Here is a 72,089-nt window from a genome sequence, read left to right as displayed (position 1 = left end):
ACATTACGTGCATCATTAGTTTGGGCAGCTAGGCATGGATATGTAGTGAATCATTTAGATGTCGAGGGCCACTTATATATTGCTAACTCAACTGTTAGACTACATTCCTAACAGTGGGAATGAAGATTTTACAGTTCCTTCCCTTGCCACGCCTACCAAGCCACACCCACCAAGCCACACCATACCCACAAAAATTTTGGAATCCCATCACTGCTCCTGATATAGTTCAACTATGATTTTCAGTTTGCTTCTTAACCCTGCCTCTTGGTTTGTCTTTCAGCTCTGATTTACTCTTAATTATCCTACTCTTTGGAATTCACTCAGTGACTCTCACAGAAACACTACATTTAGTAGTTAAATAAGTAATTTGGATATACAGGATTTGCAATTTTAAGATTAAACTAGAGGAGACTTAACTGTCAATGCTAAGTTGATCTAACTAGCAGTTTTGCTTCTTTCCCATCATATTCTCAGGAAAACTCCCACACACCATTACTGAGCTGCCATAGTACTGCCAAAGAGGTTTCTACATATAATTCAGTGATGGGTTTCAAAAATTGTTCGAACCTACTCTGTGGGTGTGGCCTCCTTTGTGGGAGTGGCTTGCCACCCATGTGACCGAATGGGAGTCGCTTGCTGCCCATGTGACTGGATATGAAGATGCCGATGACACTTGTCAGAACCACCTTAAATTACCTCACACACAGCACTGGCATGCATAAGAATATGATGTAAACTTGTTTTTTAAAAGGCATCTTTGGTTTGCGTTAAAACAACTTCAACACACGCAATGTTCTGATTGCACCACAAATGCAGTAGTCATCCTTACCTTTCACAGAGGCACTGAGTTTTATAAATATGAGCATGATAGTGTAGAATAATCATATCCAAGGACCAGTGGTGGGTCTCAAAAATTTTTGGAACTACTTCTGTAGGTGTGGCCTGCTTTCCGGGTCCTCTGGTGCAACCTCTTCTAACCGGTTCGGTAGATTTGACGAACCGGTTCTACCAAATAGGTGCGAACTGGTAGGAACCCACTTCTGATATAACTGCCTAGGTTCTCATAAAATCCTTGCCAAATCTGGGCTGCCTCTAGATCTTGACTCCAACACCTGGTATTCTCAGCAATATCCACAGTAGTTGGAAACTCTGGGAGTTGAAGGTCTCAAATCTGGAAGGAAAACAAGTCACTTATAATGCCACAAATATATGAATTATTAAATTCCTTGTTACCCAATCTTGTTACCTGTTTGTGTGTTGAATTCCAACCCCAGAATCCTTAATAGCATGCACCACAGTCATGCTGACCGGGTGGACATCAAATCTAATATATCTAGGCATGTAGGAGAAGGAGGTGCATAATTATTGGCATATGGCCAGGCACAAAACGAGAGACTCAGAAATAAAGAGCTGAGGGGGCAAAGATAAATTGCCAGAGTGAGAGTATGAATGAGTGTCAATAATCCAATTGTGTGTATCAGTGTGAACAGAGAGAAAAGAATGTTTGGATGATATATAGCCGTGATGGTGAACCTATGACACAGGTGGCACACAGAGCCATATTTGCTGGCACGGCAGCCCTCAGCTCCGGTGCTCATGCGTGCACCAGCCAGCTGATTTTCGGCCTACCAGAGGGCCGGGGAAGGCCATTTTCACAGGGGCAGGGTGGGGACATGCGCGCATGAGCAGGTGGGTGGACACACAAATTTGGCACACCTTTAGAAAAAGGTTAGCCATCACTGATATATAGGATATCTACTCATGGATAAGTGAAGAATTTTAGGTGTCAAAATGTTCCTAAAAATTGAGTTTGGCTTATCTGCATATGGGCTTATCTATGATTGTAAAAATACTTTTTAACATTATTTATATTTCCTGTATATGCTCATGGATAAACCCATCAACAATTTTTTAGCCGAAATACTGTGAAAAATGCAGATCAGCTTATCCACAGAAGGCACACTTTTCATGGTATTTTGGTTAAAAATTTATGGGTTAGCTTATCCATGATGAGTTTATTCATAAGTATGTATGTTATGTGAATGACATAAATTAATCAGAGAATACTAAAGGTCAAGTTGGGTGACTTGAAATACTGATGATACAGCTCTGACTGCAGTGCCAATGTAGCTTCCTGCCATTTTGAAATGAAAACCAAGGAAAATTGTAGCAGAAGCCTAAAACAGACTTACCAAAGTTTTAAACATTCAGCCACCCAAAAGGATTATAGTTACAGCCGAGAAACGCTCAGCCAAGAAGCATGATGTAGCCTCATCTATCTATATCTTTGCCTGTAGCCCTTGCTTTATCCAAAAGTAACTGATCCTTATGCTCAGTTATCAAGGGATAGCTCATCTTTAGTAAAGTTATAGAAAAGATATTGCCCAAAAAAGACAAAAAAATGCATTCATGAATTCTGATAAATATCAAAATAAATCCGACACAAACAAATCATTCTTAATCTCACTGGGGCATATATTATCTTCAGTTTGCATATCTTTCCTGAGTGTTATGGGACAGTCCATTATCAAGGCTATGAATATTTCCAACATATTTATTTTGAAGGAGAAGTGCAAATAAACAAGATAAGCTTAGGTAACAGCCCTCTTCCAGCAAATGTTATGCATTCTCTCTTTGTGCTCCTAGCACTCTTTTTCTCATAGCATAAGGATAGAGTGAAAGCGATAATTTAGTGCAAAAGGGAGCTGAGTAGAAAGACATGGATGAATGGAAAAATTAACCATGAAATTTAGTGTCATATTCAGAATGGAGTGACTGTCTCTTCCTCTTTTCCACTGAGCTCTAAAGCTTTGTTGGGTTTTTCTCATTTTAAAATGCCCATTGTTGCAATGTTGCGTTTTGTATTGTAGTTCACACTAGAGAGAAGGGGGAGAGCTGTAATAAACCTTTTTAGACAGTGAGTAGCATAATTACAAGACATAGAAACTGTGGTCTAAAGGGCTGTCCGTGATTGATTGTATTTCTGTAGTTTCCCTGGACAATTCAGAGATTCTTTTTTTTTTCCTAGGTATGACTTGGAGCCAACGATCCTGCAACATAAGCAAAAGCTTTTATACCGGGGAGTTGTCAGTTCATACCCTTATATGAAGAGCTTTGTACCCTTCACCAATATACTCAAGAGGATCCCCAACCTTTGAAATCAGTTTTGAGAAATGAGTGTGTCAAAATTTTTCTCGCACAGCAGAAATGCCTTCGAGGCATGCAGTAGAATGAAGATTTTGTTTTGTTTTTGTAGAGGTCTGCTTGAGGTATGACTTTGATCTTTATGGCCAATGCCATAGCACAGAAGAGAAATTATGCTTCCTATCCCTGTAAGCAACTGATGTTTGAACGACAGCTATTATAAATAAATAAAATTCATTTTAGAAAAATGGTTGATAAGGGGAGCTGAAACCTAATTTTCATTTCAGAAGAAATCTCTAGTTCTTGTATCATAGTAAATCAAGAAAACATTACAAGGTTAGATAAGAATTGAACACTGTCAAAAATAGTAGGGAGCAAGGGATTTGTAACAACTACATCAAAAGTAGGCATGAGAACCATGACTTTTTTTTTCAAAAAGCCAAAACCAAAACTCAGACCCCTAATTAGAAATCCAACAAAATTACATTGCAGAATCTAAACCTGGTCCTTTCAGGAAGGCTGGTTCACCTGGTTATCCCTTCCCTTTCTGCAACTGCTGTTAGCCAGAATTAAACATATAGGTAGCTATTTTCAGACCCAATAGTAGCACCTGCCATCTTCAGGCAACTGCTTATCCACCCTCTGCATCCTTCTGGCTAGAGTGATGATGAGTAGCAGTTGGTGAATTGGGGTGAGGAAGTTGCCAGTGCCAGCATTGTAGAGTAATGGCATTCCATTGGTGCATGTGGAATAGGACAGCCAAAGGGGTAATGAATAGCTTGATCAATGGTGAAGAAATCTCCTCTGTACTTCCTATGACTATGAGTGAAGGCTCTCCACAGATTTAGACAAGAGGACTTTCCAAGAGATGCTTGCATTTGGCTTTATGGAGGAGAAGTTTAGAGTTGATAAAGGGCATAGGAAAAACATATAACAAGGATCCTTTCTACCTGCACTGTTTTCCCCACTTTTTAAAAAGGAGAACTCATATCATCACTAATATCTTCTCTGTTTTTGGCTCCTATATTTTTTCACCCTGCATATAAAGAATATCATGAAAGAAAAAGAAAAGAGGGTTATTATAGTAGCTCTGATATATTATACTACCTCACTGAATAAAAAATGCTGAACACATGGACAATTTCCCTAAATTTTCAATATTGGTCCTTCGGGTACAAATTCATTTACAGAGTCCTTTGGTTGTTGCCCATCCTGCTCATTTTACATGGTTTTGCTTAGAAAGCAAATGTTTGTTAAAGAAACAGAATAAAGAAGCTAGCACGCTGCAGAACAAATCCCCACTCTTTGATGTAATCTTTACTTTGAAAACATATGATGTTCAAATATGCCTCGGAAGACATATAACCTTAACAAATCAAAAGGTTAGGAGGCTACAGCCCAGTTCTCTCTGTGGAAGTGTACACCTTTCTCCATCAAAACTCAAAAGATACACTGAAGTGGCAGTGTTCTAGGTCCAGTGGGCTGGGCAAGACACAATCCCACCCTTGTTTTGCTTTATGATAAACTGGTAGTTACAAAGAATATTTATAACATGAAAATTCTCAATGTTGTCATTCTTGTCAGTGGGTTTTCCTGTAGCTAGACAATGGAGAGTCCTGAAAACTCTATATAAATTCAATAAAAATGTAGCCATTTAGTACATTTCAAAGAAATATTACTAACTATACAAGATCACTTGTAACACATTTTCTTTCTTCCTCCAGATTCCAATTCATTCCTTTCTTCACAAGCTTGGAATTCTGTTTTAAAAATCATTGAACTTCAATAAGAAAGCACTGAAAAGTTTATTGGGTCCTTTAAGAATTCAGCTTCAGTTGCACACTGACCTGGATGCTGATTAGTTATTTATTGCAGAGGAAAACAAGTCACAGGAGAAGTTGAAGGAGAGTTATTGACTTTTCTGTATGCAAATTGCAGAGCCTGTGTAATCAAAGCAAGTGAAGCAGCTGCAATCTGTCTTGCACTGAACAGCCTATCAGTCTAGGCGCCTTGGCTTTATCTGTGCTAGAAAAATACATCCTGCTTAAGGATGCAGCTAACACTTTGCAATCCATAGCATGTAATGCCTGTATCTAAGTCCCCCTGAAAACTGGGCAACCTGAGCCTGCATCACAATTGCTCAAGCTCAGTCCCATAATCAGTCCTTGATTGCTTTTGACCAAAGATTCGGGAACAGGGGGAAGCTTAGAAAGAATGGGGAGATAAATTTTCTCTACATTTAGCTCTTATCTCTTCCTAGCCAACTGCCATTTTACACACAACATAGTTCCCCTATTTGATGTATCACTAAAAATTGTTTCATGCTTCCTCACTTAGACCTCAATTCTTCTTGCCAATATTTTTTTGCAGTAAAAAATCACTGAGATTCTTCTCATCCAGGTTTCTAATGGTTTTTCTATTGTGTAAGTCAAGGGTAATTGGACATAGTTTTCTTAAACACCTTGATGTTTTTGCTTTTTCTGTCAGCTGTGATATCCTGATGTAGTGGAAGCTAGGACTATGTTGACGGGGCAGTGCTTTCATTCTTATTAGTGATCAATTCTGAAAATGATACTGGGGGAATATTGCTCAGATGCTGGCATTTATACCTTTGCATTCCAGGGTTGCTATCTTTCACATGCTTTTAATATTTAAATGAAAAATTTAGGGGAAGTCTTTTGGGGTGAAGGGCAATAAGTTGGGCCTTGCTTCAGTGTTATTTTGAGCCAATACCCAGACACAAGGAATGATAAACTAGACTGAAGTTACAACAAGGACCCAGGGTCAAAGGGTATAGAAAACTGTAGTCAGATATCAATTGGGGGGGGGGAGGGAGAGAGAGGAAGATGACAATGCAGACAATTTCATAAACTGGGAGGAAATTTTTCATTGCAGAAATATCGTGGGAAATCTTTGTGTAAATTTCAACTAGTTCTAACTACTGAATTGCAAGAACTAAATAATGAAAACTCTTTTCACAGATTTGATCTAACGGAAAAGTAATTTGCTCTGACTGTACTGCTGTCACCTTTCACGTCTGTTGACTGTGAGCATCTGAGTAGTTGAGTTCTCCACGCACTAAGGTTCAACAAAAGCACAGTACATACTAGAGCATTTATTAACAGAAGCAGCATATTTCCACAGAGATGGAAAAGCTGCTTAACACAGCAGGGGGCACAATTCACAGAACCTCTTGCCAGCCCCCTTGAAAAGAGAAAATTAGGCACAGCAAACAACATTTGAATATGCCCCTCACAATTATGGCTTTGTAAGGATCTGCAATTACCTGGTGAGTTACCTAGAAAAAGTGTTTGAAGGTCCATTAAATTCTAGAGCTGAACTGCATGTGTGTACATGATCGCCAACGGCGGATAACGGATATGGCACAAGAAGAAGAATTCATTCAGTCAGTCATTCTTAAAGAATTGATACATTGAATACAGGCAGAAATTAAATAATTGAAGCCATTCAAATTACTGCCTCCCTCCCTTTTTTAAAGAGTTAATAAACCTTCCTTCCTTCTTTCCCCCCTCCCTCCCTCCCTCCCTTCTAAAGCAGAGTTATCACTCCGTTTAGAGCTCTTGGGCCACCTTTACTAGAGATGAAAACCTAAGAAACTATTCCTTCACAATATTCCAATTAACTGAAAAGAAATTTGCATATTTTACTAGGGGATGAAATTTGCAAGTATTAAAATCAGCCAGGCAACAAACTTATTCATAGATAGATAAAAGTACTCAACATAGCATTAGCAAATGGCTGATGATCAAAGCTGTCAAAAATAATTTGCTAATGAAATGCTTGCTTACATAATCAACTTTAAGGAATTGTTGTGTGGAGAAAATAAGGCTTGATTCTGCAGTCTAGTACTTCAGGCACTTGTGCTCAATCACAGGACATTCTACTTTGTATAGATGCCATTGGTCCATGAACATTTCCACATGCATGTGAAACAATATAGTATATACAGTATGTATATGTGAATATATATACATATACGTGTGTGTGTGCGTGTGTAAGACACACACACACACACACACAGAGAGAGAGAGAGAGAGAGAGAGAGAGAGAGAGACAGAGACAGAGACAGAGACAGAGACAGAGACAGAGACAGAGACAGAGAGACTGTGTATTGGAGTTCTAATGCTACTTTAGGCATCACAAATAGCAGTTGGCTGGATAATTTTGGATCACTTCTCTCTCTCAGCCCAACTCACCTCACAGGGTGGCTGTGGAGAAAATGTATCACTTTGAGTTATTTATAGAAATAATAAAGGGGATAAACAAAAATAAAATATTTTAAGATTTGATTAAATTGGAAGGTTACCTTTTCCTTGACTCATGCTTAATTTCTGGTGATTTCATGGACACATCCATGTAAGATGGAAGTGGTTTTGAGAGAATATATATATATTTTAAACTTTTTAATGAAACCTACAACCCTGGAAATTCCTGATTTAAGTACCAATCAAGCACAGCTGTGCTTAGGTTTTTGAGACATTCAACATTAAAAAAATACAAATAACTCAAACTCAAACGAAGGCTTTTACAAACTGACCACAGGCAGGAAGAACGAATCATTTTTCCAACTATTGCCTTGAGCCTACCTCCATTGTGGTAGTTAATTATTTTCACTAACAAGGGAGCTGAAATTGTTTTTTCCTCCATTCTGTTGCTTTTTCTTGTATGTGTTCAGCTGCCTGTTTCCTAACCCTTTTTAATATTTTATTTTTAGCATCCTGAAATCTATCTGCTCATTTCCCATTATCTTTTTTTTTAAATCCTATTTGTGTTTGCCTTCCATTCTAGGCCTCTATCACTTTTTACAAGTCATAATCCTAGTTCCTTAGGAGCAGGCATTATAAATGTTCTCAGATTGTATGTACAATTTTATAGAGAATTCGCTGCTGTTACATTCACAGTAAGAATGCAAAATTTAATCCCAACTTAGTATCTGAAGTTTCTATTCCAACCCCAGAAGGACTATAATGGAAGATTATACCAAAGAGGCAAATTGGCTGAAAATATTCCTTTTCAGTTAAATAAATTAATATCTGCAAGGAATCGAATATGCTAAAGTCATCTTGTGCATTATACCAGAAGTCCCCATCCTTTACCTCACACATCAAAGAAGAAGCTAAAGGAGTACAAGGCTTTTAATTTCCAGGCCAATGCTTTTAACAAACAGAAATTCTTTCCCAGAGTTTTGAATATTTTAGCATTATGACCACATTTCCTACTGATGAACATAAAAAAGGAGTAAATGCACAGAATGAAGAATAGATGGGAAAGATGCAAGAATATGGTTACGTGAACTACTAGGAAGTTTTCCTTAACTTTGAACTGATAGTGTGCCCTGTGTCCCCATGTTGTGATATGACAACAGACAAAGTAGCATTTGTGTCCCTTGACCTGCTGCTCAGAAGAAGTGGGAGTTAAGAAGACACTTGGAAGCCATCTGCCACCAGTCAGCAACCAGCCTGTTTGATTCTATTTATGGGCCTACTTTCTCGCTCTCTTTCTCTGTATATGCTTCAATTAATAAAACAGAGATAGTTCAAAATTTAATTTGCAAGAGAAATAAATCATAACTATTTCCACCAGGCTTTTAAATGCATTGGTTCTTTAGGTAGGCCCTGCCTGTTATGAAATATGGCTGGATAGAACTGTAAAATCCAAGAAATAGTCATTGAATCTTTGTTGAAAAGGTTGTGCTTGTAATTAGCTGGAGGATTGTTCCACTTTAAACTTTCTGGTTTATTTCTCCTTTCACATAGGACATTTGTTTACTTCTTTTTAACCTGAAGAAGAAGAGTTTAGCTACATAGTTATGTTGGATATGTAGATCAGTTCTCAAGAGTTAACCAATTCAGAAACTATTTTCACCTTGAACCAAAATACAACTGGCATTTATCTAAAATGATTAAAATTCCCTCCTTTTATCTTGCCTACAGACCAGAAAAAATCAATCCTATTTGCAAGACCTCCAAAAGAACACAGCCTGAAAAGAGAAAATATAACAAAGGTTTACCTTACCTGTAAATCAGAAGTATCCTTCCTGACTTAAGAAATTTTAGACAGTCACACGATCACAAACCTTGAAGTGTAGAAGAAATGCTATTGATGGTTCCTATGATGCAGAGCGAACCTGAAAATTTTCCAGGTAGGTTGGGCATTATTCAAAATATTCCTATAGGTTGTACAGTCTGTTTTCAAAACTTAACAGCATTAAATGTGATGGATAACTTGAGTAGGAAATGTTCTTAGCCATACGGAGGAGGATTGCTGGCATAACAGACTATTAAGGATGAGTAAGGAAGTACATATTTCATGTCTTCATATAATCATACAGCATATCCAGGATGCCAAAAATGTCCATTGAAAGAAAGCTTGGAGGAAAAGATAGTTAAGAGCTGTGTATATAAAATTAGTAACAGTATGTAGGAAGCCATTACATTTAGAAGCCATTTAAAAAAAAATATCACAGCCTGAGAATGGGGAACAACCAAGGTTATCAAAAAGAGAAAATGATGCCTAGTTCTTCCACAACAGAAGAAAGGAAGAAAAATGAAGAAAGTAGCTAAATTAATTGATGGTAATTTACCTGTGTTAATTTATAAACTTGTTCCATTTTGGCTTTTCTTGCCGTCTATAATTCATTTAGCCATGTCCTGAGTTTGGTTGTCATCCTCAACTCTCCCCTTTTTTTCAGAGCACTTTTGACTGTAGACCTGATGGAAACGTTCACAGGCTGTGCAAAAGAAGCCATATCTGGCTTGCTGCTACAAAGCTCAACCAAGAGGAATCTAGCCAGAAGGAAAGAAAAAGAAGAAAGAGGCTTTTGCCACAGATGATGAGCCAGGAAAAAGGAAAATGCTGGTTTTATGAATATAAACAATTTTCTCTGGACTCTTAAGGAAAGGATAAAGAATTGTGAATACAGATACAAGAAATGCTTACGTTGCTGTTAGCTGAAAACCCTAATTAATGACAGCAAATTAAACTATATGCCAAAATAGGAGTAGCCAATGGAGAAAGTGTAATGAACAATTACAAGTTATATATGTAACTCAACCTAAATCAAGAATTTATGAAGTCTGTTAGAATCCTTACTGAAGGTGAAAAAACATGGAAAAATGGAAATGCTGATAGAATGGTGGCAGGCAGTATGTGCTTTGTTTGAAAAAAATATTTCTTAAACCAGTCAGAAAAACTGTATATAAAGGCATGCTTCTGTCTACTTTGTTATATATAGAACTGAGTATCCCAAGAGAAACATAAAAAATAAGTTAAATACAGTGGAAATTGATTATTTAAGAAGTGCATGGTAAAACAAGAGCTGGATCAAATAGAAATGAGTATATATGGACTGAATAAAAAAGTGAGTGCCAGGTACAAAAACACACTGAAACACTAACAGAATATATGAGGAGAACATCCAGACATCAACAAAATAAATGAGGATCAAATTACAAAACTAATATATAAAAGAGAAGACTGAATGGTACTGATAAGAGGAAAATATCTGTAGCCAAATGTTGAAATGAGGGATGCTTGGTCCTCTCTGAGCTTGGTTGTTTTCTTGCAGATGTTTCATTACCCAAACTGGGTAATATCATTAGTCATGATGATGTTACCAAATTTGAATAATGAAATGTCTGCAAGAAAACAACTAAGCTCAAAAAACATTAAAGGACGCCTAAAGACTGAATGGATGAAATCCTGAAAAAAAGGAGAAATAACAATAACCACCAAAACCCAAATAAAAATAATTATATACAGTAGTGTATAGATGTAGTGTAAACAAAGATGATTTCCAATTATAAAAAGTATGGCGATACATATGTATCTAGTAAATTATGTTGGTGTAAACTAGATTTAGCTATATTTCAATCTTTTTATGCTTTTACTTTATTATTTCTTCTTATTTCTTTTCTGCATTTTATATAGTGCTATTTGGAACCAAAGGGAATACTGTGATACACATATGCTGTACATATGTAGTTGTTTCAAGGGAGAAGAGAGTCTTGCTGAAATTCTTGTGATTATGATATGGTGCTGTTGTTAATATTTAGTGATAAGGTGTCCATGAAGTAAGTGTCTGTGTCTGGGTGTGCTTTTTATTTCATTGAACAATCATTTTGCTTGCAGCCTTCCTAACTTCCATTCAATCCCAAGAGATGAGATCACCAGGGGACACTTCCTATGCAGCTTTTTGTTATCAGTGATGCTACTGCTATGGGGACTCCTGTCATGGAGAAATGATTGAAGGAATTTCTTCTTCCTTGGAGAAAAGGAAGACAAGAAATAGGCCAATGACTGTGTAAGACTGTATGATGGAACAGGCTAACAATGTAACACCACCATCACCAACAAAAACAGATGCAAACTAGATGTTATCTTCATGCATGAACACAGTTTATGCATTTTAAAAATACAGCAATAACAGCTGGTGGGGAGGGGCTGTAGAGCAACACTAAGATCACAGGAGGAAGGAAGATTTCCTTTCCCTGCCTTACTATAGTCTAACAAAATATCACTCCCTACAGCTGCTATATTCACAGAGATTGAAACAAGATCGCCTGTGTTAAACACTGGCTCTGCTTAAAACAAAGCTGAGTCCAGTGTTGGTGCAAAAATCTCAAAAGTGATATTGTACTGTCTCTAGGGAATGTGAAAGAAAACAAGAACCAGTACAAAACTAAAATATCTCTTCGTTTTAATAAGATATTCTGAATCAGTCACCTGATTTAAGCATACTGGCTGGAAATGTTATAGTTTAATAATAGAGGAAAGCTGTTCTAAATATTCTGTCTGATAAGGTCTCAAGATGTAAGGATGTGGCAAGGATGTCAAACTTGTGGCCACTGGGCTGGATTGGTCATGCGCTGGCCATGGCCATCCTTGTTTTAGCGAAGGGGGGGAGTCGCAATACGTCATGTGATGCTGCGTGACAACACAAATTTGACACCCCTGCTCTATAGAAATAACATCAAGTGTCTAGATGAAGACGATCACTACAAATACCTGGATACCCACCAGGCTGACAACATCAAGCACACTGAAGGTAAGAAAACTAGTAGTGAATATTTCAGAAGAGTGAAGGAGATCTTAAAGTCCAAACTCAGTGGTGGAAATCTACCATCAAGGTCATTAACACCTAGGCAATTCCGCTCATTAGATTAGATCTAGCCATTACAATTGGAATAGTGGATTGGACTTGAACAGGACTAAAAGCTCTGGATAGGAATACTAGAAAAATAATAACAATTAATCATGCCCTTCATTCACACAACAATGTTGACAAACTCTGTTTACCAAGGAGCATAGGTGGATGTGAAATGTTGCAGTACACCAGATAGCTGAAGAATTAAAAATGGCATTGGAAGAATATTGAAAGGATAGTGGAAAAAATGCACTGAAGCTAGTATACCATGAAGGCTAAAACCAAATTGGCCTATAAGAAAGACCAAATAATGAATAGAAAAGAGATGAGGCAAGACTAAGGGCCAGAAGATAAAAATGTAACAGGCGAAAGAGATTAAAAAGCAGCATTAATCTTGGTGTTGATCTGCTCACCTGGTTGTTGATTGCTGGTGAGGAGATGTTTAGGTCTTTTTTTTTCCTTTTTGGTTTTTTGATTGTCTCTTTTAAATAGTATGCAGATGATAAACAACATCTACATATGTTTATCTCACCAGCAATCAACACCCAGATGAACAGAGATTAACACCAAGATTAACATAGACCAAAAATCAAGAAGCAAACAATACCCCAATCAAAAATCTACCATCTCAGACAAAGAAACTAGCAGTAAACAATGCTGACAGGATAAACCACTAATATATAAAGTGAGAACAAACCTTACTCCTCTACCAGCACTGATGATATTATCTAGTTTGATAATGAAATGTCTGCAAGAAAACAACTTTGCTCGGAGAGCTCCAAGGACTCCAACAACTTGACAAAAATGCTAAGTCCTGTCTAAACATTGGACTGACTGTGTGACCAATTTAAATATAATAATAAAGAACTTATTTCATAAACTCTATCAAAACTATGTTATTTTTGCTCTCTGCTGCTTTGTATTATTTTGCATGGTTTCATGGTAACTTGACAAGAAAATACGAGAAGTTGCTACATTATGCCTTTCATTTTTGACTGTGACAGTTCTAAAGTTTTTAAGATTTTACATGCAGAAAAAAATCTAGTTTAAAAAAACCTCACTTTGCACTTATATACTATGTAAATTTTCCAATGGTCAGATCCCCATAAAGGGAAAATCTGTATGACTTTCCTCGTTTTAATAAAGATATAGGGAAATCACTAAGCTGTTTATTTAGCTAAATCTATGCAAGTCAAAAGAGATGCACAAACGTTTGCCAAATTTTCTTAATGACTATTCCTAGACTTGAAGCAGCCAGCTTTCTTCACTTGAACAGAACTCGAGCAGTTTTCTGAAGGATTCAAGATAAATATGAGTCAGCAAAATATAATATTAATCAACAGTTCACATATGAATCATAGTCACATTTCATGTAAAAATATAATTCATCTTGATCTGGATAAGTCATTGCCACAGATTAAACTAAGCTGCTTTCTAAAGTTAACCCATGCTACGAAATCATATTCTGATTAATAGGTTTGAGAGTTTGGACACAGTTCTTGGGCAATGATATCACGTATCTGGTTTTTGATCCCTGACATTACAACCAAGATAGGAAGCATTAAATTCCTCTTCAAAAGGTCAGTGTGAGGCTCTTAGGAAAAAAAGGCTTTTTGCAGAACTGTAGCAGTTTTTAGTCTGAGATTAATATTCCTTTCTAGGTCAAGGTGTTCAGATAGGGTAGTGTCTGTAAAGTTCTATGGTCTCTTTCATGGCTCTAACTATCCTGGTCTGTTTCAGTGGGTTTTCTGCATTCTGTTAAGATGAGAGGAGAACATTTTTGATGAGTCTTTTGCCCTGTGAACTGTCATCTGCAGGATCCATAAAATAAGACTGAGAATGTTGGTACCTTCCAATTCTGAAACAGTATTTGTTCAGAGTTTAGAACTTCTGAGTTTTGCCAAAGTTATAAAGTCCTTTCATATATCTCTGGAATTTGGTATACACCACTTAAAAGTTTGAATATCAAGTGTTGCTAACAATTTTTAGTACATTTTGAATCACATATTTTATGCATATGATTTAATACAATATATAGTTTAGAGTCTGTTATTATTTGAATATTAAATGTAGTGAACTGTGATTTGAATGACAGCCTTCTCCCTATTAGGGAATATTTTACTTAAACAGATTTGCTTGATATCTAAATAATAATAATAACAACAACAACAACAACAACAACAACAACTCCGCCGTTGCCGGTCCCAAGCCCGGATGAGAAAGGAGGAGGGTTGGGATCAGGTTGGCATCTGGTCCCGTAAAAAAAACCCCGCCAACCCATACAATATGGTGAAAAAAACAAATAAGAATTCCATACCGCATCGGTCGTTGCGTGGGTTAACAAGGGCTGCGGCGGATGTTGGGGTCCCTGGATATCCGTCGACAAGTGGGCTACAAGTGGACCAGCCAACAAAACGACAAAAATATAGTGCAGATGAAAATCGTGCCATAATGGTCTGTTACTACAACTCAGAGCCAGAAAAAAGAGGCTATTTAAAGCGAATGTATGAATTATGGAAACAACAATATCCAGATTCAAATGTTAGTGAACAACGACTAGCAGATCAAAGGCGATTTATTATACGGAATAAAGTGTTTAGTGAAGTTGAACATGAGGAAATTCAGGCAAATTGCAAAACCCAAAAAACAATATCACAAGCGGAAATAACTGATATTCAAGACACAACTAAAGACATTATAGTAGAACACCCAGAAGAAGCTCTCGGGGAGGAAATAACATCACCACCACTAGAACCAGTTATCACTGAACCAACTGATGAACTAACTCAAAAACAAAAAGAATTGAAGGATAAGATCATGGAGCATTTTCTGCTTAATGAGGAAAGGCAATGTTTACCATCACTAAAAACTGTGCCTAAGAAAATTTTGGCCCCTATCATGAAAATGGTTAATGCAGTGTTTTCAACAATTGAACCGGGATCCATCTTGGAAACAAACCAGTTAATGTACAGCGCAGCTGTAATAGTCACTAATGAACTAGGCATTAAAATTAAAGTACCTAGTCACACAACAGAAAAAGCATCAAAGCCAAAGTGGAAAATCTGTTTAGAACAAAAAATCAAAAAATTAAGAGCAGATGCTAGTAACTTAAAGAACATGCATGAGCAATGGCTTAAAAACAACAAAATCATAGATCGGCTAATCAGAAGATATAGATTGGATACAAGAAACATCAATGAAGCTGTAGAGATTGTAAAACAGCAGATAACAGCAACAGCTAGAAAAATTGAAAGATATGAGGCACGAATCATCCAATATAAACAAAATCAGCAATTTCGATCAGACCAATGGCGTTTTTATCAAAGTCTTAATGTGAATGGTGACACCAAAAGTGAAAGATCAGAAAAACAGGCCACAGTTGAATTCTGGAAAGAATTGTGGGAAAATGCAAAGGACTACAACAAGGAAGCAAAGTGGATACATGACTTTGAGAAAAGCATTGGCAACAAACAAATGCAAGTATTAGAAATAACAACTGAGATGGTCAAAAATCGAGTTAAAAAGGTAAAGAATTGGACATCACCTGGAAAGGACCAATTACATGGTTTCTGGCTCAAATATCTGACCAGTTTACATGCAATATTGGCCAGGCAACTGAATGAAATTTTACAAAAGGGCCAAATTTATGAATGGTTGACAACTGGAAAAACATACTTGATTCAGAAAGATGCAACTAAAGGAACAACACCTGAAAACTACAGACCAATAACATGCTTGCCAACAACCTTCAAATTACTCACAGGCATTATTGCAGATAACATGATGGATTATTTGGAAACAAACAACATCTTGCCAGTAGAGCAAGAAGGCAACAAAAGAAGGAGCAGGGGCACAAAAGATCAGCTTCTAATTGATAAAATGATATTAGAAAATTGTAAGAACAGAAAAACGAACTTGAATATGGTCTGGATTGATTACAAAAAGGCATTTGACTCACTGCCACATAGTTGGATCATAAAATGCTTAGAAACAACTGGAATTAGCAAAAATATTACATCCTTTATTGAAAAGGCGATGAAACAATGGAGAACTGAGTTGGCAGTAGGGAATGAGATCTACGGAATGGTTAATATCAAGCGAGGAATTTTAGGCATTCTGCAGTTGGACAACATCAAGCATGGAGAAGTAAAAACTATTGTCAGGCGAGAGTACACCAACAGAGTTAGGAAAATTTTGAAATCTAAATTGAATGGTGGAAATACAATCAAGGCCATAAATACCTGGGCAATACCAGTTATAAGATACACAGCTGGTATAGTTAACTGGACACAAGCTGATTTGGACCTTTTGGACCGAAAAACCAGGAAACTAATGACAATGCACTACAGTTTACATCCACGTGGTGATACTGATAGACTATATCTGCCCCGAAAATCAGGTGGCAGAGGATTATTACAAGTGAAGCAAACAGTTGAAGAAGAAAAACATGCACTGGCTGATTATTTAAAAGAAAGTCAAGAACATCTATTAATCGAAGTAAAGAACAAAAATCTACTGAAGGCCCAACAGACGAAACAAGAATACAGAAAAGAAGTGATAAAATCAAGAATGGAGAGTTGGCAGAACAAAGCACTGCATGGCCAATTTCTGGAAAAAATAAAAGATAAAGTGGACAGTGAACAAACTTGGTTATGGTTAACAACAGATACATTAAAGAAAGAAACAGAGTCACTAATCCTGGCTGCGGAAGAACAAGCTATCCGCACAAATGCCATTAAGGCCAAAATCGAAAAATCCTCTGATGATGCCAAATGCAGACTTTGCAAGGAAGCTGATGAAACTGTTGATCACATACTCAGCTGCTGTAAAAAAATCGCGCAGACTGATTATAAATTTCGGCACAATTCAGTAGCACAAATGATCCATTGGAATTTGTGCAAAAATTATAATATTAAAACAACAACAAACTGGTGGGAACATAAGCCTGAAAAAGTCACCGAAAATCAGATGGTAAAGATCTTGTGGGATTTCCGCATACAAACGGACAAAATACTGGCGCATAATACACCAGACATCACACTGGTTGAGAAAAATAAGGTCAGAATCATAGACATTGCAATACCAGGTGATAGCAGGGTCGCCGAGAAGGAACATGAAAAAATCGCAAGATACCAGGACTTAAAAATCGAAATTCAACGACTATGGCACAAACCAGCAGTGATAATTCCAGTGGTAATTGGCACACTGGGTGCTATTCCAAAAGCACTGGAACTACATTTAAAACAGTTAAAAATTGACAAAATCACCATCAGTCAAATGCGAAAAGCACTGCTTGGATCTGCACGCATATTACGAAAATACGTTACGACGTCCTAGGCCCCTCGATGGGGCCCGACTAGTAACCAATGCCAAATCCGGCAAAACAACTGGCCGCTGTGATACAATTGTATAATAATAATAATAGACTCAATAAGTGGATAAAAGTCTCAAATCCAGTCTATACATCTGGCTGAATATATGTCAAACAACAACAACAATAATAGTAATAGACTCCCTGGATGCAATCCCAAAACAGGCAAAGCACCACTCCACATTGGCACTGAGAAAATCACCATCAGTCAATTGTAAATGGCAGCATTACTGGAAGCTTACATTCTGTAATGAAAGAATAGATCAGAATAGAGCTAGAAGGGATCTTGGAAGGCATCTAGTCCAACCCCCTGCATAAGCAAAAGACCATATAAAATTTCAGACAAGTAGCTATCCAGTCTCTTATTAAAAACATCCAACGTTGAAGTTTTTCCAGTGGTTAATTGCTCTCACTGTTAAGAAGTCCCTCCTTAATTCCAGGTTGCTGCTCTCCTTGACTAGTTTCTATCCATTGATTCTTGTTTTGCCTTCTGGTGGCTTTGGAAAATAAATTGACTCCCTCTTTTTTATGGCAGCCCCTCAAATACTGGAATGCTTCTTTCATTTCACCCCTAGTTCTTTTTTTCTCTCAATTAATCATACCAAGTTATTGCAATTGTTCTTCGTATGTTTTAGCCTCCAGACCTTTAATCCATGAGTGAAATCCAGCTGGTTCTGACAGGTTCTGGAGAACTGGTAACGGAAATTTTGAGTAGTTTGGAGAACTGGCAAATGCCACCTCTGGCTGGCCCCAGAGTGGGATGGGAATGGAGATTTTGCAGGACCCTTCCCCTGCCACGTCCACCAAACCACACCACAACCACCAAGCCACGCCCACAGAACCGGTAGTAAAAAATTGAATTTCACCACTGCTTTAATCATCTTAATTGTTCTTCTCCGCACTTTTTCCAAAGCCTCAACATCTTGTTTGTAATGTGATGACCAAAACAGGATGCAGTAATCCAGGTGTGGTTTTACTAAGGTTGCATAAAGCCTTTTATACAACCTTTAACACCATTAAACAAATCTGCCTATCCCAGGTCCTTGGGAAGGACTCAATAGATGAAATCTCGTTGTTTGTCTCCGACAAACCATAATAATATTATAAAACTCTTAGGAAGAACTCAGTGTGTCTGAAAGCTGATACCAGCTAAAAAAGAACTGGCTGGTGTCATTTCACGTTTTTGTATATAATAATAATTTATTAAACTTTTATGCTGCCTGTCAATGAATATGGGCAGGTCATAATAATCAAAGAACTTACAATAAAATCAATAAAACATAAAAAATAAAGATAAAATATGTCAGGTGTAATGAAGAGAGGGATCTCACTTGGGCTATAGGCAAGGACTTAAAAAACACTGGGTTTTTAAATATTTATTAAGAATGTTTAATTCTGACTTTTCATTGATTTTATGCAAATTATGGGTAAGCAACCTTGACAGATTTGAAGTGAAGTTTCATTGCAAGGTTGTGTAAGCTACCTTGACAAATTTGAATTGGTAAAGGCAAAAGACAAAATATAATTCTGATATCCTGGGATTCTGATTTTTTTTATTCCAATTCTCAGTTCTTTCAAAGCACAGATATTTTCATTTCTCCTAGTACATACAGTAAGTCCATGCAACTTAGCTGATTAGACCCCCTGAAGAGTGAAATTTCCACTGTCCATTCACCATCTTAGTTTCACAGTAAGGCAAATAATTTTGCACATCTGATCTTATCTGCCCAGTCACCTCCAACAGCTGTCTACAGCCCAATTTTGGATGAAAGCCATCCATGGCAGCTGTTCATCTCATTCATATCTTCTTACTGGGCTCCCTGTAAAGCAGAGAAAAGATCTTGCTGTTTCTTTTTTTTGGTCTAGACTTTAAATGTCTCAATCATTCTGATGACTTATTCCTTGAAAATCCAATATTAGGTTTTGCTAAAGAAAGAGAACTGTAAAAGGCAATGCACATCTGTAAAAGATAAAAGTTTTTTTCCCAAATGCCACAGTGTATGTAAATCTGTTGACAACCAAAAATATTTTTTAAAGGGCACAACATACTGCAAAATAATATAAATCTGTTATTAATTACACTACAAGCTGTATAATCAATCAATCAATTAATCAATTGTATTGACCACTGGTTATAACAAGTAAGATAAAACCTGCATAAAAGCGGGCAAATATTAATAAAATACACAAAAATGTACAAAAATCTGTAAAACATTAAAACAGTGTTATTACAGCAAACAAAATACTAGAAAACTTCTATAACATTTGATAACATATTCTCTCTATTTAGCAGCAATCTGTACAAAGCTTGCTAATTTCCATTACAATGCCTCCTTCTCTAAATTAATTAGATATTCAATTTTATATGAATCAGGCCAAATGAGTTTCTTATCAAGAGGGGCTTAGAAATTTTCCATATGCTGAAATGGAATTAGAGCAGTAGAATCAACATGGGTTGATAATAATTCAATAATTTCCTTAGAGCAAAGGCAGAAGCAAATATTATATGGAGTTTTGAGAAATCAGATCTAATTGCTGATACCCTTTGCTGTTAAGTGAGCTTTGCCCCATTTTATGTCTTTTCTTGCCACTGAAGAAACACCAAATGTTTCTTGCCAGGGAATCGCTGCAATTAGCAACATGGTTAAGTGAATCTGGTTTCCCCATTTTTTCAGGACTGTTGTGATTCTGAACCGTCACTAAGTGAACTTTGTAAGATGAGGGCTACCTGTGGTCCTATAAGGGCCTCTCAGAGAGATAACACTGTAACAAACCTCAGAGATGATCACATTTGATTTTATTTTATTAAGTGCTTTCTAAGAAGCAACTTTATTTTGTGATCATTTAGACAGATTTCTTTGGGCAAAGATATTGAGCACCCCATTTTTAAATAATAGATTATTGTTTGCATTGTTTGAATTTAAAAAGAATTTTAGAGAAAACCCAAATGTGTGCATATGACTGGATAAAAATGTAAACCAACTGGTGCAAGGAGTTAGGAAATTCATTTTCTGCATGAGGCATCACTTGGTAAATCAAGGATCAGATTGTGAGAAGAATCTAGCTCAATAATTAAATGCCATAAGAATTAGCTATAACTGTGTATGTACGTGCTTCTTTATAGAGAAAGAGAATAGGAATAACCATTAGGTATACAAGCTCCATTACATCTCAGTTCAATAAGTCACGATGCCAGCAGGGGTACATTAAAAAATATGAGCGTCTATATATTATACCACAGTTGTTTTGTTAAAAGCCAATGGTGGCTATATTTGTAGGGCCCTACCACTGGGCACCATGAGGTGCTTCTCTCAGCTATGATATATTAAGAGCAGAGGCCAGCGTCTGCCATCCAAACATTCTTTCAGATATCCTTGCTTGTTCTCATAATCCAAATCCTTCACTCTCTATGGTGCTAATTTGGTGCTGGCCTGGACTCAGGTATCTAACCCATTAGCTTTCCTAAAATATATATATATAATCTGAAGGGCCAGGACTGCATGCAGCTAGGAACACCTTGGTTATTCCTAACAAAGTCCCTTCAAATATCGCTTCTAACTATAATGTTTAAGGAAAGATGATTGAATATATCGAGACTAATTATAGTAACTTTAATTTTGATTACATTTAAATGAAATCTAATGAAATTTAATTTGTTTTTATGTGCTGCTGTTACATAATTTTTTATTCTGACCCTTTTTAGTTTTTGGAATCAGGTGCCTGCTAGGATGCTGCCCCAAAAGGTTATATTGAGCTAAGGCATAATAGACAACACTATTAGAATGTCCTTGACTGAGCACATAGACAGATAATTGTCAGTCTAGACCAGGGGTATCAAACTCAAGGCCCGGGGCGCACATCTGGCTCACAGGATACTTAAATCTGGCCCACAGGGCCACCCTGCAGTGTTTCTGCCAGCAAAAATGGGCTTCTAAGGTCCATTTTTAGCTGCCACAGTCTCTTCCAACCATCTGCCAGTGAGAACTGAGCTCTGTTTTCACTGGCAAAGGGTTGCAGGGGGCCATGGCAGCCAAAAAAAACCCCGGAGCTCAGAAGCCCATTTTTGCTGACAGAGCACTCAGGCCACCATAGGCGCCCTTAACATGAGTGACGTTGAGCTGTCCACGCCTGCCCTGGCCCCCTAAGGTCAAACACAATCCTGATGCAGCCCTCAATGAAATAGAGTTTGACACCCCTGGTCTAGACAATATGCTTTTGGAAATATCATGAGAACTTGTGTGTTGGGAAAAGATATTGGATAACAGAGACAATCTTGGAGATCTGACCTGCATTTTACAGATGAAATCTCATTAATGATGTTAAAGTAAAACTGAGCCACAGATTTGTTTGTGACTTACTCAAAAAAAAAAACAACCAGAAATAGATTACACCCATGATACAGTGAACAAGGAGGAACAAAAAGTGTTAATGAACCTATAAAACCAGCATGGGGTCATGTACAAAAAAGTTGTAAATTGTATTTAAATACATACATTCAACCTGCAGATAAATAAGCTAAATGGTTTCTGAATCAGCAAACAGTTAAGGAAAATGAGTGCCTCTTCATCTAATATAAGCTTGCCGTACCAATCCTAGCCCCAATGAAACACCATTTTATTAAAGAGTAGATCACATGATTTAGTTGTCCTTTTGAGTTGTTGTGGCTCTGCAAAGTTTGAGAATCTTTAGTCCAAGACAATCCTAGTCTGCTCTTCATTTAAAGTCAAATCTGCACAAAAGAAGCTACAAACAGATTAAATGCACTTATTAAGTTTGTACGAAGAAAATATAACTTCCATAGTAACACACAGAAGAGAGAAGACTCCCAGTCACGAGACTGAAGTTGGAATACTTGGCAACATGGCTGCATTTACAGCCATTTGCAGTGTGTCATGGTCGTGTGACTATGTTTTATAATGGTTGTGCCAAAAAAATGATACTTCTGGTTTTCAGCCAAACCCCTTCCATAAGGGAACCATTGGTTTGCTTAATTATTGTGGTGTTCGCTTAATGAGCATGAATTCACTTAACAACTGCTATATAAAAGGATGTAAAATGGGTTGGTCACATGACAGTGGGGTCCATTATGGTCATATGTTGATGACTGCCTGTATACTAGAAATGAGTTCCTACTTAATTAACCCAGTTTGGCTGAACTGGTAGTAGTATGCCGGCCTGGGTCACAGAACAGGCAGTGACCCAGGCTGACCATGCCCACGAACCTGTTCCCTGGTTGCCACTGTCACTATCTTTTTATTGAGTTCTGCGCATGCGCAAAATAAATTCCATTGAACTGTGCATGCACGCACGTGAAGCACGCCCAGGAGCGAACTGGCAGTAATGCTGGCCAGAACCCACCGCTGCTGTATACTGTCTGCGGAAACTCTTACTTATAATCTGTAATCTTTCTCTTTAAATACTTTTGCCAGGAGTTAGACTTCTGCCAGGTTAGAAAGGTGCATTAATTTAAAGGGACTAGTGATCCAATATATGCTTAGATCTTTTTATATTTATCCTTATGCTTATATGGGAATTGCATATAATTCCCTGAATTAATGTGGTAAATCAGGAAATTATTACATTCTTCATTGAAAACATGAAGAAAAGTGCCTAAGAACAATAAATAAATCATTATACCATGCAACTGATATTTCTCCCCATTTTCATTTAAGAAAAAGATGAAAGTATACCAAGCACCTACTGTTGCAAAAGGATTTCTAGACTTCTAAATATCTAGTGCTGGAAGAAATGTCCATCTGGGTTCAGTTTCTAGTGGGGAGAAAGACACTGGAAACATGGAGGCTGCTTGGAAGGATGGTTTAATGGTGAAACAGAACCACTAAGCATGTGTGATTCTGGGTAGCTGATCACATGGAGTGGAGAGTCAGTGTTATTTATACTTTCTCTTGGACTTTGAACTTGAGCTTCCTGTTCCTGTGGCAAGCGTATGTATTCTATTGGTTGCAGACTCCCATGTGGAGTCATACTTGTCTGAATCAAGTTTGGTTCAACCTTGCTGGGTGATGTAATGAAAAGGCTTGGTTGTGCCATGTGGTGAGCTCTGCTGATTGATAATCCTATTATGTCCTGGAGGGTCATGTCTTAATCCCATCACCCTGGAGTTGAGGTCTTTTGTTTTGTAGATAGGTTGGCCTAGTCCTCAATGCGCACCAAATATCTGCTGGTGACAGGGAGCTGGAGCGGAGTTTCTACCTCCAAGAGCAGGTTTCTCAATTTCTCAATTTCTCATCTGGGGAAATATAATATTCTGCCTTTTTAATATTTCCTAAAATATTTCATTCTTCTAGGAGGGGTAGGTTCTAACTTTTTTCACTAGAGTATGTTGGTTTGATAGTCTAAGCCTATCTTTGATAATAATGATTTAAAATCCCAACCCAAATCCTGCTATCAGACATCAGCCCCATTAAATTCAGCATGTGTCTTTGTAGATGATATGCTGAGAATCACAGACTTAATTCTGAATGGCTGTTTTGGCAAAACTTTTCATTGCCTTGAAATAATTTTGGGGGGGGAGTGGAGAACGGACACAGATGAGAATCCTATTGCAATCCACCACAGCTGGAGGTGACCAGCTAATGTAAAGCTCGGTTTGCGAATCACTGGTACTAATAATAAAGTCTGGGAGGAAAAAAACAATAGCTGTGAGTTATTCAAAAAAGAATTGGTAAGAAATTCAGGAAAGGATCCGCAGGAGAGATATTTGGCTAAGGAAAGCAGGGGTAAAAGGTAACAATACAGAAGAACCTCTGGTCATGGACGCTTTAGAGCCGAGGTGGCGCAGTGGTTAAATGCAGCACTGCAGGCTACTTCAGCTGACTGCAGTTCTGCAGTTCGGCTGTTCAAATCTCACCGGCTCAGGGTTGACTCAGCCTTCCATCCTTCCGAGGTGGGTAAAATGAGGACCCGGATTCTTGTTGGGGACAATATGCTGACTCTGTAAACCGCTTAGAGAGGGCTGAAAGCCCTATGAAGCGGTATATAAGTCTAACTGCTATTGCTATTATGACCATGACCAAATCGGGTTCTGACCAAAAAATTCACATTTTTTTCTGTGGCTGATATCCTCTTCCGTACCATTTTTTTTGTAAGCGCCAAATTTCCAAAATTAGTTTCAGGTCATGACCAAATCTGGTTGTGATCAAAGTTATGGAACGAATTAGGGTCATGACCAGAGATTCTACTGTATAGTGGTCAGGAATGGACAGTTTCCTTGTCACTGTATCTGTTTTCTCCAAATCTAAGTCACCAAAGCTTCCAAGTATATGTTAAATGCAATGGCTTTGCTAAATAAGTATTTGCTCTTTGCCAAATTCTTTTCTACAAAGAAAATTATTTCTATAATTTAGTAGAAACACGTCCTTGCATTTCTCTTCTCTCTTGCCATTTCTTTTCTAATAATCTCTTCTATTCCCTGTAACAGCAAAAAAAGAGAGAAAAGATATGCACTTGTTCTTTAGGTTTTGATTCTGCAAACAATGATTTTGCTTTTTCTCCCCACAAGTCAATTTTGGAGCAAAATCTGGAAAGAAAGGAAGGGGATATTAACATATTTTTGTTCAAGATTCATCTTTCTTCCCCCTCCCCCTAAGGCTTCGCATTTGCATTTGAATGCCCCTCTGTTCTTTATTATAAGTAAGAATTAAAAGAACAAAGAGGATAGGAAGTGGGGAGTAGCAAAAAGAGACAGAAGCTGGAGGTGGTGACTGACACACAGAAGAAGATCTGGTGCTCTAAGTCCCTGGTTGTCTAGATTCCAGCTGACAAGTTCCAGAGGTGTAATTTAGTAGAAACACTTCCTTGTATTTCTCTTCTCTCTTGCCATTTCTTTTAAAACAAATGAATACACATCCAGACCAAGAACATTCTCTTTTGCTGTACTGTTGCTGCAGAGGAATTGCATAAAATATGAACACTTATGTTTTTCTTTCTTTCTCTGTATGTAGGTATTTATAACCCTGTTAATAGTTCTGCATTGTGAAACATACCTATAAACGATGGAAGTGCAGAAAGTTCAGAAAAGTAAAGACTGGCTTCCAGATTCACTACACAAGGCACATAAAGAAGCTGAACGTCACCCAATATCTTTAGTATGAATGAAAGGCTTTTGCAGAGCTTGAAATAACTGTTTGTTTATTTATTCATTCATTCAATTTATATGGCTACCCATATGAAGCCCATGACTCTGGGTAGTTCCCAATATTAAAATAAATAAAAAGGCAGAAACAGATACATGCCCTTCGAAGGACTGTTGATCAGGACCCACAAATGAGAGCAGAGGATTGGAACATGCCCCTGGAACAATATATCTTCTTATGGGCCTCGAGAATGGCCTGTGATCCATCTCCCATTACACCTCCATTACTGTCAATACCAAAATGTTACAACCCATTCCCAACCCAGCCATCCAAAGACTCTCACTCCCCATTATGGTCCATGCCCAAACTAATAGCCCCCACCAAACACATACAAATTATAATCTATTCCAGGGTCCCACTAAATAAAGTGCCCACTAAGAAGTGTAGGCACTTCCACAAAGCACTCAGCACCTCCAGATAAATAAGGACACTCCTACCATGCCTATCATACATAAATTGTATTTCAATACTCCTACCAGTCCACTCTCCTAGAGTGGCAGCATATCCACTAATCGAACCATACAACAATCCAGAGGGTGATTCAAACCTTCCTTCCTCCAGTTCTTACCAGTTCTTACTTATAGGAAAGGCAAGCGGTCTCCTATATTCAGGGGAGAATCAAATCCTTCCGAGTCCTTACCGCCAGTCATTAATCCACAAATGACCAACAAGATCCATTTAAATTGTGATAGATCATCTTTCAAAACAGAACACCCTAATGTCGGCTATGAAATAGCTTCTTGTTCTAGACAGAGGCAAGATGTCCACCAGGCTGGGTAGGGAAGGAAAGCTGCAGCCTTAAGGCCAAGGCTGAAACTAACACCTTGGCTTCACTTTCCAATCCAATTGTCTGCAATGCTAAACTTGTAAGTTGTAACTCACCCAGAGTCATGTGTGAAATGGATGGACATATAAATTTATTTAATAAATAAATAAAAATAGATAACCTGCTGCAACATTTTAAAAACCATCCACCAATGCCTGCTCTGCAAACACCATCGGTCTAAGGCCCAGTGTTTTAAAAAAAAATCATATCACAATTCTTCATCCTTTTTTTCCCATCTCTGTTCATTAATTGATGCTGGATTACCAGAATCATTTTCACCTTTATTCAGTCTTCTTCCATATGTAATAATATAATAATGATACTGAAACCGGAATAAAGCTAATTAATGAAGGGTTTTTTCATAATTTACAAATAGAACTTTTTGTGACCTTACACATTTCTTTGCCTAGAGCTACCATTTTTCCAATTATCTCCAGTTTTGTATTTTCTTTCTTTAGCTTTAAATATTCTTTCTATCTTCCTTGGGTTCTGCTTCTTCCTCTTTTTATCCCATTGCTGAAACTATTTCCTGCACTTAGTTACTCCATCACTTATTTATTTTTTTCAAGGAACACGCATAGTCCTTTTAATGTAAAAATGATGAGATTTTATTTCCAGCAAAATAGACAACTTTTGCTTTCCTATCAGAACTTCAGTTGCAGCACATTCTCCCAGTTATCTTTCAAATCCCAATTTGAACAGTTATCAGCGTGCTGTGATATCATTGAGGTTCAGCAAATTATTACCAAGGTAATATTAAATTTAAAATATCAATAATTTGATAAATGTATTTATTTTTATTTATTTATATCTCACATTTATTATTTATATAAATGATTCAAGGTGGTAAACATACTTAATACATCTTCCTTCCCTTATTTTCCCCGCAACAACCACCTTGTGAGGTGTTTTGGGCTGAAAGAGAGTAATTGGCCAAGTCAGACAATTAGCTTGGGACTCACAATCTTCCTTGTGTTGGAAGAAATGTCCTTCTAGGTTCAGTTCAAAGTGGGGAGAAGGACACTGGAAACATGGTAGCTGCTTGGAAAGATGGCTTTAATGATAGGCAGGACCACGTGATTTGAGGTCCTGGGGGGGGGGGGAAAGGATCATATGCCTTGAAGATCTTGAAGAAAAAGGGCAGAGATGCTGAGAGTCCCTAGGTTTTATGCCCTCTCTGGACTTTTGAATTTGAGTTTGTATTTTGATTGGTTGTCAGACTCCTATGGGGCCATGCAGGAGTCTCAAGCTTGGTTGAGTGTTGATGTAATGAAAGGGCTTTGGGATTCCTATTATGGCTTTGCCTGAAGGAATTAGATCTTTGTTATATGGAATACACTGGCTCAGGCCTTATTGGCCCATTGACAAAGGTGGGTGGGTGGGGGAGTGAGTTTCTGCCTCTCTTTTAGGGGAAACATTTTGCCCTTTTAATATTTCCTAAAATATTTCATTTTCTAGGAGAGGGGTGGGTTTTAACTTCCTACACTAGCTTTTCGAATGATGCTATGAAACTTCCATGTGGGAATTCCAATCAGTCTTTCTTGATGCCCAAGCTAAGCAGATGACTTCACCTGACCTCTGACAGGATTTTTAGGCAAGACTTTTAATGCTATAGCACTCAAATACAATGAAAAAAGGAGGATAGTCCCACCCACTCCTAGCACAAACCACTGTAAGCAGTCTATATAATCTCTACTTTGAATGCTATCATTATTGTAGTTTACAATGGCTTTATCAGAAGATTAATTGAATTGCTCCTGTTCTGGCTGTTCCTTGCTAACATTAACAGTTCTAATCGAAAAATCCAGAAGGCTTTTATATCAATTACAAGTTTTGGTTTGGATTGTGGAGGCTGACAGCAACAAGAATTTATGAAATCTAGAGGAAAGTGGAATAAAAAGAGAGCTCAGAAAGACATAGGTTTATTCACGCCCAGAAATGTAGGCACCATACATGTAGCAAAGAAACAGAAGCACTATAGCAGAGGTCTCCAACCTTGACAACTTTAAGATTTGCTGGCTGGGGAATTCTGGGAGTTGAAGTCCTCCAGACTTAAAGTTGCCAAGGTTGGAGACCCCTGAAATATAGGACAATAGTGTGGCAAAAGCTTCTTGCACTCCTCCATTCTCTATTATGAGATGAAACATGGATGAGAGCGTTTCAGTACAAGTTTATTTTTCTATTTGTACACATTCATGAGGGACCAAGGGTAAGAAACCTTGGGATTTTGATTAAGAATGATTTGATAACTGAGTACTGATTGTGGTGTTGTACAGTACATCAACTGATGCAAATTGTTGCACATTTCACTATGCCAGCATTCACTGCTGGAATTTCTCAGCCATTCTCTTCTCTTGAGTTCTGCATTCTCTCACATTTGATTCATTGTGAAATGTTCCACTTAAGTTCACATATGAATTTATAACATTAGATTTTTTTTCATAATTCAGAGGTGGATGAGGGCTAGTGCATCTGTAATGCCTCTGTTGAAAAGTAAAATGTTTGAGGTAAAATCATAGTATTTGGATTGGACAACCATTTGTCTGAAATAGTATAGGGCCTCCTGCCTAAGCAGTGGATTGGACTTGAAGACCTCCAAGGTCCCTTCCAATTCTGTTATTCTATATGCTCTCACAATCCTAGTGCTGATGTAAGCAAAAAGTATCTTGGATAATGCAACACACAAGAAATATGAAAAAAACCATTCCAAAGTAAACTTCACTGATACGTAGGGCCAATTGTCAAGCTAACATTTGTTTTCTTCTTCTATATTAACAGCTTGAGGAAATATTTATTGTGTCCTTTCTATTACTGTTCTTGATATTGGAAGTGCTTTAAACATTGCGACTGAAATATTAACGAGGATGTATAGATTTCCCTAATCTATGCAGAGACCAAGGTATGCATGACTATCTCAAATGACTGATTACACGTGTAAGAACTCATATTAGATGGAGTAACACTGTAGATGTTCAGGCACACAACTTGGCTTTTGTCCCCTCCACGTGCTGAAAACTTTAAGGATAACTCAACCTGCTCTAGTTTCCTTTGAGTAAGAAGTCACCAGAGACCTAATATGCCTTATGGTTACTCCACTTATAGAAATAAAAGCAAGACACAAGGAGAGACAAGGAGATAATCCTGTAAGGGAACTGATCTGCCCTCCAAAATTCCCATTGTGCATCCCTTTTGTCTATTCAGCTCTTTCTTAAGTCTATCCTCCAGTTCAAAACTTGAAAATGATTTTTTCCAAAGGGCTTGTTCTGACTCACTATAAACCTTGAACTTAATGCAGAATGCTTTGATTCAAGCTAGGTTTTAACTCACTTGATGCAGGATGGCAGTATCTCATTCCTCCTGTCTCTGGTTCTAAATCCTTTGTAGGGCTTAGCTTTTAAATGGAAATTGTCAGAACCATATAACAAGCTCCTGTGACGAATGACTTGTAAGCTAATGATGATAGCAGAGGGAAAATCAGGAACTAACAAGAACTGAATACACTGGGTATCAATTAAATAAATTGCAATAAGAGCCAGAGTAAACCAACGTTGTGGTAGACAGTTGAAATAACTTTGAGACACAATACCTAAAGCTTAGGAGTTGCATAGATCACCATCAACTAAACAAAATGAATCCTTGAACAACAGAATTATACAGAGAATTTAACAATTTGAAGGCAGTTCCATTTTAGCCCCCCACTCTCATATTATATGATAGATATATCAGCCATTTCTCCACTGTTATGAAAGGCCACAAAAGGGTAAAATCAACCCAAACCCAAAATGCTAATTCTTAAGACATCTCTAAACTGGGTAAAAAAAAAAAAAAGAAGAAATAAGATGGGATGTCATTATCATAATGTTACAAAGAGTTCCACTCAGGAAGAGATCTGAAACAGACTAACAACCCAAAGATGACCCTCTGAATGTTACAGCTCCCAGACTTAAAAACCAAGTTAACCTTGCTCCAAATCAGTGGTGGGTTTAAAAATTTTTTAGAACCTCTTCTGTAGGTGTGGCCTGCTTTGTGGGAGTGGCTTGCTGGCCATGTGACTGGGTGGGCGTGGCCAACTTGTAAAATGTGGTGAAACTCACTTAGCAAACAAAATGTTGGCTCAGAAACTCTGGCATTTTAAGCACACAAATCTTAAAGCTGTCAAGTTACAAGATCCTTGTACCCCTAACCCTTTAGAAAAAAAACAACCCAGGGGTGTTCAAACTTGACAGCTTTAAGACTTGTGGACTTCAACTCCCAGAATTCCTCCTCTCGCTCTTCATCTTGATGATGTGCGGACGGGTGGGGGAGGGAGCTAGAACCTGTTTAAACAGCACTGTAGATTTGTGGAACCTCTTCTATAGAAGAGGTTAGAACTGGCAGGAACCAACCCCTGATCCAAATCTAAAGATATGTCTCTCTCAAAAACAGCATAAAATGATGGCCCATCTACAAAGTCATATAAATGTTATAGACCCTTGTGAAGTAAGAAAAGGATATGTGAAATTACTATTATCAATTGTACTTGAATATAACCAGTCTGACATTGTTAGATCATTGATTTTCCCTGTATAGTCATCTTCATCCTTCTATCTCTAGTGCTAAATTCTTGTTTAAGATCAATGGGTCTGACGATTATTTTGTGGCAATAGCCACTTATGTTATACTTTTCCTAGAGAGAATCAGAAAATTACATTAATCTTTTTATTGATGAGTGTTACTGTCCCTTTCATTATGTCCCTTTTTATGCTGTTCTTACTTTGAAATAAGATTGTTTTAATATTTTTAATTTTATCATTTTTCTTTTAACAATTCTTATTTATACTTTCCAGCATGCTGGGTCAGATTTTCTTCTGTACAATAAGAGCCAAAACCTGTACTTTTATACACAATTACTTGCAAATAAATGTCATTAACCCAGTGGTATCTGATAAAAATGTACAAGATTATATTGATTATAAAAGGATATGTACGCAAGAAACATGCAGGAAAATGAATATTCATTAGCTAGATGCTAAAGATTTTCAAGCGCTAATTTGCCAACTAAACATATAGGAATACACCTTGTTTCTACCTAGGTGCTTCTAGTCTTTATTTCATTTATAAAATTAGTTGTTAAAGACTTTGGAATGGAAGAGAAATTCATTTCATGCAAACAGCTGGACAAGCTTATGCAATGTGCACTTCCTGAAACTATATAAAAAATAAACCACATTTTTCATGAACCATATTTTTAGTAGTTGTTAGTGTTCACAATCAAAAACGCACTCAAAATACATCTGGAGGTATGTTTGCTTGCACATTACACTATGGAAAAATCACCCCAAAATATACATGCTGGGGAAAGTGAATAAATATATATATTTTCTTCTGTTCAGTTGTACCCAATTCTTAGAGTCTGTCTGCAAGATTTTTCAGAAGTCATTTTCCATTTCTTCCTAGAGCTGAGAGAAAGAGTGACTGGCCCAAAGTCACCCCTTGTTTTGTGCCTAAGACAGGACTGAAAACTCATGGTTTTCTGGTTTCTAGCTTGATACCTTAACCACTACATCAAACTGGCTCTAATATATCAATAAAATTATATGCCACAACCACTATGCCTTTTATCTTAATGTAATAAGTTATATCCATTATTGTGCGTGTGCGCACGCACTCACACACACATACACACATTTGCTGATGTGTTATTTAATTTTGTATATCAATGATTGCATGACCTCCTTAAATGCCATATACCAGACAAAATAAATAAAATAAAACTATATACATAATCATGCAGCTTTTCACAGGCAATTTTCAAACCAATGGGAAGAATAGAAAAGGAAAATAAATTTGCAGTCTGGTAAGTGAGAGAAATTAAAACGAACAGATTCAACTATCCTGATAGTATCTATCTTCTTTTTGAATCTCTTCTGAATTCATATGCTTTTCAATTAGGTGCCAGGAAAATAGTGCCAGGAAAAAATGTATTCTGACATTACTCTGGTCTTAGTGGCTAAGATGCTACCTCTGTAAATTATGCTCTGATATCTATCAAAAAACCTGAAGAAGAAACCAAGAGTATAGGTTGGAAATGCAATAGGTCATGATTTTGGGTTAGAAAATAAGGATGGATCAAAAGTTGTCCCTGATTAAAATAAAATAAAAATTGATATTGACAAATGGAAAACAATATTCTTTGAGCCATATCTCACGACAGAAAGCAGAAACATTAGGTTAGTGTGTGGGAAAGTACATGGGCTAGACATTAACATCCCAAAGTAGAAAAGGACAAAGTCTAAGGAAGCTTATTGTGTAATTCTGGCGGAATGATTATACGGGGACCTGACAAACTGACAAATGTGGCTATTTCCATTTCAAATGGGAAACTGAGATGAGATCAAATGCATTTCACAGAAATGAATCAGAACTTCTTCCTGCACATCAAGCCTTGTGAACACTCAGTATAATTGAAGGCCCACGAAGCCACAAAAAAAAAAAAAAAAAAAACCACCCAGGATACATAAAATCTGTTCAAGGGGTTTGAAAAAATGCCAGATACAAAAACAACCTCAGCTAAAAATCATTAATGCAGCATGAAAGCATTGAGACCATTTTTGGTTTGTACTTCTACTCGCTTGAAGAATAGATGCCAAACTTTGTATGGTAAGTTTTAATGGAGTGTATCAATCCCCCCACCCCCCAGGTAATGCCCATCAGTTGTGCTGGAGCTACTCTTATGCAGGGGTGAAATTCAGCAGGTTCTGACAGGTTCTGGGGTAGTTCTGTGAACCAGGAATTACCACCTCTGGCTGGCCCCAGAGTGGGAGATTTTGCAATATCCTTCCCCTGGAGTGGGGTGAGAATGAAGATTTTGCAGTTTCCTTCCCCTGGAGTGGGGTGGGAATGGAGATTTTGCAGTTTCCTTCCCCTGGGAAGGAATGGAGGGGTGGGAATGGAGATTTTGCAGTATCCTTCCCCTGCCATTCCCACCAAGCCACGCCCACAGAACTGGTAGTAAAAAAAATTGAATTTCACCACTTCCATTATGGCTTGGAATTTGGGGAATCCCAGCATTTCTGGACTGTGGAAGCTTGGTAATAAGAGTTGTTATATAGCAAAAGCTTCCTCTAGTCATCAACAGGCAGAGAGCCAGTATTGCCAAAGGAACCAGCTGGAGCTACAATTTATCAGTGACCCAAGTTACTAATGGCTCTAACTGGGAGTATTGCAGGCGCTGGTATATAGCATGCGTCTGGCGCCCTTAAAAATAAGAAATAGCAAAACATTTACATGTCATTCTCAGAGAAGACAACTTATACTCACTATGAGATGGGTAACCTTTTTATTGCTGAAGACCTTTTCTACCTGAGATTTTAAGTTGTTGGTTCAACTAACAGAAAATCTTTGCAAACATTTCTTTATAAATATTTAAAAAAGGAATGCGGGCATATTACATTTTAATAACTACATTTCACATTATATGTAAGTCTTCATTAAAGAACATGTGCATATGAGAAAATCCATTGTATAATTGTCAATTTAGAGGATGCCTTCCATAAAGTGAACAGGTTTGATTATGGCATTGTTGCATGCAAGTATAAAAAGTGACAGTTTAGGTGCCACAAAAGATAAATATGACACAACATGGAAATCGCAATTTGTGAAAGTAAATGGAATGCTTAGCAAGTGGTTTAATGCTGAGCAGAAAGCAAGGCAAAGATGTGCAATGTTCCCTTGGTTGTTTAATATATTTATGAATAAACTAGCTGCTAACCCAGTGTTGCCCGGGTATTTATTTATTATAATCCATACATTTGTCCTCAAAAATATTCATGGACCAAATGTAATGTCTAATGTTGGATTTTTCCCCTTACCAGAGGGAGCCTCCTTTTGGAGTACTGTGAAGCCATAACCATGGCAACTCAACTGTGTTGTACAGTAGAAACCATTTTATGGCAGTATGGTAGAAGCCATTTTAAGGCACAACAGGCTGTATCTTAACAGAACACACACCCTGAGGGGCGTTAGGGGTATCTTACCCCCACAGTATTTGTTTCCGGAGACTAAGTAATCTGTGTACCAAATTTGGTTGAAATTGCTCGAAGCATTCCAGAGTTATACTGGAACATACATACACACAGCCATTTATATATAGATAGATTAGTGTGGCTTCCAAGGATAGCAAGGAATATTACAAGGATATAGTGACCAAAAAGAAGAGGGCAAATTTTAGGCTTATATCTTGAGAGGAGAGTAAGGCAAAGATGTGTGAAGGAAAATATATGCTGTGCATTCCCCCTTTGTTCTATGAGTTCATGTTTGTGTACATAGAAATGGCTCTTCATTTTGAGAGTGAGTAGAGTCTTATCCACTTCACAGGATTTGAAAGAGAGAGATTGGTCCAATGAACTGGTTGAGGCCTTCAACCTGGGTTTATCTTATTCCGATCTAACATTTTATTCAGTACATCCATTTTTGTCATTATTTTTCCAATAAAGTATAACAAATCACACTGCTGAAAATCAGTAATCTGCAGCAAATTTCAGCATCATGCTATCAGGACATTCCAGGAGATACCAAAATGGGACTTGGTTCTGCAGCCCTATTCCTGTGATGAAATATAAATGGGAAAAATACTTTCCAGTAGAAGAAAAAATATAATAAGCAAATCTGCCATATGCTGTATATATTGATCCAATTGGGATGTAAAACATGAATCATTGTATTTCTGCACTAGGTACAGTCTTAGTTTTGTAATGCACTGGCATAACCAGAGGAATAGTCTATACCATGGGTCCTCAAACTACGGCCTGCGGGCTGCATGAGTCCTGCTGAAGCCATTAATCTGGCCCATACAGGACCACGAGGCTGCCCTGCCCACAATGCCCAGTCCAACCATCGTCCGAGTGCAGGAGTTACCTTCGCGAGCCCCGCAGGCTGGAACTGAAAGGTAAGGCCAACAATTTTGGCCTGCAGAGACATTTTGGAGGTGGGGGAGGTGAAAAATGGAGCACACAGATGCCCAGGAGGCCAAAAAACAGTCAGTTTTGCCTGTTTTTGCCCTGCAGAATGCTTCTTGAGGGGTGATGGTGAAAAATAGGGTGCACAAACACCTCAGGAGGCCAAAAACCTGACAAAAATGGCCTGTTTTTCACACACACCTGCATCCAGAAGATAAAGAGAGAGATATAGACAGAGGGAGAGAGAAAGAGAGAGAACGAGAGAGATTTCCCTAGCTCCTTGGGACTGAGAAGAATTGTTGCAAAACTGAGTTTCCTGAAGAGGACCACTAGACTCCTAAACAACTGAAAAAATGGTCTAGTAATAATAAAAGGCAACCAAAAGAGAAACATGCAAACAGAAGTAAATAAAACATCCCCAGAAACTATACCAATTAAAGTTTAATTTGTCTGCATTGTTCAATGGACTGTTAAATTGGCCACGCCCACCTAGTCACATGACCTAGCCATGCCCACCCACTCACACACACACCTACCAAACAGAAATAAAATGTACTGTCTACAAGAGGTGCAATAAAGAAGGGAATTGTATTCCTTTAGTTTGTCCCCAAATGGAAAGAAAGAAAGCAGCTGTTACAGGCAAGGTAAAAAAATGCAGCATCTTCTCAAAAGGGAAAAAATATGGGCATTATTCTTCCAATGGGATTATCAAAGACTCTAATGTTTTTGTATGGATATTCTTGCTATTGTTTCTCTGATGGTTAAAATGGGGCAATTTATTTATTTAAGAAAATGTACAGGACTCCCCAATTACCCTCAGTGACTCTTGGCAGCTTATAAAGATAAAAATCCAATTTGAACGCCTTGATGTACATTTCAAACTTTCTAGGCATGATTTTGGCACTGGGAGATAACAACGAATCCTTGTGATGGATGCTAGACTAAGCCTGGAACATGTATTGTAGAAAACAAAACTTTGACCATAAATACTGTCTCTAATCTTTCTTTTTCTTTTTCTTTTCTTACTTTTTTTTATTCCAACTGTTATCATTTTATCTAAATATAAAATATGACAGAAAATAGTAATAGGAAATTAGTGGAAGAAAAAAGAAAGAGGGAAAGGAAATATGGGGTGCAAGGGGAAAAAAGCAAAAAGCATTTTCAACTCTTTTTAGCACAGTAGAAGATAACCACATTATAGCCTCAACTTTTTACTTTTATATATTAGTATATACTAGTCAATAGGGACACAGTGGCTCAGTGGCTAAGATGCTGAGCTTGTCGATCAGAATGGTTGGTAGTTTGGTGGTTCGAATCCCTAGCGCTACGTAATAGAGTGAACTCCTATTATTTGTTGCAGCTTCTGCCAACCTAGCAGTTCGAAAGCATGTAAAAATGCAAGTAGAAAAACAGGAACCACCTTTGGTGAGAAGGTAACAGTGTTCTGTGCGCCTTCGGCATTTAGTCATGCCAGTCACATGACCACAGAGATGTCTTTGGACAGCACTGGCTCTTCAGCTTTCAAACGGAAATGAGCACCACCCTCTAGAGTCATGAACAACTAGCACATATGTGCGAGGGGAACCTTTACCTTATATACTAGCCATTTCTATAACAACAAACCTATCTAATTGGCAAAACCAGAGTCAAAGTTTCATTTTTTGTATCATAATCACAAAATCCACAAGTGATTTCCAAATAGAAAGCATAATTAAATATATTCTCCTCTTTGAATAAAGCAATCAGTTTAATCATTTCTTCTTTTTCTTCCTTGCTGCAGAAATAATATAGATTTCTGCATTTAATAATCTTTATAAACCATCACTATTTATATTAATAAAATTCACTATAATCTTTCAGATTCTTTAACCGTAAAGGGAAAAATACTTTTTTCATCCATTTTGCAACACTAAACTTTTCTTTTAAAACATTTCTAAGATGAAAAAGTTCTAATACATCTTTTTTTTAACTTCATTGTAACAATGAGGAAATCCCCCAAAAAATGATACAAATATTCAAAAAGGAATACCAGGCTGTGGCTAAAGAGAGTCTCTCTTAGTTTAATGAAGATTAATAGTTCTTTAAAATGATTAAGAAATGAGAGGCACAACTTACTGTTCATTTGAAAAATAAATTCCAAAAAGGCATTTCTTCAACAACAAATTGATTGCAACCCCCCAACCCCACCTAGCTGTCAGCAGGCAGGGTGCTTTGAAGCACAACTCCTGAAAGTACTTGCAGACTGTTGCTGCATGGAAGATCTCAGGAGAGTCATATAAATTAAAGAAATGCTGGTTCTTTCTCTTAGTAAGTTGAAAAAGTGACAGCCAGGGGAAAACTCTTCAGGGATCTTTCTCTGGGCATATTGTTCAGTTGGCTATCTTCACCAGAAGTCACTACCATCTCTAATATGATTTCTCCAGATACATCTATATATATAAAAGCCAAGTACCACTCAATCATCATGAAATCTCCAGAACCCTAAAGCCTACAAACTTGAAATTTGGCACGTATGTTCCTCTTGGCTTCTAGGTGTTCACTAAGAAAAGATTTTTCAAAATGACCATCAGATCGTTAGTATTTCTAATACAGTAATTAACACGCTCTGATTCTAAGGAGTTCTATTTCCCCACCTGAAAAGAACTCAGTTCCAACTGCCAGTTCCTTTATATTAACACACTTTGATGCTAAGGAGTTAGACATTCTACTCCCCCTCCCCACCTGAAAAGAACTCTCTTCCAACTGCCAGTTGTCTCACATTCTGTTACCTCAGTTCAAACGGGCAGACATTCTACCCCTTCACTCAGGAGCAGCCTGGGGCTCCTTACAGTACTAAACATCACTACCTCACCAAAATGTCTACACCTTCCACCTATGGAACTGCTTCTGGACTCAAAGCAGCAGAAGTGATATTCCCTTATGTGTTTCAATCACCAACCACCACTGAGCCAACGAATTATGAACCAAATTTCTCCTGCATAGCCTGAACACATAGTTTCATCACAAAGCACGGGTATCCAGCTAGTTGGGAATATAGCAGTGGTGGGTTGCAGGCGGTATGTCCCGGTACAGGCGTACCGGATCCTGCCCAGAGCACTGGGTATCATTCTGGTACCATGCTCCAGAGGGCCCAATCACCCACCCGCGCTACTTAACGTGTTTTAAAGCTGTTGGCGCTTCCGTGTATGTGCATGGCACATACAGTGCCTGCGCTCCACTATGCTGAGTAGCCAGAGTGTCACGGAGGCTTGCGGAAGCATCATTTGATGCTACAACGCATGCGCGTGCTGCATGTGTGCATGTGGGTGATGCCGGGGCCGTTCCAACCATACCGGTTGGAATGGAATCCGGAACCCACCACTGGAATATAGCTTCCAGAGTTTACAGCCAGTATGGCTGGGGAATACTGGCTGATAATTCTGGGAAATATAATGCCTATATATAACTATTACCTTAAAGGTAGCTTAAAGGAAGAATTCAGGAAAAAAAGTGAAGTTTTAATTTAAGTGGGCTTAAATCAATGGGCTAAAGTCAAAAGTAAACATTCTTTACAGTAGGAGAATGTAAATATGGCTTAATGCAACTAAAATATTAAAAATCTTCTCCTTCAAAAATAAACAGTGGCAAAAAACCAAATCTATATCACCTCCTCCCAGGTCATCATCTCATCACCCCTTGTGTACCTGGGCTGCTAAAAATAGAACAAAAACAAATTAAAAGGACAGCCCACAGTAAAGATCAACAAATATGACCTTTTGAAAATTTATATTTAATTTAGTAGACAAATTCTTGAACAATTTCTAAAAACGCTGCCCTGTTGGTGTCTTGGTGCTGCTATTAAGAAAGGTAAGAAGGGATTCCCCGGTGATGTCTTTCCTTGAGAAATCTGGGAAACCAAGGAGGCTGCATGTTGATGGAGAGAAAAGACCTTCCCATAGACCGATTACAGGTCGTCTGCAACGTATGATCACAATAGATCCCAAAATTTCTGTTGCTAAGTGAGATAGTTGTTAAATGAGTTTTCCCCCATGTCATGACCTTTCTTGCTACAGCTGTTAAGTGAATCACTACAGTTGTTAAGTCAGGAATGCAGTTGTTCAGTGAATCTGGCTTCTTCGTTGACTTTGCTTCTCAGAAGTTCACAAAGGGACCAGGGACTCTCCAACTGCCATAAATGATCAAACAGTTGCCAAGCATCTGAATTTTGATCTCATAAACCACGGTAATGTGGCAATGGTTGTCAGTGTGAAAGAAGTCATAAGTCCATTTTTTCAGTGCTGTTGTAACTTTAATGGTCAGTAAATGAATGGTTGTAAATCAAGGACTACTTGCATAGTGAACTGGCTGAGCCAAAAAAGTGCAAGGCTGGAAATCTAAAACCTCCTTTCTCAGACTCTTGAATGTTTACATCCTCCTTGCTCTGCCTTTTGCATTGGGTCCATAGCTGCTATCTATCTTACAGGGGGCACCCTAGCCCTAGTATGTGAAAAAGAAAGGAAGCTCACTATCTTTGCAGTCTTTCTGTCAATTAAAATTTCCTTCCTTTGTTTTTTTATAAAAAGACATCTTGTCCAAGAAGCAGCAACAAGGGCAGGGGTCAGCAACCTTAAACACTCAAAGAGCCCCAAAGGTCCTAATCGGAAGCCCCCCTTTCAATTCTGGAGCTGACCGGAAGTCTGGTTTCCCCACCATAGAGTCTCCTCCTAGTGCGGCATCCTCTTTTCTCTACCTGTCTTAACCGAAAGCCCTATCAATTATGGAGCTGACTGGAAAACCCACCCCTTGCCATAGTCTCTCCTCCTGGCACGCCCTGCTCCTCCCCAATATCGAGTCTTGATATTGTGGTGCTGACTGGCAACAGGGAGCCGCAGCAGAGGGCCACATGCAACTCCAGAGCTGCGGGTTGCTGACCCCTCAGCTAGGGTATCTCTCTGTGTATGAGACAAACAGCAGTTTTCTCTTATGAATATGTTAATCCTGTAAATCAGAGGTGGCATTCAGCCAGTTCTGACAGGTACTGGAGAACCGGTAGCAGAAATTTTGAGAGTGGGGAAGGAATGGGGATGTTGCAGTATCCTTCCTCTGCCCATGCCCACGCCCAGAAGCGATAGTAAAAAAAATTGAATCCCACCACTGCTGTAAATAAGTCTGGCTGGACTGGAAGCAAGAAGGATTAACTTGTAGTCTGTCATTAAAGCACCTTGCTTGGAGACTCTTTAACCAGATAAGTGCAAGAGGTCTAAACTACATCCAAAAGTATCACTTTTCTCTTTTAGAAGTATTCAAAAATAAAATTCTCTTTTAAGGCTAGCACTGAAGATATTACCTGGTCTGCTAACAAAACATCTGCAAACAAACAACCAAGATTAGAAGGCACCAAGAACCCCACAACACTGAAAAAAGCTCACCAAGAAAGCATGCAAGATAATTTTTCTGCTTGGTGCTATTTCTCAGTAACAAAAATTTCCTGCTCTTCTCTTTGGCGAAGCTATTGATTACTCAGTCCAAGTCTTTCACATTGGTAACATGAATAATAATCTACTTAATTAACCTACCATGTTTAATTATGAAGATGACTAAAGACTGCCATGGATGTGAAAGACTGAAGATATGAAATATGATAAGGGTGCCTGTTTGGGAGCCAAACTGGAGGGTATGCTGGTCCTCAGACTATTCAATATCTCTGAAAGGTACAGAATTTCCTGGGAATGGAAAGCTTAAGTACATAAGCACAGTGAGGCAAATAAGGATTTGTACAGAAATGAAAGGCAAAACATTTTTCTTTCTTGCAAACTACCTGCTGTGGGGAAAAATACTAGAGCTTTTCAGAAAACTCAAGCTTAAAGGTTTGTGGGTATGTCATTGCATCTTGCAAATGAACTTGAAATGTCATGTGCACTAAAGCACTTCATACCATGACTAATTCACAGCTGCTTTAAGGCAACATTAACTGCCATAGTTATGTAGCAAAGACCCTCATTATCAGGGAATTTAAGTTGTAATACTGCCCAATGTTTGAACCAAAGGTTCATTTTATTGGTACTGAATTGCAAACATATGAATTTGTGTAACCTCGGAAACTAAATTTTAGCTAGAGGATTAGGCTCTAGAGGATGCCGTGTTGGCAGACTCCTAGTTTTACATCTCATTCAGATTATATATCAATTGCTTGCTGTTTCGCAAGGATGTGAAAGAGGTGAATGAAAACTATGGGTTTTACAACAATATTTGTCCCATAAGTGCATTGAGAAGATTCATACTTGCATTTGTTGCTGTTAGAATAGAATAGAACAGAATAGAACAGAACAGAACAGAAGAGAAGAGAATTATTTATTGGCCAAGTGTGATTGGACACACAAGGAATTTGTCTTTGGTACATATGCTCTCAGTATACGTAAGAGAATAAAATACATTCATCAAGAATAAAAAGATACAACACTTAATGAGAGTCAAGGCTACTAATAAGCTATCAAATCGTACTAGGCAACAAATAAAAACAATATAAATTGAAAGATACAAGCAACATAACTTATAGTCATAAGTGTGGAGCAATAGATACTAGGAAGGAAGAGAAGAAGAATAGTAATACATTCTTAGTAAATGATTGATAGGGTTGTGGGAATTAGTTGTTAAACAGAGTGATGGCATTCGGGAGGGAAACTGTCCTTCTAGTTGTTCTGGTGTGCAGTGCTCTGTGGCGTTGTTTTGAGGGTAGAAGTTGAAACAATTTATGTCCAGGATGTGAGGGGGTCTGTAGATATTTTCACAGCCCTATTTTTGACTCATGCAGTATACAGGTCCTCAATGGACGGCGGGTTGGTAGCAATTGTTTTTCTGCAGTTCTAATTATCCGGTGAAGTCTGTGTTTATCTTGTTTGGTTGCAGAGCCAAACCAGACAGTTATGGAGGTGCAGATGATAGACTCAATAATTCCTCTTGATGATGTTTTTGATGTTAGGTGTCCATTTTAAGTCTTGAGCTATGATAGAACCTAGAAACTTGAAGGTCTCTACTGTTGATACTGTGTTGTCTAGTATTGTTAGAGATGGTAGTATAGGAGGTTTTCTTCTAAACTTTACCACCATTTCTATGGTTTTGAGTGTAGCCAAGGCATTCAAGAACGCCTCTTTGTATAGGCACTAAATCTCCAAATTATGGAGATCCCTGGCAAGATTATTTTCAAGCAACCCCAATTATGAGGTTTATTGTCAGGATTTAACCATGCCTTGTATCTGATGACTTTATAATACATTTAACTTTAGAGCTATCCTGATCATTGTCATTGTCGCTATTCTTGACTTCACCTTCTTGGCCTCTGTTGAACACAGCTCAAAAGGAGAAACAGCTCCATTATTTATTCTAGCCCTGTCATAGCTTATTGATTTAAAGAGGGAAAGTGAACCAGGAAGGATCAGGAATACTCTGAAAGTTATCATTAGACTTTTGCTGGAGGGTGGGCCTTGGCAATTGCCTGCTGGTGCTAATCTTGATTGCTAGGTGTTTGTGTATATTACTCTACACAATATTCATAAATAACAAAGGAGATTATACATATATATATATACATATACATACATATATATATATTGGATATATATATTACAACCCCCGGTATAAATTAAATTAAATATTTAATTTAAAAAGAGGAAGCACTTAAAAAATCAATTATTTGATATTTAAGAAAGTTAATTTCTCAAGTTAATTTGTGAACTCATTCAGGAACTTTGGAATCCTATTGTAGCTGACATTATCGTCCAGTGAGAAGAGAGCTATTTTTTTCATTGCAGTTCCATATATTTTTCACATATATCACTGACTTCTATTGATCCATGTAGAAGAATGTTTGTAAGCATTGCAATTAAATTGAAGGAGAAGGAAAGGAAACAAGCTTCTAACCCAATATTTCAATAATGTCCTCTGTTCTTTAGAACATTATATAGTATTTCTGATTATTTTTTCAGTTCACTTCTCCTGCAGAAACTGTGTTACTATGCTTCCCTTTTTCTATATCCTTGCATACTAGAGAATTTTGTGGTTTTATTTATCTAAACCTTATGCTAGAGCCTTCATATTGTTTCTTTTCAAGAGATGCTTATACATCTTTAATGGGATACCTGCATACAAAACTTCACTTCCCTACTGACAGTCAAGTCAAAATAGCTTTAAAATTAAATGTATTATAAAGTCATCAGATGCAAGGCATCCTGTTAAAAGTTGAACATAGAACATCTACTAAAGAATATATCTATGCCTGAAGAATCTTGATAAGGACAAAACTGTTTATGTTGTGCCTTCTATTGCTTATAGCTAATATAATGCTTTATTTTTGCTAGTATCCTATAAATTTACAGACATATTTACTTACTGCCTAACCAAGTCTATATAAAGTATACGTATGTAGATGGAGCAGCAACTGTATTTTTTACTTCAAGTCCCATGCAAAATATCTGGCACACAGATAGCTTTGCACATAATATGATGCATATTTAAAACAAAGATGCATCATACTTAATACAACTAGTTCAGTGGTGGGATTCAAATAATTTAACAGCCTGTTCTCTGCCCTAATGACTGGCTGAGTGGGCGTGGCCATGGTGGGTGTGGTCATGGTGTATGACAGGCAACACTCGGCTCCTGCACCCCCTGTGAGCAAAAACGTGCCACAGAGGGAGCCACCCATGCCCCGTTTTGGGCCTAGCAGGCCTCCATGTAGCCTCCTAGGAGCAAAAATGGGCCCTGGGGGACCACGCTGCACCCCTGTGCCCTGTTTTGGGCTTAGCAGGACTCCCTGCAGCCTCCTGGGAGAAAAATGAGCCATGGGTGGGCATGCGCTGCACCCCCATCCCCTGTTTTCAGCCACCCTGCACTTACCTGGGAGCCAAAGCAAGGCGTGGGGAGACTCCTGGAAGGGGAGGGGCAGGAAAGGGCAGGACCAGCCAGCAATTTAACAACTGGTTCACCTGAACTCACCTGATCCAGCTGAATCCGACCAGTGAAGTAGTTACATACAGTATTCTCATTTTCACAGATACACATGGATGGTTCCACCTCCCCTTGGCCAAATTATGAAGATCACGCATGAGAATATTTTCATCCCAGTGTAACATTGAGGCAGCAAAATTTTAAACCTCTTGCCTAACATACTAGGAGGGAGTTTAAAATAACTTTCTTCCCTTTAACTTATCAGGAAGACCTCAAAGTATCAAATTTTTATTCCAGTAGCAACAGTTTGGACAAGAGATATATAGGTATGTATTATCAGACTTCTCTATTAGTTCACTGACAATAAGCAAACTCAAGGAAACCTTTATAAAAGAAGAGCTAGAAATAGAGCTAGAGAAGAGGTACTGTTTTCATGTGTATCATGTATTTAAAGTGTTTCTTGTATGTGTGTGTGTGTGTGTTGTGGATATTAAGTAAAAAAGGAAGATAGCAAGATGCATTTGTAGATCTCAATTGATTCTTTTTTTAGCAGCATGACTAAATAATGCCTTTTGCTGCATGATTTATTATATTGATTTATTCCATGAGTGCTTTATAGAAAACAATCAGAGAAGCTGATGACCATCATTTATAATCAGCATGATCAAATAAAGCCAATAACTTTGGGGAACTATAATGAAACATGAAGGAGATTGTAGGAGTCTGGGGAATAGTTGTCCTCTCTCTTTAAGATAGTGAGACATCTGCATCCTAATATAGTGGTGGGTTGCACATTTCATTACCACCAGTTCACTCATCATGCACATGTGCGTGTGAAGCAGGCACATGTGTGCCCTCTGTGTATGCGCCCGGCCTTATGAGCATGCGCTTTGCTCGTGTGTGCATCTTCCATGCATGCACCTGGCCTAAAAAATGTGCCTAAATTGGACTGCAGTGAGTCAGAGTGGGTGGGCAGGCTCACCCACAATTTCCACTACTGGTTCGGACGAACCAGTCTAAATCGGCTGAATACCACCTCTGATTCTATACCCTGCCACCTTTTGGAAACAGTGGAACCTGCTTTACACCGAGTCAGATTTTGTCCATAGGTTGGTGGTCAATGTCACCAATTTTGACTGACAATGTACTTTAAGTCATCTAGCATATACAGGTCTTCAAAAGAAACAAATTGATATTACCTTAGAAGAAAATATGAAAAAAATATTAAAGCTGAGAGGTGGGCAGGATATACTTTCATTTATATATTTAATTGAGATTCTCTAAACCAGGAGTGTCAAATTCACGGCCCCCTCCTCCTCTCTGATCGGAGAAGACATTATCTCCCTTCTCGGTAGACGAAAAATCTCCTGGAAAGGGGTTTTATTTTCAGACTTTGCTTCTTGTCAGGCATCACTCCACTCCATAATTAGGAAAGAAGACTAAGAGATTCCATGGATTGGAAATCAAAAGTACTTTTACTAATTATAAATGGTAAGCGAGCAGTTGCGAAGCAAAGTCTACTTAATTAGGCGCGAAAGCAATTGATATATAGAATAGCCCGTTCCCCCCCCCCGTAGGATCATAGCTCCAGTCCAATCATAAGTCCTTCAAGTGTCAGGTGTGAGATAACTTCAAAAAGACAGGCCGAACGATGGAATGTCTAGGCCGTTGATGCAGGCGGGAAACACATAGGCATGCGCAATCCCAACGACTGGTACATCCTAGAACCTTCCTCCAGCACATCAATTAACCCCTCCCAAATACCAACCCCCCCCTTCCCGTTTCATGGCAGCTGAAGCAACAGCAAGGCAGAAGCTGACATCCGGCCGTCCCCCGGAAAAAGGCTGTTAGGCCTGGAAGAAACAAGAAACAAAATAGACAAACGACAACACACAAAAAGAAGAGGGAGGGGAAGAAGAAAAAAAATCAAGGTTTGTCGGGATAAGCAGCATAAAATTTCTGTAGCAGACGGGGAGCACGAACGTGTGATTTATCCACCCATTCTGTGTGGGAGGGGGGAAAGTGCTTCCAAGCCACCAGGTATTGGATGCGATTACGGTGCCTGCGGGAATCAAGAATGTCACGAACTTCAAAATGATGTTCCCCATCAATCAGCAACGGAGCAGGCGGAGGTTCAACGGGGGGGCGTAAGTGGGAAACCCGAACAGGCTTGATGAGGTTGATGTGGAACACCGGGTGGATTCGGTTGAGGTGTTTGGGCAATTGTAAACGAACAGAAACAGGATTGATGACTTTCACAATAGGGAAAGGGCCAACATATCTGGGTCCCAATTTCTTTGACTTCTGCGTAGTGTGCAAGAATTTAGTGGACAAATACACCAAATCCCCCGGACGGTATACATAGGGTTGAGTGCGTTTTTTATCGGCTTGCTTCTTATGGGCTTTATGAGCAGCGTCCAAAGTGGAAAGAGTCAGAGGCCAGATGCGACTGAGACGCTCACTCCAGTCCGCAACCGAAGGGACTTGTGGCTGGTCAGTAGGCAATTCGGGAATAGGAACAAAATCTTGGCCGTAAACGACCCGAAAAGGGGTGAACCCCGTGCTGGAGTGAACCGAGTTGTTGTAGGCCACCTCAGCATGTGGTAACAAGTCAACCCAATCGTCTTGTTGATAATTGATGAAACAACGCAAATATTGCTCAAGGACGGAATTAGTACGTTCACAGCCGCCGTTAGTCTGAGGATGGTAGGCGGAGCTAAGGCCCTGGGCGGAGCCAATGCGTTTGAGAAACTCCTTCCAAAATTTAGATGTGAATTGGACCCCACGATCGGAGATAATACGGTCGGGCACCCCATGCAAACGGTAGATGTGCGAAATGAACAGTTTAGCCAATGCCTTGGCGGAAGGAAGTTTGTGACAAGGCACGAAATGAACTTGCTTGGAAAACAAATCAGTGACCACCCAGATGACGGTATGCCCCTGGCTCTCAGGGAGCTCAACAATAAAGTCCATAGAAATCTCCTTCCAAGGGGCAACCGGGCGAGCGACAGACTGGAGTAGTCCCTGCGGTTTTCCCGGTGGTTTTTTGGCGGTGGCGCAAACTGGGCAACTGGCGACATAAAGTTCAATGTCCTTTTTTAAAGAGGGCCACCAGAATTGTCTCTTCACGAGATGCAAAGTTTTAACGAACCCAAAATGACCCGCCAATCTGGAGTCATGAGCGCGACGAAGGACGACCAGTCGTAAGGATGTGGGGATGTATAATTTAGCACCAATCCATGGTAAATCGTCCCGCATGGTGCACTCGTCCCGATGGTTCAGAAACCAGTCATCGTGAGGAAGAGCTTTTTTTAGGTCAGAAAGTAGATCTTGAGGCACTTCCCTCTGAGCTCGGGTCTGTTGACGTGTGAGTACCGGAGCTGCCAGTAGGGGTTGAACGATACTCAGTTTAGAGCAATTATATTGAGGTAATCGGGACAAAGCATCCGCCATGAAGTTCTTTCCCCCCGGGATATACTTTAGAGTGAAATTGAAACGGTTGAAATATTGGGCCCATCGCATCTGTTTGGGGGAGAGACGACGAGGCGTCCGCAACGCTTCCAAGTTCTTGTGGTCAGTCCAAACCTCAAATGGGTGTTTAGCGCCTTCTAGGAAATGGCGCCAAGTAGCGAGGGCCCAACGGACCGCAAAAGCCTCCTTCTCCCAAACCGCCCAACGCCGCTCCGTGTCAGTGAGTTTACGGGAGGTGTATGCGCAAGGCTGCAAGTTACCTTGGTCGTTGGCTTGCAGCAGAATGGCCCCTACGGCGACATCACTGGCATCAGCCTGGACGACGAAAGGCCGGTCGAGATCAGGATGTTTAAGAACGGGTTCAGCGGCAAAAAGGCGTTTAAGTTTCTCGAATGCCGCCTGGCATTCCATGTTCCAGTCTAAAGACTTATTAGGTTTAGGCTTGGGGTCGCCTTTCGTCTTGAGCAAATTAGTAATAGGGAGCGCAATCTGAGCAAAAGAGGGAATGAATTGACGGTAAAAATTAGCGAACCCTAAAAATTTTTGCAATTGCTTACGAGTTTTGGGCGCGTCCCATTCAGTGACCGCCTTCACTTTTTCAGGGTCCATTTCAATGCCATCAGGGGAGATGCGGTAGCCCAGATAGTCAATTTTAGTTTGGTGAAACTCACACTTAGACAATTTGGCATAAAGGTCAGCGGCACGGAGTTTCTTCAGAACAGTGCGCACCAGATTGACGTGGTGGTCGTAAGTGCGGGTATAAACGAGGATATCGTCCAGGTATACGATAACGCCCTTGTAGAGATGATCGTGCAAGATCTCATTAATAAGTTGCATGAAAACAGCAGGAGCCCCTTGTAGGCCAAAAGGCATAACCCGGAACTGGAAACAACCAAGAGGGCAGTTGAAAGCAGTTTTCCATTCGTCCCCTTCCTTAATGCGTACTCTATAGTAAGCTTCTCGCAGGTCCAATTTAGTGAAGATGCGGCCCTTCCCTAGTTGTGCCAACAAGTCTTTCATTAATGGGAGTGGGTAGAGGTTCTGAGTTGAGACCGCGTTAAGATTTCGAAAATCACAGCATAAACGAAGAGAACCATCTTTTTTCTCACGAAACAGTACAGGGGCAGCCACTTTGGGGCGGGCTGGTTCAATGAAACCACGTTTCAAATTTTTGTCAATGAAAGAACGCATCTCCTCCATTTCCCTGGGCGACATGGAGTAAATCCGGGGTTTAGGGAGCTTAACCCCGGGTAAAATGTCTATGGAGCAATCAGTAGGCCTGTGGGGGGGCAGAATGTCCGAAGATTGTTCGCTGAAAACGTCCTTAAGATCCAGATATTCTTTCGGAATTTTCTCCTCTCCTGCAATTCTCTCCTGCCCTCTAGCGGCCACTTCAGGGGCGTCAGTGATAGGTTGGTCCGGAGAGCCCTCCCCCATTGGAGGCACCTTCGATCGAACGCGTAAGCGGCCTGTCCGCCAATTTATGTGAGGGTTCCACTTCCGGAGCCATGGGATGCCCAAAATGAGTGGCCTGTCCATGCCAGGTGCGACCACAAAAGAGATTAATTCAGTATGGGTACCCATCCTCATTTCCAAAGGCTCAGTAAAAAAATGGGCGCCCCCCCCCCCGCAATGGAGCCGTCTATTTGGCAAAATACAATTGGGGTTTTTAAAGTGCGTAATTTGAGGCCTAATTTCTCCACCATGGCGGGATTGATCATGGATCGGGAACAGCCTGAATCAAGTAAAGCCAGGAGGGTGGCAGGTTTCCCTTCAGGGGGAACTTTTAACTCAATAGGGATTAGCAGGGGCCCCTTGTGTGAACTCACCCAGTGAGGTGATGTGTCGTCATCGGAATCTTCCGAAGAAGAGGAGTTAGCGTCCGCGTCTCCCTCTAATGGTTGGACCAAAGGAGGGGGGTTGGAGTCCCCAGCGAAAGCTGTTTCCTTCTTCCTCTTTTCAGGGCCTCTGCCAGACTTTTCCTCACGTTTGGGAGGGAGTTGAGCAGAGAGAGGTAATTTAGCGCGACATTCGGGAGCGGTGTGCCCTAATTTTCCACAACGAAAGCATGTTACATGCTTGGAGAGGCCTGAAGAGGGCCCCCTCGCTTCACCTCGTCGTCTGAAGAGCGATTGAGTGGCTGGAGGGGGGAAGGGCTTGGCAGCCCTCTCTTTCCGCTTCCTTCTTTCCTCTTTAGCATAACGGAGACGGATTAGGTCGAGTTCAGCGTCCGCTGCATGCTCAAACCAAGTGATTAAACATCTCGGCAGGTTACGATTGACACATTGCTGATAAATGTCTTCATTCAATCCTTCAGCAAATCTGTCCAGAAGGGCGTCCTCCCCCCAGCCTCTCATGTATTGGGAAAGACACTGGAATTCCTGGATGTATTGGGCGACAGGTCTATCGTCTTGTTCAAAGGTTAAAAACTTCAATTTGTTCTGCTTCTCAGTTAAGGGGTCATCAAAACGTTGGCGGAAAGCCTCCATAAAGCGGTTGAAATTCCCCAAGAGGGGGGAGGCAGACATATGCAACGCAGTTGACCATGTAGCCGCCTCACCATCTAATGACAAAAGAACCATCCTGACTCTCATGATGTCAGTTTCAAAGTCCCGGCCATAAATCTCCATGTAGTTAAACACTTGCATAAGAAAAGAAGGCAGGCTAGCAGAATCACCATGGTAACGGACGGGCAAGGGAGGGATTTTAGCCATCCGATGTCGTCGGGGGGGAGGCCCTCCTTGATCAGCAAAACCTCTAGCCGCAGGGGGTGAAGCAGGCCAAGGGGGAGGGGGAGATGTCGGGCGTGGGTAACGTTGCCAATTTCTCCAGTCTCTTTCCTCCTCCCCCCGTCTTCCTTCCAAATATGTTTGACCCCAATAATCAGGTAATTGACTGCGCTGGGGTTTTCTCATGGGTCCCTGGAGCTGGTAGCTTCTGCATTCTCCTTCATCACCTCCCCTTCTGTCCCCAAAGTACCTGTGGCTCCAATAGTCAGGGAACTCACTCGTCTGGGGTTTTCTCACGGCACCCGGCTCCAGTGAAGCTTGTCGGGGTGGTCTTTGGGTGAGCCCAGCATTCCAGCTTGTCTCTGTCTCTCTTTGTCCCACCGAAGTTGACCATCGGGGTGGGGGCGGAGGGTCAGGCTGGCTGGAAATTTGCAGTTGAAATAAATCTTCGTGCAAGGATAAGTCAGGCGGGCTGGGCTCGTGTAGAGAAAGGTCGGGAGGCCCTAGTTCACGGGAGTCCGCACCTCCCACGGCCCCCTCCTCCTCTCTGATCGGAGAAGACATTATCTCCCTTCTCGGTAGACGAAAAATCTCCTGGAAAGGGGTTTTATTTTCAGACTTTGCTTCTTGTCAGGCATCACTCCACTCCATAATTAGGAAAGAAGACTAAGAGATTCCATGGATTGGAAATCAAAAGTACTTTTACTAATTATAAATGGTAAGCGAGCAGTTGCGAAGCAAAGTCTACTTAATTAGGCGCGAAAGCAATTGATATATAGAATAGCCCGTTCCCCCCCCCCCCGTAGGATCATAGCTCCAGTCCAATCATAAGTCCTTCAAGTGTCAGGTGTGAGATAACTTCAAAAAGACAGGCCGAACGATGGAATGTCTAGGCCGTTGATGCAGGCGGGAAACACATAGGCATGCGCAATCCCAACGACTGGTACATCCTAGAACCTTCCTCCAGCACATCAATTAACCCCTCCCAAATACCAACCCCCCCCTTCCCGTTTCATGGCAGCTGAAGCAACAGCAAGGCAGAAGCTGACAGCCCACAGGCCAGATCCAGACCACGGGGTACTTAGATCTGGCCTGCAAAGGACTGGCCCACAGTGCCTCGGCCAGTGAAAACTGAGCTTGGGAGGACCGTGTGCTCCCCCATGCCTTGTTTTCAGCTGTGATGGCCTCCTGCAGCCCTAAAAACAAAACAAAAAGAGAAATATTTCCCTTTTGCATTTGAGAGTCCAAGAAGGGACAGGAAAGAGAAAGAGGAAAGACAAAGAAAAAGAAGTAAAGATTGGAAGAGAGCAAGGAAGGAAAAAGAAGGAAAGAGGGAAAGGAAGAAGAAAGGAAAATGAAGAGGGAAGGAAAAAGAAGATAAAGAAGGAAGGAAAAAAGGAAGGAGATTACAATGAGAGGGAGGGAGGGTCTGAAGGAAGTCCTGCCTTAGCACTTGGCCTCCACAGATACCACCCCACATGAGAGACATCGAGCTGGCCATGCCCACCCTCTCCACGCCCCGCTGCCCCCACAAGGTGAAACACAACCCTGATGTGGCCCTCAATGACATCCCTGATCTAAACAGAGCAATCTTAATGTCTAATAGTGATCAATAAAAATTAACCATGATTTTAGAGCAAAATGAATTAGTGAATTGGATATAAATATACCATAAGTATGTAACTAAACCTTTGCAGATAGATTGCCCCAACTGTTCTCTTTCCCATATTCCATTTCTCGGGAATGGAGAAGGGCTATCATGTAGAGGATAGGACAGGAAATCCACCTTCATTTGCATATACTGACCCAGGGTGTAGAGGTTGTCAAGGTTTTGAATCAACTGTTAATTCAGATGCCTGCTGATTCCAGAAACTGTGCCTGGATAGTTTGTTGTGAGCTATACAATCAAAGGATTGAATGTAGTCAGTGAAGCAGAAGTAGATCTTTTTTCTGGAACTTTCTTGCTTTTGCCATAATCCAGAGAGTGTTGGACATTTGATCTCTCATTTCTCTGCCTCTTCGAAACCCAGCTTGTACTTCTGGTAGTTCTTGGTTCCCATATTACTAAAGCCTAGCTTATATGATTTTAAGCATAATCTTGCTAGCATGTGAAATGAGTGCAATTGTATGGAAGTTTGAACATTCTTTGGCATTGCCCTTCTTTGGATTGGAATGTAAACTGACCCTTTTCCAATCCTGTGGACATTGAGTTTTCCAAATTTGCTGGCATATCGAGCGCAGCATTTTAACAGCATCATTTTTTAAAGGATTTTAAATAACTCAGTTGGAATACTTTCACCTAGCTTTGTGGTTGGTAATGCTTCTTAAGACTCACTTGACTTAACACTCCAGGATGTTTGATGTGAGGCCAACGATCCCAACCTCATGTTTATCAGGGACATTAAGATCTTTTTTGTATAGTTTTTCTGTCTGTTCTCACCATCTTTTCTTAATCTCTTCTGCTTCTGTAAGGTCTCTACCATTTTCCTCTTTATTGTGCCCCTCTTTATGTAAAAACATTCCCTTGATATCTCCAATTTTCCCATGGAGTTGCAAAGAATTGGACACGACTTAGCAACTGACATTGACTTTCAATGAAGTTACATTCCCCACATCCCAGAGGGGGCAGAATTGCAATGTGAAGTTGTCCTAGATTTATGATTCCTGTTGAAACTTGTGGGAATAGGCCTTCACCACATTTAATCGGGCAAACCAGTTGCAGCCTTACCAGCAACATGATGCACTGAGGATGGATCATTCATGTCCTTGTCATCCTTGTCTAGTTTGCAGTAAATCACTACACATAAGGCTGCTTTTAAAATTATAATTGAGCACTTTAAAGAAGTTAAAGCATTAAAAATAATATAAGAACATAGTACAGATGAATAAACCAGGAATTTAAAAATATTCTGGAGACTATTGCTTTCTCATATATCTTATTTTAAGTAATTAAATATACTATATATGTTATCTCACATCCAGGAGTTATTATTAAACTTGGGCTATGAATGAATATAAGGAAATATGTTGAGCACAATATAAATAATCTAATGGAATTAAATACTGTCAATATTACTAAAATTCATTTGGAAAACTGAAATAGAGATTCTATGCCTAGATAAATCCAAATTTAGGATGAGATAGCTATCTATGTTTAATGAGGCCACCAATATTTTAGATTGAAGTGGGAATTTCAACTTTTAAGTTTTTGCCAGAGGTAGCAGAGGCTAACCCAAAAGAGAAAAAATACAAACCCTCTTATGCAAATTTGAATATACATCTGATTGGATATAGCATAGTAATTGATTGGATAGGTATATAAACTGCTGTTGAAAATGAACTAGGAGGATGATTATGTTAAAAGAGTGTATGACTAAATGGGCAAAAGATGGATATTCTATTATGTTTAATCAATGGGAAAATATGAGGATTAATGGATTAAAAAAATTAAACTATAATTTAAAGAAAACTTTTATAAAATGATGTATCCGTATTTAGCTCCTGAGAGATTGTCAAAGACGTATAAAGGAATACCAAATAAGTGTTGGCAATATGAAGATATATTTTATCATCTTTGGTAGACATGTACTGTAAGGCTGACAAGTGGTATCGGGATCAGATATATTGTTTGATTCAGAAAATGGATTGTAATTCTGATGATTATGTTCTATGATTTTTAATATGGCTTTATATGCTTTTATTTCTTGTTGTTTTTTGTATGTGTATTTTGTTTTTTGTTCTTCTGTGTTGTAAGCACCCCAGAGTCATGTATGCAGATATGGACAGCTATTGAAACTGATTGAATGATGAAAGAACAAACAAACGAACAAATGAATGAATAAATATAATCAAAGACTGTAAAAGCAGAAAAAATTCAAGAAAAAGGAAAACCAAAAAAATAAAAAAATTAACCCACCCAATCCCAAATATATTGCACAGGAAAAAAAATTCAACACAACCTTAAAAATGACTGTTAAATCTTGCCATGGGAAATAATATTGGTTACATTTTTTCCAACAGAATTTGCAAAGAAAAGTGAACTTATATCATGAAGTCATGATTGTAATGCTGGGATCCCATTGCCCTCCTGTCAGGTTTGAGATTAGCAAGGCAAGAGTGGGATGGGAATAGGGATACCTGGACAAATGGCCACTTCAGAACAGACTGAGAAAAGACTGGCTACCAATTCTTTGCAGCATACAAGAGGAGGAACGAACCTATGTTTTAACCCTGCTCTTTGCATTGGACTGGACACATAAGCTTGCTGGAAGCTGTTCTTCATTGCTGCATCTGTGATAAAGGAATCTTATATATCTGAGCCAAGTTCTAGTTTTCCTCTGAATGCACTTGAGTTCAGCAATAATTACTGCAGGCATCTGAGGGCAACCTGAACTATTTCCAACATCCAAGAATAACCATTTGTTCTTTACCACATGCATAGTAAACAATAATTCTTCAAGTAATAAATTCCAGATTTATATTCACTTCATTAAAACGTAATCAAATGCATGGATATTAAACCAAAACTAAGCAACAGTGAAATAAGCCCTCATATCATGTGGGAAGTGTCATCTCACCCATTTTACACTTTCAACACTAGATTGCTATCTAGTTGTTATCCTGATGTTTAAACAAGTCCATGTGTCTCCTCACACATAGTAGCCATAAATGACCAAGACATTTGATGCAGCAACGAGGTCCTTGACAAAGATAGAATTTTTTTTAAAAAAATGTAGAATTTGAGCAAAACACGTTACAAAATCTAACAGGGAGGCTGGCTAATCCAAACAAGAATACAATGCTAAGGAAACAAAAGTAAATTCTTCCATGTAAATGTAAGTATTGGCAACATTCCTGAGACTGGCAAAAATTAATTGTGTGCACATACCGGTACATGCATAAACATACACACTATAATATGGGCAGGATAATCTCTTTGCACTACATCTGGTACTTTAGTTTGCATATTTGCTATTTTTCCTGGTTGCTATGACATAATTTGCTCTGTGTGTGTGTGTGTGTGTGTGTGTTTCAGCCATTTCACAGAACTCTTTGCACTACTGTCTTTGCCAGCCAGACATCTAAGGAAACAAGAGGTAAGACACTATAAAGTTACTGTTATTTGTTATTATCATAATCATCATAGCTGAAGATTCATTGTATTAGATCAATTACTTTACATTAAACTTTCATAATGGCTAGCTGCATTTTCATTGGCAATTTACGGAGAGGAACCACAATTTGGATTTTGTCACATTTTGACATATGTCACTCCAGCTCATTCTTTTCCTTCTGTCAGAGTGTCTCAATTTGGGCAGTAACAATTACAGATGTTGGCTTGTTCTGTTTTCTGTATTTTTGGCTTTTCTTTTTACAGCACTTAAGTTCAGACATTAGAGACAAGCAATTGCACATTGCCTTTTTTCTTATCAACCATACATTCAAACTAGCCACACTGGACAAACAGACTCCTCAAAACAGTAGTAGCAGTTTCTTTTTTGTTCAGGTCTGCTTGTGCTGGTAATATTTTTTTGCAATCGATGATCGCATTCATATTTGTCCCCAACCCCTTTGCCACACACTTGCATTTATCAGCTGACAAGTAAAAAGCATGAGAAATAGTTCCTGTCTTCTTCAATGTAGCAGACATCTTGTTTCAAGGACATGGGTGTCACCAACTGGAACAAAGGATTCTCCAGCATCCCAATCCGCAAAGTGAAAGGCTCTTGTGTTCCCACTGAGAAGTTGCATGTGGGTGCCAAAGCAAAAGTGCTACAAGTGGTGCCAAGACTTCTGTGCCAGGCATCTAAGCCATAGATTCAGGTCAAGCGACACCATTTTTAATTAAAACTAGCACAATGTTGCACCTTAGACCACAGGTAGAGAACCTGTGACAACTTTAGGTATGCCTGAGCAGAATGCTTTATAATACAATACAATAGCAGAGTTGGAAGGGACCTTGGAGGTCTTCTAGTCCAACCCCCTGCATAGGCAGGAAACCCTATACCATTCCAGACAAATGGCTATCCAACATCTTCTTAAAAACTTCCAGTGTTGGGACATTCACAACCTCTGGAGGCAAGCTGTTCCACTGATTACTTGTTCTAACTGTCAGGAAATTTCTCCTCAGTTCTAAGTTGCTTCTCTCCTTGATTAGTTTCCACCCATTGCTTCTTGTTCTACCCTCAGGTGCTTTGGAGAATAGTTTGACTCCCTCTTCTTTGTGGCAACCCCTGAGATATTGGAACACTGCTATCATGTCTTCCCTAGTCCTTCTTTTTACTAAGCTAGACATACCCAGTTCCTGCAACCGTTTTTCATATGTTTTAGTCTCCAGTCCCCTAATCATCTTTGTTGCTCTTCTCTGCACTCTTTCTAGAGTCTCCACATCTTTTCTACATTGTGGCGACCAAAACTGGATGCAGTATTCCAAGTGTGGCCTTACCAAGGCATTATAAAGTGGTATTAACACTTCACATGATCTTGATTCTATCCCTCTGTTTATGCAGCCTAGAACTGTGTTGGTTTTTTTGGCAGCTGCTGCACACTGCTGGCTCATATTTAAATGGTTGTCCACTAGGACTGCAAGATCCCTCTCACAGTTACTACTATTGACCAAAGTACCATCTATACTGTACCTGTGCATTTCATTTTTCTTGCCTAAATGTTGAACCTTACTCTTTACACCACTGAATTTCATTTTATTAGATAGTGCCCAGTGTTCAAGTTTGTCAAGATCCTTCTGTATCTTAAGCCTGTCTTCTGGAGTGTTGGCTATTCCTGCCAGCTTGGTGTCATCTGCAAATTTGATGAGTTTCCCATTTATTCCCTCATCCAAACCATTGATGAAGATGTTGAAGAGTATTGGGCCTAAAACAGAGCCTTGGGGTACTCCACTGCATACTTCCCTCCATGTAGATGCAGTTCCATTGAGGACTACACGTTGAGTGCGGTTGGTCAGCCAGTTACGAATCCATCTGGTGGTGATGCTGTCCAACCCACATTCTTCTACTTTATCTAGTAGTAGGTTATGGCCTACCTTATCAAATGCCTTACTGAAGTCCAAGTAAACTATATTGACGGCATTCCTCTGGTCCACTAATTTTGTCACTTTGTCAAAGAATTCAATAAGATTAGTTTGGCATGATCTGTTTTTGACAAACCCATGTTGGCTTTTAGCTAATACTTTGTTTGCTTCTAGGTGTTCGCTAATTCGTTGTTTGATTATCTTTTCCAGAATCTTTCCTGGTATTGAAGTCAGGCTGATAGGTCTATAGTTTCCTGGATCTATTTTTTTCCTTTTTTGAAGATGGGAACCACATCAGCTCTTTTCCAGTCCTCTGGCAGTTCCCCGGTGCTCCAGAATCTCTGAAAGATATAGTTCAGTGGTTCTGAGATCTCATCTGCCAGTTCCTTCAGAACCCTGTGGTGTAATCCATCCGCTTTGAAACAGAGGAACTTTGAAGTGGTGATTATTAGGCCAAGCACCACTTTAAAACAGCTTTCCCACTTTCCCCCCATTTCTGAAGAGCCAGGTGAAGCTCTGCTTACTTCTCTTTGCAGTATTTCAGAAGTTACCTTCCAGGAGCTGGAAAAAGGTTTCTGTGCATAGCAGTGCATGCAGCAGTGAAATCCTCTGAAGTCTGCCACCGGTTTGGTGAGTGCATGCACATGCAAAGACACTCCTGCATAGCACTAAAAAAGGAGCATTTTGAAGCCTTCCGAGTCTGCAAAGGTAAGTAGAACAGCAGGGGGCAGGGGGGATCTGCTGTGCCACATTTATTAGATTACATAATTTAGATTAGCTAGAAAGTAGGAAACACGACAATTCTAGCTAATATAAATTGTGCATCACAGCTGATTGTCAGAAATACCAGTTCGCCCAAACTGGTAGCATTTTTTTACCGGTCCAAACTGGTCTGAACCGGTAGCATTTCACCCCTGAGTGCATGTGTAGAAGTCTTTTTCCAAGCTTCTTGGGTATTTTGGAAAGTGGGATAGAAGGCAGCAACGACACAAAACAGCTTAGTGAGGTGAATCACAGCATCGTTGTGAGTGTTATGACAAGGACAGTGGTGGGATATGACTGGTACGCCCCGGTACGGGTGTACTGGTGCCTGCTGGTAGCACCAGGTAACATTCCGGTATGGTGCTCCGGAGGGCCCACCCGCCCACCCATCCTCCTTACCAGTATTTGAGCCAATTGGGGCTTCTGTGCATGTGCAAGGAGCATAGGGCACCTCTGCCGAGCAGCTGGAGTGTCATGGAGTGTTTCAGGCGGTAAGTATGCATGTGCATGCTGTGCATGTGATGTGCGCATGCTGTGCATGTGATGGGCACCCAGCCCCGTTGCACCATACCAGTTGCAATGGGATCTGGAACCCATCACTGGACAAAGAACATCAATTCTGTAATGCAAAATGTTTCACTGAAGTGAAGTATGGTTGTTTTCAACAGACTTATGATTTAACTCCTGTTCCCAGCATTCTTTTCCTTGAATCACGCTAAGTATGACTGTTGGGAATTGTGGCCTTTGCAGTTGCTGTAAGGCACCTACCCCAAGTGAGGGAATGATAGCAATGAAACTGTTACCCATCCATACATCCAAATTTGATTGTTAACAACATGTATTAATGAACATTAGATTGCCCCGGGGAAGCATTTGCAATTTTCAGTCGGTCCTTAACACATCAGCCCTGTTCACAGGATCCCAGAATTAATTCTCTATACTAGCTTTCTGACAAACAGCAAACTTGGCTTGTTCAGATACTACTTAGTTCCATTTAACTATTGTTCACCTTACAATTCCCCCCTCTCTTTCTCCCTCCTCCCTCCCTCCTTTCCCCCTTCCTCCCACTCTCTCTTGTGGTTCTTTAGTCTTGTTGTTTGAAAATGATTCTGCTTAAATTGAACTGAAATCTACTGTATTAGAATTATTCAGAATTATTTTTAAAATTATAAACAGGAGAACGAAATGGACCCAAGGGTGTTTTTTTCAGGAGGCAACTGGACTTTCTTTGAAGACATTTAACTTCTCATCCAAGAAGCTTCCTCAGCTCTGACTCGATGGTGGGGAATGGAAGGATTTATATTTCTGGTTATTTGCATTCTTTTAGTGAGTCACTGAAGCCACTTGGAGGTTTATTTGTATCCTCAGGTCACCTGAGTAGTGCAAATGGATGTGGAGCCTCTTTGGCTGCAGGATGTTTTCTGCCCTGTGTCTCTTCCCTGTTGAAGACAGGCGCAGGTCTCAAACTGAAGTACATTTGCACTTCAGCTTGAGATTCAGACAACACAGACCCATCCCCAACAGCCTGTGCCTGTCTTCAACAGGGAAGGGACCAGCAAGTGACCGGCTGTCTGCAAGGAATGTAAATCCTTCCATTTCCCACCATCCAGTCAGAGCTGAAGAAGCTTCTTGGATGAAAAGCGAAACATCTTCAAAGAAAAAACAAGAAAGTTGAGTTGCCTCCTGAAAAAGGTACCTTTGGGACAACTATGACCTGGATGACTGAGAATCTCCATAGACAAGGAAGGGGAAGAATAATAGTTTAAAATCCAAAGTAACTGCTTTTCCCTTTGGAGTTTTTGGAAAATACCAAATATGGTTCAGCAGCTGAAAGAGGCAAAGCTGCAATAATTTCGTTATCGGACTTATTTTTCTCAAGATCCGCTTGGTCAAGCTATTCCATGTAATTTCTTTGTACCTTTTTTAAAAAAAATGTAAGAAACATATAAAACAGTCTTGCTTCACCTTAAAATATGTATAATTTTTCCAGGTTTGATTTCTACCTCCAGTTTATGTATTTCACTGAGGGATGGAAGCAAGTTTGAGCAATACTTGAATTTTGTATGTGTAAAATGTTGCATTAGTAGTTATTTAATTCCTCATTCTAGCAGTTCTTGGACAACCAACATCCATTATAGCACCAGTGGGGTCTACTGTAATATCTGCAGGCTTCTTCCACATTCAGTCTTAATAGCCTGACCCTGCAAAGTTAATTATATTACTGCCAATACAGCCTTTCCCTCATTATGTCCATCCTCCAACTCCTTTTTTTCTTATGAAGGAAATATATATGTTTTGTAACCGTTGAAAAGAGTTCACATAGTACTGAGAGTATTAAGTATTAAGCCATAAAAACTTCCTTGGGGCTAAATGTTAGAACAGCATGTACAATCAATTTTAAAAGAGAGGTATGTTTGGGGAGGTACATTTCCTTTATTTAGAACTCTATCACAAGATCTCTTTATTCAAACTGTATTTTTAGAATAAATGTAATTCCATGTTTCTGTTTGTGGTTCCACTCACCTTGCATGACATTCTCACCAAAAACATTTTTTTTCTATAAAGGACATTTAGTTCAAAATCCAGATGTTTAACAAGGATGTACTTGTGTTTCGTGACAGAAAGAAAGCTTCCAGAACAGCGATGGCAAACCTTTTTTTTGTTGGTTGCCAAAAATGTGAGCTCATGCTCATGATAGCACACGCATGTGCCAACACCCATAATGCAAAGCATGCCCCCACATGTGCATGTGCGCACAAACCCCCCCATCCTCCCCCATGTGCGCTGCACTGCTCACCTCCAAGCTGAGCTTGGTATTTCCTCTGTAGGGCCGGGAGAGGCCATTTTCACCCTCCTCAGGCTCCAGAAAAGCTTCTGGAGCCTGGGGAGGTTGAAAACGGCCTCTCTGCTTCCCCGGAAGCCGAAAATGGATTGTTTCCAAACTTCTGGAAGGCCTGTTGGGCCGTTTTTCACCCTCCCTAGGCTCCGGAAGCTTTTCTGAAGACTGGGGAGGGTGAAACGGCCTCCCCTGGCCCTCTGGAGGGCTGAAAATCAGCTGGCTGACACATGCATGTGTGCTGGAGCTGATGACTCGCGTGCAGGCAGATATGGCTCCGTGTGCCACCTGTGGTACACATGCCATAGATTCGCCATCACGGTTCTAGAAGAAGGAAATTTATACTGTTTCTCCACTGTCATGAAATTAAAAGGAAAACAGAAAACAGAGTTGGAAGAGACCTTGGAGGCCTTCTAGTCCAACCCCCTCTTAGGCAGGAAATCTTATACCACTTCAGACAAATGGTTATCCAATACCTTTTTAAAAACTTCCAGTGTTGGAGCGCTCACAAATTTCGGAGGCAAATTATTCCACTGATTAATTGTAACCATAATCCTAACCATGACCCTAACTCTGTCAGGAAATTTCTCCTTGGTTCTAAGTTGCTTCTCTCCTTGATTAGTTTCCACCCATTGCTTCTTGTTCTACCCTCAGGTGCCTTGGAGAATATCCCTCTTCTTTGTGGCAACCCCTGAGATATTGGAACACTGCTATCATGTCTCCCCTAGTCCTTCTTTTCATTAAACTAGACATACCCAGTTCCTGCAACCATTCTTCATATGTTTTAGTCTCCAGTCCCCTAATCAGCTTTGTTGCTGTTCTCTGCACTCTTTCTACTATCTTCACATCTTTTTAAAATCGTGGCGACCAAAACTGGATGCAGTATTCCTAAGGTGACCAGATTTTCAGATTGGTAAAGAGGGACACCTTTGACCCGGGGGGGGGGGGGGGGGGCTTGATTAAAAATTTTATACGGAGCAACAAAAATTTTCATACAATGCAAAAATAGTATTGTAATATTTTTTTTTATTTCAACATAACTACAATTTACAAATATAAATTGTAACTGTTGCCAAACATCAAAATTTTGATCACATGACCATGAGGATGCTGCAATGGTCGCTAAGTGTGAAAATGGTCACTAAGTGTGAAAAATGGTCATCAGTCACTTTTTTCAATGCCATTGTAACTTTGGTCACTAAGCCCATTATACCACCTTTCTGGCCACAGTTCTTAAGTGAATAACTGCAGCTGATAAGTTAGTAACATAAGTGAATCTGGTTTCCCCATTTGACTTTGTCAAAAGGTGATTATATTACCCCAGGACACTGAAACCATCATAAATACGAATCTGTTGCCAAACATCAAAATTTTGATCGTGTGACCATGAGGATGCTGCAATGGTCGCTAAGTGTGAAAATGGTTGCTAAGTGTGAAAAATGGTCATCAATCACTTTTTTCAATGCCATTGTAACTTTGGTCACTAAGTCCTTAAGTGAATAACTGCAGCTGATAAGTTAGTAGCATAAGTGAATCTGGTTTCCCCATTTGACTTTGTCAAAAGGTTTGTTTGTTTGTTTGTTTTATTAGTTTTGTATGCCGCCCACTCCCGAAGGACTCCGGGCGGCTCACAATAAAACAGGGAAAGGGGGAATAAATAAGACAATACAAAAAATTTAAAAATACACAACATTCACAATTGAAGCGGGGCTGGATACTTCAACAGCCCCCAGCCTGTTGGAACAGCCAGGACTTAGTAGCTTTACAGAAGGCTGGGAGGGTAGTAAGGGTTACAATGTACAAAGGGTAGTAAGGGTTACAAAGGGTAGTAAGGCATTATAAAGTGGTATTAACATTTCATGTGATCTTGATTCTATCCCTCTGTTTATGTAGCCTAGAACTGTTTTGGCTTTTTTGGCAGCTGTTGCACACTGCTGGCTCATATTTAAATGGTTGTCCACTAGGACTCCAAGATCCCTCTCACAGTTACTACTATTGAGGAAGGTACCACCTATACTGTACCTGTGCATTTCGTTTTTCTTGCCTAAATGTAGAACCTTACTTTTTTCACCATTGAATTTCATTTTGTTAGATAGTGCCCAATGTTCAAGTCTGTCAAGATCCTTCTGTATCTTAAGCCTATCTTCCGGAGTGTTGGCTATTCATATAGGAATTCATATTTTATATTCCTTCTTCTTGGGAATGGTAAATATAATACTGCTCTCACTGTACTAAAGAGGTTGTGTTTGGCTGTCAAAAACAGATATCACAGCCAATTGCTCTAAATTTCATGAGCCTGAACAAAAACACAAGAAAAGTTTATGTGATTGGTTTCTGCTTTATATTCAGTTTTGTGACTCTCTCTCTCTCGCTGATTGACAAGATGTACTGTAGTTTCCTTCAAATGTATGTCTGAATTTGAAAATGTTGCCTGTGTGAGTCACCACTTCCACTTTCTTCTGCACACATGGAACTCATTATGTGTGTGGATGCGTGTATATTCTTTCTCTCTCTCTCTTTAGGTATTTAGGTATTTTTAGGTATTTATTGGGATTTATATGCCGCCCTTTTCCCTGAGGGGACTCAGGGCGGCTTACAACCACAGGGGAGGGGAAGTGCAAGGTCAAAACAAAACAATATGTGAACAACAGAAAAATAATAAAACCCAACTTTCATTCAGCAATCAAACAAACACTCGGGCGGGTAATTAGGAGCCTATCCCCAGGCCTGCTGGGAGAGCCAGATCTTGAGGGCTGCGCGGAAGGTCTGGATAGTGGTGAGGGTGCGGATCTCCATGGGGAGCTCGTTCCATAGGGTCGGGGCAGCAACAGAAAAGGCTCTCCTCCGTGTGGTCGCCAGTCGGCATTGACTGGCAGATGGAATTCGGAGGAGGCCCAGTCTGTGCGATCTAATTGGTCGATTTAGGGAGGTAATCGGCAGAAGGCGGTCTCTCAAGTACCCAGATCCACTACCATGGAGTGCTTTAAAGATGGTCATCAGTATCCTGAAGCGCACCCGGAGACCAACAGGCAGCCAGTGCAGCTCGCGGAGGACAGGTGTAACGTGGGCGAACCGCGGTGCGCCCACTATCACTCGCGCGGCTGCATTTTGGACTAGCTGTAGTCGCCGGATGCACTTCAGGGGCAACCCCATGTAGAGCCCATTGCAGTATTCCAGTCTAGAGATCACAAGGGCTCGAGCGACTGTTGTGAGAGCCCCCCGATCTAAATAGGGCCGCAACTGACGGACCAGGCGAACCTGGGCAAATGCCCCCCTGGTCACAGCCGACAGCTGGTGATCAAGAGTCAGCTGTGAATCCAGGAGGACTCCTAAGTTGCGGACCCTATCTGAGGGGTATAGAATTTGACCCCCCAGCCTAAGTGTTGGTATATTAGCCAAATTATTGGGGGGGAAACACAACAGCCACTCGGTCTTATCCGGGTTGAGTACCAGTTTGTTAACACTCATCCAGTTCTTAACGGCCTCCAGCCCCTGGTTCATCACGTCCACCGCTTCATTGAGTTGGCACGGGGCGGACAGATACAATTGTGTATCGTCCGCATATTGATGGTATTTTATACCGTGCCTCCGAATGATCTCGCCCAGCGGTTTCATGTATATGTTAAATAGTAGGGGTGATAGGACCGAACCCTGGGGTACCCCACATGTTAGGGGCCTCAGGGACGATCTCTGCCCCCCGACTAACACCGACTGCGACCTGTCCGAGAGGTAGGAGGAGAACCACCGCAGAACAGTGCCTCCCACTCCCACCTCCCGCAGTCGTCGCAGAAGGATACCATGGTCGATGGTATCGAAAGCCGCTGAGAGGTCAAGGAGAACCAGGATGGACGCATAGCCTCCATCTCTGGCCCTCCAGAGATCATCGGTCAATGCGACCAAAGCGGTTTCTGTGCTGTAACCAGGTCTGAAGCCGGACTGGAAGGGGTCAAGATAGCTAGCTTCCTCCAAGGTCCGTTGAAGCTGAAAGGCCACCACCTTCTCAACAACCTTCCCAATAAAGGGAAGGTTGGAGACAGGACGAAAGTTGTTTAAAATGGCTGGATCTAACGGTGGTTTCTTCAGGAGGGGTCTCACCACCGCCGTTTTGAGTACGGCGGGGAAGTGCCCCTCCCGAAGGGAGGCGGTGACAACCGCCTGGATCCAGCCATGTGTCACCTCCCTGCTGTTAGCCACCAGCCAGGAGGGACACGGGTCCAAAATACAAGTGGAGGCGCTTACAGCTCGGATGGCCTTGTCCACATCCCCAGAGGCAACTTCCTGGAACTCAACCCAGAGCTGATGTAGCAAATAGTCCTCCTGTGTCTCAGCTGGATCTACTGCGGTGGAGTCCAGGTCCGATCGAAACCGAGCTACTTTGTCCGCCAAGAATTGAGCATAGTCCTCAGCCCTACCCTGCAAGGGGTTTCCCGCCTCCCTCCTATTTCTCTCTTTCTCTCTCCCTTCCCCCCTCCCCCCTCTCTCTCTCTCACACACACACAATTTGTGTGTGGCAATAATCACTAAGGTGGAATGTGAAGACCATCTTCATCTCATCCTTCTTTTGCTAAATGCTTTAAGAGACAGAGCTTATCAACAACAAAGGCACAAAGGGGGTGGACTGGTGACTTTCTGATAAAGCAATTCATCAAACCCACCTAGAAGAAAATTCTCTCATAGGGCAGATTGTTTGAAACAGGAATCCTCTAAATGTGAGCCATTTAGAACCATCAGTGATTTAGTTGTGAAATATTTTTTTTCTACTTTCTGTACTGCTTTTCAGACATCATTCTTTATAATAAACAGCACTAACAAACCACCCAGGAACAGATTCCTTTCTGAAGGGTTTAGAGGTACTTGGCTTAAAGACTAACATTCTTGAAATGATTGTGATAAAAGTGATTAACCTGGGGCTCTATTTTCTTCTTTTGATTGACCTTCTGCACAATTTGTATGCAGTTTTCTATCATGCAAGCGTTGTTTACCAACATTAGGAAGTTTTCTGCCCCAGTGTGAGCCAGTGGAACACAGCCATGGAAGAGCTTTATGAGTTTAGATTCGATTGAGCTTCTTCTTCTGACAGCCTATCTTTTTTCTTCCTTCTGTTCCAACTGCCATTCTACCATTGAAGGTTCTTTGGGCTTGCCTATCACTTTTGAAGACTGCACCATTGTCCAAAATTACTTTCGATAAGCTCTTCTGTTCCCTTTTCCTCTCATTAACACCTCCCTTCTTGTTCAGTTACTTGTATGTTCATGATTTCTCATTTGTTTTCCATGGATTGTTGCTTCTTCCTGGGCAGAAATTCAACACCCTTCTTGAGAAAAGAGAAGAAAATGTGAGGGTGGCAGATTAAGAGACAGAAACAATACAGACTATAGCAGAAATGGTCTCTTGAAAAATGTCATACTTTTTGGTCCTACTCCTGCTGTTCAGTGTACATTTCACAAGTGTGGGAAGACAACTTTCACAATTCAGATGCTTTTTTCCCTCCAAAAGAGATGAATATCAGACTTTCCTCTCCAATGTGACTATATTTGAGAACAACTATGGGCTAATTAATTTTGTTCAACATCTTTAAAGTACTTTGTTAAATGTTGGGGTCGAATAGAGAAGCATGACTCAGAATAGTGACTACAGCTCTTTATTGCAGGCTTGGTACACTTCTCTGCCTGACTGTCAGACAGCTCCCTCTCTTAAAGGGAGCTGTCCGGCAGCCCAACCAATCAGATTGCTCTATTTTCCCACCAGTAGTGTCAGCCAATGAATTTGAACCTTACCACTTTCCCGCTTTGAAAGTGGACCTGAGTGAAGCTTATGTCCCAGGCTTCACTCCCTATTACCACATCTAACATACTTAGTTTACTTTCAATAACATTCAAAAGGAGGGAGAAGGATAGTCAGACATTTCTTTTTCATGTAGAAAAAATATATCTGTGTATGATGTTTGTCATATTGTATTATTTTTCTATCAGACATGTCTCCTCCAAACTGAAAATGTACAGGTGTATATTGGCAAGAAACCTGTCGCAGTTGTTTGAATTGCATATAGAAAACAAAAGTTGCGTAGAAAAACAGATTCAGTGGTTAAAAAATATGGAGATTGTTATTGTTTACTTATTTTTAATAAATGAGGATGTTCCTCAAAATTTGATGTTATGTGATGTTAGGAATTGTAACAGCTGTGGTGATCCATATGGAGAAGACGGGGAAGTTTTCCCTAATGCAAGGCAATCAAAATTGATGGCCTTTGTGTTGGCTTCTCTTCATCTTCTTTGTTATGATAACTCCATGATCCTCTTGGTGTGTCTACCGCTACTTGCTAAATAAAGGCAGTACATCATTAACCTTTGTCTTTGAGAATGCATCTCTGCTGCCTACTAAGTTTATGATATGACCAATTTCCCTTTGTAATTAAGAGGAAAAGTGCTAAGAACCACCAACTAGATAAAAGTGGGAAAGGCAATAAATGTTAGGAGGATACAAGTGTCTATTTGAGAGGATCTTTATTTTTATATATGTTTATATAAAGTCAGGAGGCAGGGACAGATTGGAGCTAGTGACGGCTGCTGCTACTATTAGAGCTCCTTCTTGTTCTTTTTCCCCGTCATGTTCTTCACATTAGTCCAAAGGTTGCCTGATATATGGTTGGAGAGAATGAACAGTGAGAATTTATTTCCTTTTAGAACAATAAAACTCAGTGGCATCCTATATAGCATGTTGACAGTAAAATACAAGCAAACAAAGGAAGTGCTGCACTATAAAATTAATGTTTATTGTTTAATGGATTGCACATTTTATTTTTTAAAAAGGGATGAGTATAAGGAATTTTGAAAAGAATTAGAAAAGTTTCTCTTCTGAAGTTTAAGAACAGTAGGCAAAACAGCCTGTTTGTCTCTAGTATTTGATCAATACACCTTATTGGTTGGTGTCATTGTACCACCAACGGTACATCTGTTCCCCTCTGTCTAGATGCTAATCTTGATCAATTGGCCTCCATCCAAGTGTGGTGAGCCAGCTGGTGTAAAACAGATGATTAGATTCTTGAGACCAAATGCAATATGAAACCATAGATGTGAAACCACTCCCATAACATCACACTATCATCGGCCATGATCCCTATGAGCAGAGTGAAAGATAGTTGCCTATCCTTCCTGAAAAGGTTTGGGAGCTATTTTTTCCCCTAACAACAACAAAAATCAATGCAACAGACCCTAGAACTCTTTATTAAGCTTTCCACATCCAAGCTATCATTTGGATTAAAAATACATTAACCAACATAATGTTGGACTGAACATTTGGACTTTGAGCAGCTGTCCTGAGACAGAGGTTTGGCAAAAAAAAAAAAAAAAAAGGTCACACCTACTGAAATTATCTCTTGTTACAGCTATGAAAGCTGTAATAATCTGTTTTCATCTGAACTGAATACCCCACCCCACCCCAAAAAAATTTGGACTCTCCTTATTTCTTTACTTTCAAGTCTTCTCATTTAATTACTCTTTGTCCCTTTTCTCCTAAAGCAAATTTCTGCTGGATACCATTTAGTATTCAAAAATTGGTTTTTCCCTCTCCTCTTCATGCATATGCTTAAAAGCTTTGCAAACATCCATTGAAAATCCCAAAGGACAGAAGGTAGAAGATAGACAGGTAGGAAGCAAATGGGAGGAGTAAAAGCATGTATGAGTTACAGATGTTTGGGAGAAAACAGAAAGCCCATGCTGAAGAAAACAAAATTGAGCAGATCAAGGCTGAGGAAGAGTAAAATGGAAAATAGCTTAAGAAGGAAAATAAATACACAAACACACACACGCACACACACACACACACACACACACACAGAGTGGGAAGAATCATATCCTAATTCTCACCCCCAGTAGTTCTATATACATTTGGAAAGGACCAGAGGAGAGGCAGAACTATGTGAATATGTGTGCAAAGACTTTTTTTCTCTTAATAACATCCATCTATTTATAGCTTCTAAATTATACACCACCAACATTGCTCAGAGACAAGATGTGTTATTTGAATACCATCAAGGGAAAAGGCAGGGAGTGGGGGCTTGAGCATTGCCCTGCCTGTCCCTCGGATACAGAAATGTGCACACTTTGTCTAAGAGGAGTATAACTGCTCAGAGAGGAATGCTTTCAGGGTCAAAGAAAGGCAACACACCTCTGTATAACTTCCCTCCGTATGAGCCAAGGTTATAAAGGCTGCCTTTGAGTACACATTTTTCAGAATTTTTGTGTACTGTAGATGGCAGTCAGTAAATATTAGAGATGAACCTCAGTACTGTAAAAGAATCAAAGGCTTGTTCAATCTTCCTTCACAAGTATTTATATGCAGTGCATTCAGAAAATATTCAGACCCCCTTCACTTTGGTCAATTTTATTATGCTGCAGCCTGATTCTACAGTTCTTGAAATTCATTTGTTCTTATTAATTTACATTCAGTACTCCATAATGACAAAGTGAAAACATTTATTAAAAAGAAAAACTGAAATATCACATTGGCATGTATTCAGAGCCTTTGCAACAACATGTGAAATTTAGCTCTAGTGCCTCCCATTTCTCTTGATATTTGCTGACATGTTTATATACTCGAATGGAGAAAACTGGTGGTAAATTAAATTGATTGGACATGACTTGGAAAGGTACACACCTCTCTATAGAAGTCATCACAGTTGACAATGCATACTGTAACAGAGCAAAAGCCACGAGATCAAAGAACCTGACTGGGGAAGGCTATCTGGGGAAGGCTATAATAAAATTTCTGCTGCACTGAAGGTTCCTAAGAGCACAGTGGCCTCCATAATTCTAAAATGGAAGAAGTTTGGCACCACCAGGACTCTTCCAAGAGCTGGTTGCTCGGTCAAACTGAGCAATTGAGAGAGAAGGGCCTTAGTAAAAGAAGTGACCAAGAACCTGATGGTCATTCTGACGGAGCTCCAGAGATCCTGTGTGGAGATGGGACAGAGTTCCAGAAGGACAATCATCACTGCAGCCATCCACCGATCTGGAAGAGTGGCTAGATGGAAGCCTCTCCTCAGTGAAAAACACATGAAAGCCTACTTTGAGTTTGTTCCTCACAGTCTGAGAGTCCTTCAGGTGCTTTTTTGCAAACTCCAAATGGGCTTTCATTTGATTCGCACTGAGGAGAGGCTTAGGGACCCTTTGAAAGTATGATGAATCTCTCCAGAGCTATTTACACTCCAGTTTTGAAGTTCCATTGACTGCCTTCCTCCCCCTGAGAGGTCATGTGATTGCATATTGGGTACTTGGCAAGCAATCCACATTTATGGATATTTGAAGAGTCCCACAGTCACATCACTGCAATTTTTGGCAGTTTTTGGCCAGAAACCAGTCCTGACTTCTGGTAAGAAAAATGGCCATTGGCTAAAATAGATTTCTTTAACAACCACAGCAAAAAAAAAGATGTAAAATCTGGCATAGGGACATGGTGACCTATTAATAGAAGGAGCTATTAAATGTGCTGTCTTGCCTGTTCGGGGCAATATATGAGGACAGATGTTATTTTATACACTTTTGAGCTATGCCAAAATATTAATGTCCCTCCTCTGCCTGAATAAACCAGTTGTCCCAGCATAGTGTGAAGAAAAGCCCAGAATTAAGTCCAATACATACTGGGTAAGTGTGCGTGGGCAGGTGTACAATACAGACTTTAGGGTCACTTGGCTTCTCCAGGCAAGAGAAAATCGAAGGTTTGGGCTTTATGGAAAATATTAAGTCTCTAGTGAAATGTGGGACGTGGTGGCTCAGTGGCTAAGATGCTGAGCTTGTCAATCAAAAGGTCGGCAGTTCAGCGGTTGGAATCCCTAGGGCCATGTAATTCAGTGAGCTCCTGTTACTTGTCCCAGCTTCTGCCAACCTAGCAGTTCGAAAGCATGTAAAAATGCAAGTAGAAAAATAGGGACCACTTTGGTAGGAAGGTAACGTGTACATTTGGCATTTAGTCATGCCAGCCACATGACCAAGGAGTGCTGGCTCTTCAACTTTGAAACAGAGATGAGCACCGCCCCTAGAGCCGGAAACGAGTAGCACGCATGTGCAGAGGAACCTTTATCTTTACCTTATCTAGTGAAATATTTGACTTCTATGGATTCCTTTTAATAGAACTTGATGGGCATAAATATATTTTATGCACAACAATTTAACTAGTTTTCGCCTATGCATATGCCTATTTAATAGAATATGTGGCATAAATCTGTATTGCACCTACCAGTTCTGAGAAGTATTGTTAGTTAGGACTACAATCAATAACTCTCAGCTAGCAAAGCCTTTAAAAATGTTTAAATTATCTGTGTACCATATTAGTTATATTAGTAGGATAGTGAGGTGGAGAATTAAATAAGGTACTTTTCTCATCCATTTTCAAAAGAGATATCAAGCTATCTCTTTTTATGTCTTGAAATCTGTTATTAAAGCTAATTTTCTTATTTTTTAATAATCAAAAGTACCATTCAGCTCAAAGAATCTTCTTAACTTAAAACATTATTCCACAGATGATGTGGAATGTAGTCTGGATTCCCAGGAGGGAGGGGCTACCTTTTGTGGTAGTTTTCACTTACCTTCCCTACTGGTTCATAAATGTGTGTGTCCGCACGTACATGCTCACTTCACTCGCACAAATTCCATCCACGCATGCGCCTGGCCTTCCGCGCATGCACTTTGTTCAAAAAACATTCCTAAATAGGATGAAATAGAGCCTGGGCGGGTGGGTGAGCCCACC

The sequence above is a fragment of the Thamnophis elegans genome, chromosome 7, assembly GCF_009769535.1.
Source record: "Thamnophis elegans isolate rThaEle1 chromosome 7, rThaEle1.pri, whole genome shotgun sequence".
In the NCBI taxonomy this organism is placed as follows: Eukaryota; Metazoa; Chordata; class Lepidosauria; order Squamata; family Colubridae; genus Thamnophis; species Thamnophis elegans.
This window is presented reverse-complemented; position numbering follows the sequence as displayed.